This window comes from Limanda limanda, chromosome 3 (genome assembly GCF_963576545.1).
Source record: "Limanda limanda chromosome 3, fLimLim1.1, whole genome shotgun sequence".
Taxonomy (NCBI): Eukaryota; Metazoa; Chordata; class Actinopteri; order Pleuronectiformes; family Pleuronectidae; genus Limanda; species Limanda limanda.
In genome coordinates this window covers 6,839,466-6,900,413 of record NC_083638.1, presented here as the reverse complement: position 1 = coordinate 6,900,413, position 60,948 = coordinate 6,839,466, and the positions used below count along the sequence as shown (strand labels likewise).

The 60,948-nt window shown below is 41.9% G+C and overlaps 1 protein-coding gene across 1 annotated transcript; it reads right to left on the bottom strand.

Moving 5' to 3' along the window:
* Positions 1–1,246: 1,246 nt before the first annotated feature.
* On the bottom strand, positions 1,247–41,161 carry kcnq1.1 (potassium voltage-gated channel, KQT-like subfamily, member 1.1). The gene is made up of 17 exons (XM_061068380.1): positions 40,601–41,161; positions 31,026–31,116; positions 25,779–25,905; positions 25,296–25,374; positions 23,759–23,855; positions 19,326–19,466; positions 16,733–16,843; positions 15,974–16,069; positions 15,661–15,777; positions 14,110–14,248; positions 10,496–10,552; positions 8,653–8,782; positions 5,060–5,135; positions 3,708–3,802; positions 3,526–3,572; positions 3,250–3,311; positions 1,247–2,412 (listed from the first exon to the last, which is right to left on the bottom strand). The coding sequence occupies exons 1-17, from the start codon at positions 40,945–40,947 to the stop codon at positions 2,152–2,154; spliced, it is 2,073 nt and encodes a 690-aa protein (XP_060924363.1). The 5' UTR covers positions 40,948–41,161; the 3' UTR covers positions 1,247–2,151.
* Between the last annotated feature and the right edge of the window lie 19,787 nt (positions 41,162–60,948).

Here is a 60,948-nt window from a genome sequence, read left to right as displayed (position 1 = left end):
CGGCTGAAGTTAGTCCATCTGATGCAGAAGCCATCTACTACATGTGTTTTCAGCATTAAGTCTGAAAATCGCAGAGAAAATTAGGTCTGGCCTTTTTGCTGTAAGGGCCCTTGTCCTCAAAAGCTTTTTAAAGTCTTCTTCTGTGTTTTCTATGTTCATGGCTCCTCTCGGTCCTCCTGAGGTGTTTGTGAGATACTTCAGTTTTGAATTTTAAGGACATTTTTAAGGACATGTTTACTCTCTCGGACATTTTCGGATACCTTACTAAAGAGGGCTGCAGGAAAGGTTTGTGAATATGTCCAGAGAAAGTGACTCAGACATTTGTTTTCCCACTTACAGTCGCTCAGAATCATTTCAGGAAAGTGTGCAGACTCCAGCAGCTACACCCACATGCAGGTTTGAGAAGTGAAAGTTAAATCCATTAAAACTCCGAGTCACTTTGACATATTTATAGATTTGTGCATTTAAGCAAATAAAATGTTTTTTGCTGAAAATACTCTTTTTTTTTATTCCCACTGTAAATATTTTCCCAGAGAAGTCATTCAGGTTTTAAAAAAAAAAAAAAAAAAAAAAAAAAAGGCTCCTTATTTATTTAGTGTTTATGGCTCTACGACTAATTACCGACTTCCTCTGCCAACATCCAAAGTAACGCTCATCACCGGGGGGGGGGGGGGGGGGGCAAAAACATTTTACAGCCTCCTCGTAAACAAACTCCCCCCTCACCCAGCTCGGGTCGGGACAAAGGCCGGACACCCTCAGCACACTTAAGGAGGGTGGGGCCCATTGTTGTGGACACCAGAGGCAGATGGTCGCTTGGGCCTTTTCTTCCACTCGGCCACTCCAGTGAAGGAATGTAAAGGCACCCCACGGACGGCCGGCGGGGGGGGGGAAAGGTCGCCAGCTGCTGCCCAAAGGTCACATGTGTAAAGCCCGTGGTATTAGCCGTCAGCTCGGACTCGGCGGACACCCCCACCTCAAGACAACAAAGGAAAGTCTGCTGCCGACACAGTCGTGGTGATACGTGTGACTGCAAAGGAACCTCGGTGTGGAGCCGCAAAGGTTAAACATCATTCTGACTGATGACACGAGGAGGGAAGAGAAAGAGTAAAGACACTCTGTTATTAATATGATAATATAAACTTTTACCAAGAACGAACCCATCGACTGAAACTGAATTAATTAGCTCATTTGTTTGAGTCAGAGATTCCCCCCGAAGGCACCGGACACAACAAGTAAACACTCGGTAATAATAATAATAACCACAATCATTTATTGCTACAGAAGAATACGTCTAAACATTCGCGAGAAAAGGTGAAATTAAAATTAAAAAGGGGAAAACAGCAATTGATTAAAATGATATGAGAAGTAATGAAATATAAGGCCTCTCCCCAAAGATGAAGGTGATTAAAATGATTTCAAATATATATATATTTATATGATATTGAATCACAGAACATGATGCTGCTGCTTTAGCCTGAATACATCTAACAGACTTCTGCTATGAAACAAACCAACATGGAAATCATTTCATTTCTTTCTTCTCTTTCACTTATTAACAGTCTCATGAGATGTTTCTGATAAGAGAGATGGACGGATGGAATAAATATACGGATGGATGGATGGATGGACGGATGGACAGACAGACGGATTGGATGGGATAGAAATAACAGTGGGTGGACTGACGAAAAGCTGAATGGATGGATAGAGATGGACAGAGATGGATGAATGGGATAGGAACAACAGTGGATGGATGTACAGACGGTGAGGGACATACAGGTGGACAGACCGACAGTGAGGGACATACAGGTGGACAGACAGACGGTGAGGGACATACAGGTGGACAGACAGACAGTGAGGGACATACAGGTGGACAGACAGACAGTGAGGGACATACAGGTGGACAGACAGACAGTGAGGGACATACAGGTGGACAGACAGACAGTGAGGGACAGACAGGTGGACAGACAGACGGTGAGGGACATACAGGTGGACAGACAGACGGTGAGGGACATACAGGTGGACAGACAGACAGTGAGGGACATACAGGTGGACAGACAGACGGTGAGGGACATACAGGTGGACAGACAGACAGTGAGGGACATACAGGGGGACAGACAGACAGTCGGAGTGATGGACGGATGGAGAGACGGATCAGCAGCCCTCGTCCTGATTGGCCGTGGCAGTGAAGCGAGCGTTGGAACCAGGTGCGTTGCTGAAGGAGACGGACGAGGGCGATGAGGACAGCTGCTCGTAGCTCGGCAGGCTGTCCTGGCCGGGGGGGGCGACATTACTGCTCCGCCTTGGCTGAGGTCTCGGCCTGTCCCCACCTTCGCCCCCCCCGGCGTCCCTCTGGTCCCGCAGGAAGGACAGCGACTCGGCAATACGCTTCAGAGTCTGGTCCACGTGCGTTATCTGTTAAAAGGTCAATAAAGTTTGAGGATTCAAAGCATCCACTGGTGTACACAACAAATGATTCTTTGTCATTCAAACTAAATTAAATATGTTAATTTGTGAGTTTCAACACAGGAGAACAGTTCAGTTATATCCATCATATGATTTAATTACCCAGAAACTAACTCGTCTAATTATTTTACAGTTGTGTCGTGCACAGTCTATCGGGATTGGATCAAACTAAATTACATTTCAAAGCAGTCGGTAGCAGCGACACTAAATGCCAGTTTAAGTTGGATTTTATTTTCATAAGCAAAAGGGAAAAATCACTTTGTTATTCGCCAAACGAATTTTTCCAGGAATTAAATGCGTTTGATAGTTTTGCTCATGGCGGCGAGGCGGGAACTGAAGACACTAGGGGGACGCTTTATTTAATTTAATTTTTCTTTTCTTTTCTTTGCTTTGTTTTGATACATCTTAAGTAAAAATGGAACAAAGCACAAATCTCAAGGTTTCTATTTCTGCGCTGCCGAATTGGCACGAGCTGTTAAAGTTTGATATTTGAGTCAACAACAACAACAACAACGACAGGGATCTGGAAATAATTGTATTCGTAATGCAACAAAAAGATTCTGTCTTTTGTTGCATTATCCAAAACGCTCCTCGTTGTGTTTGTCTTGATGAGTGAAGCTGCCGCTGTAATGTCAACGTCCTCCTGAGAGAAAGCCTGTTCTCACAGAAGAACAAACCATCAAAAACAAGACAAACACGCTCGTGTAGATTCCCTCACAAAACAAAACACAACGATCTGAAAACTGTACAAGAGAACACTTCCCAGTGAAATGGCCCAAATCCCACCTTGTCCTCCATCCTGTTGAGTCTGGAGCCGATGGAGTTGGTGCCTTTGTCCCTGGCTCTGTCTTCAGAGAGAGAGAGAGAGAGAGAGAGAGAGAGAGAGAGAGAGAGAGAGAGAGAGAGAGAGAGAGAGAGAGAGAGAGAGAGAGAGAGAGAGAGAGAGAGAGAGAGAGAGAGAGACAACAGTCCAGTAAATAATAAGACAGGAGGATTCGGGCTGTGGTGTGTTGCTCGGCCACTGTTGTGTATTTTCAAGGAAGCGATGGAGTGATTCATTACCTGGGCCCGTCTGGAACAAAGTTATCTTCCCTAAAGACTGGTCCATTCTGAGAGGGACAATGGGAGGCTCCGGTCAGAGAGAGTAAACGTTTACACATCTACACACTCGCTCTGAATCTCGTCCCACACACACACACACACCTCTGGTCCCTGCATCACTCAGGGACCCACTCATCCTTTACCTCCTCTGCAGCTCCTTGATCCGCACCATGAGGTTGAGGTGACCCTGGGAGTACTGCTCGATCACGTCCCGCACGTCGTACGGCTTACGCGCTTGCTAAAGGGACAAAAGACAACAAGCAGAAGACTTAAAATTTACTGTCTGTCATAAAAAAGCTCCTGATATAACTCTAGGTTACATTTTTCTGTCTTTGAAAAGGATGTCATTGCAGGATTTCTAAGTTTTTAAAGGGGTTGGTCACTCCTCACTCTGCTGCTGAGCTCATAATGATAAGAAGATGAAGAGGGATGATAATAAATTAGAATAATATGAATAATTATAATGATAACAAACTTAATTCAAATAGGAACCTTTCACAACACCTACACGGCACTTTACGGGTTGGAAATTAGGAGTTGAGGGCAAACTTTTACAAAACATTTACATGTAACTGAATGAGTCAAATTTAAATGTAGTATAGAAATCAGACACTGAATATTAATGCTGCCGGTCTGTATTCACTGTCAGACAGTTACATAAATTTCATCCATTATATAATTATATATATATATAATGGATATATAAACAACCATTCACACCAACAGGCAGTTTCAGGGTCTGCGATTAGCCCACATGCGTCTGGACAGTGGTACACAGGCAATGAGAGAACATATAAAACTCCTGTAAACCAACTGCACCACCCATAAGAGTACCTACCCTATATTTTAGTTCATTGATTAAAATGGAGGATTGAACAAAGCCCATAAGCCCCGGACAACCTTCCTACTCTGTGAGGCTGCTGCTGCTAAAAGGCTCATTTACAAAACGCTGCTGTTACACAACTTCAAACACTCGCTGTTAACACAACGACGCCATCACCCCAACATCTGTGCCTGCACGTCTGAAGGCACATTCAGTGCTCATGGATACACAATGCAGATGTCCAAGTGTACAACACAAACAGTTGGGACTGTGCTGATTGGATGTGCACTACAATGGAACAGGATGAGATGAAAACCGTTTTAATATGAATGGAAACCTGTACCTGGGAAAGTACGATTAACTATTGATTCTTCTTCAGAGATTAAAAGTATTAATTTGTTATTGTTGATTCCCAGTCTCTGGGGTTTTGTGTTGTTCTGTCTGTGCTGTTACGACAGAGTCTACACACATACAACTGGGTAAGCAGCGTACTTTTATTATGAATACATTAATAAAATGTGAATGTTGAAAAACTGCGAATGAACGGAACCAGATGCTTTTCAGTTACCTCAGAGAACACATTTCAAGGTCTGTTTTGATGTGCAGCATGAAAGAAACTTTCTGAGCAAATGTTTTTACAAATCGTTGAAAGAAAAGTTATTTTCAATTTACCTGGAAATTCCTCTTGGCCACGAAGTAGCGCATCCTCTGGATCACTCGAATGGCTTTTCTGTGCGACTCTGTCATTCTGGGGAAGAGAAGTTTCACAGGGATGAGTTCATGTTACTCTGAAATTTCTCCTGAGGAAATGTAATGACACCGAGAGCGCCGGTGGAAAATGTTGTTTGAATTGATTTTGTTCTTTTTATAAAACAGGTGTCAGAGAAAAACCTCAGCGTCAGACCCCGGCTTTATTTTCCCTTCGCTGAACATTGCCCCTCTTACCCGAAGAATATCAATTTAGGGCGAATATTCAGCGCAGCAGAGTTTTCCTGATTACTATTCCGACGCCGTCAAAACGCCGCTCCCTTATGACTCGTCTTCCTCTGAATGCGATGAAGGCGGCTTGATCGATTTCTGGGGTCTGAGTGTTTCTCTGAAAATCATTAATGAAGGCTGGGAGGGACTGTCGCACATTTATCCTCTGTTATATTGTGTGTGTGTGTGTATGGGGGGGCGGTTATTAAGGATCTATTACTTATTGGGGTCATTACCCTGGTGGAGCAGAGGATGAGTGTGTGTGAGGCGCAGCAGCAGTGAGCTCTCTATCAGATCTGGTTAAGGGGAAAGAGGGGAGAGGTTTCTCATGATGGACTTTTCACAGGCAATGCGACCGGCTGTTTCTCAAACGCACCTTTCTCTGCATCCATCATGAAATGTCAATGATGTGCTCAGTGACCCATTCTGTGAAATCCAGTTTGCGGCCAAAATGTGATGCATGTGCTCATGTGCTGCCGATAGGGTTGCAAAGGGGCGGAAAGTTTCCGGTAAATTTCCGGAAAGTTTCCGGAAACTTTCCATGGGAAGTTAATTTTGGGAATTTTGAAAAAAAAACAACTACGCAAATGAAACGCTGAGCAATAAAAACATAATTCAAAACTCTATTTAAAAGATGTATGGAATGCACCACACGCTGCACGTTGAGAGTTTCAACCCTCCACTGTGCATTCTTCCATCACATGCACAGATAACTCCCAGCATCCTTCACTCTACAGCAGAGCTATTGAGGCTTGCTGTAGTGTGCAGGACTAGTCAGGTAAGTTTCGATGATATTACTCGGGAAAATATATTAGCATGCTGATTGAGGATTGTTCATCTGTTCATCTAGCCTATTTCCATTCATTTATCCATCAATTGTAAAATATTTTCACAGACGATTCCAATAGTTTGGCTAACTATTTATATCTCTGGCATTGCATTAGCGTTTTTTTACAAACTATTTTCTCATCTTATTCTACAGAACAATGCCACGTGCACTATCTCATGTGTGGAGACATTTCACTCCATCCAATGTAGAAGGAAAGGCTGTGTACATTTGCAAATACTGTGCAAAGACCTATGTTAAGAATGACACAACGATGCAGAAGCATATAGTCAAGTGCCCAAAGTTTCCTCAGGGCTCAAATCAGCCTATGACAAAACAAAATGTTTATATTTATGTCTGTATATAACAAGGTAAATACAGTTAGTATAAATTACCAACAAAATGTCCAGTTTATTCCCGTTAATTCCTGTTAATTCCCGTATCTTCCCGTTAATTCCCGTTAATTTCCATGCAAAGTTTCCAACTTTGAATATTCCCGGAATTTTGCAACCCTAGCTGCCGATACGACCGGAGACAGAAGGAGGGACGGGGGGGGAACAGTGGGACGCCGAGGATCAGTTTAACTGGGAGTGAAGTGTGAACAGGGAGAGTTTCTTAATTTTGTTTTTAAATGTTGTTTATGATGTTTTCACTAGTGTGTTTCATCTAAATTGTACAAGTTATTGTTTTATTCACTCTGGAATGACCCTTTATATTTAATTATTTATATTTACATGAGGAGTGGGTCCTCTCTACGGAGGCAGCCATGTTTTTTTGACAGAAGCCCAGACTGGACAAATTAAACCTTTTGAGTTGTTATGACAACTGGAGGCTTCCACAGGTTCTCTTTCATGTTTGGAAGGGCAGGGTGAGGTGAGGCGAGTTCAGCTGCAACATACACATTCACCACTAGATGTCACTAAATTCTACAAACTGAACCTTTAAATTTAGGGAAGCCTTGTTCATCCACACAAATACATGGGGCATTAAAACAAAATAAATACATTTCTGAGAAGGTACATTTTTAATAGGTCGTAGCCTCTTAAGCATCGGGTGAGATTCGCCTAAAATGCCTGTCTGAGGAGTACCGAAAGTAAATTGAAAGCTGTTCTTGAACCATTTGGAGCACATGCATGATCTCTTTTGAAAGGTAACATTCTGAACTTTCCCCCCCAACAGTCAGAATCAGTCTAAGTGCTACTGACATTGAGTAATAGCAGTTGGAACACAGTGAAGTAGAAGGTTTTTATTTCCCCCTTAATATTTTTTGGTAAACAGATGCCTGCAGATGACTCTAGCTGGGACTTATGAGCTGGAAAACACACTGGGACCCGAGCATGAAGCCTTGACTAGCCGTGGTTCAAATTTGATAACAATACCACAGAAAATGAATATTTCACAGATTTTTTCCTAAGGGCATGTCTAGGCGTTTTCCACAAAGGCCATCTGGAACTATGGTAACCAACTAGGCTAAAAAGGCTACTTTTACACTCAAAATCATACTTTTATATAAAGGAGGCAAAACCGGTCATATGGTTTAAAATTTATACAAATAAACATCTTTCATGTTGTTTACATCTTGATGTTGGCTGCGCTGAGATTACGCAACAGCTGACTGTGGCTATTCTTTGATGTAATAGTGTGTTTTGGACTGATTATGTTACTGGATTGGATCGTCTGGACCTTTGTACCAAGACTGTTTTCGTTGGAATGTTGTCGATCTGTGGATTAATATGATGCTTCTTAGGTGAGTGACGTCGACTTTGTGATTGTTTTTTTTGTGTTAGTGTCTTGACGCCCGCGGGCCGGTGCTGCCGATAAGGTTTTTTGCCGATAAGGTTTTTTTTCCCAATATAAAGAGCAGGATTTATTTCTCCGCTGCTGTATTGATAATATTGATAATTTGGAATTCACAGAGATTTGACAAACGCAGTTTAAAGTAGCACATTTTTTAATCTTTTTCAATTCTGTGTTGTCTCGTTATGAACAGAACCAGCGGCAGCATCTCGTAATGGCTCAATTTAGCATGACACTGGTTGTGGTGTTGCGGGCGGAGAACAGCTGGTTCCATATTTCGGTCGTCAACCGAGCACAGAGTGATCTTTGCCAACGAGGCGGCCGCGTGCATTTGGAACGACGCATCATTACCCCAGCGTTTAGAAAGATGATCCCATGGGTCGAGGCTGTCGCTCCATTCGTTTCACTACTGTGCCCTTACATTACACCGCCGTTACTTAACGCTCGTTTCCTCATCACGCTCTCGGCCTCTCGCAGTGAAAGAGCCTCGGCGAGCACCGGTGCATTTCCCCTAATAGATAATCACCACACAGGAGAACTCGGGGGTTTCGGTACATAACAGAGGTTAATTACAAAATAGCAGTGGAAAAAAATATGCATGCAAACATTCTCTAACGTGCTCGTTAAAGTGTGTTTTCGCAGACACCCATCAGTGTGAACTCACTGTGACACTGAGCTGACGGGAGCCAGCTCGCTGTAGCGCTCCGGCTCCAGCTCCAGGTCGTCTGCGAAGCTGCAGTTCCTCTGGAGGTGGGGGGGGGACTGAACATCCAAGAGGCCCGGGCGTCTCTCCACTGCACGTGCACACACACACACACACACCACACGAGACTGTTATCTGTGCATCCAGAACAGCCACTGATGCTGCTGACTACAGTTTGCTGCTCGCGTTCCAGCCTGCTTTGCTGTGAACATGTATGTGTGTATATGTGAGAAACCCGAGGATTTGCAGTGCGATTCATTTAATTGCTCGCTTTTTTCTCCCCTGCTGCACCAACACTTTGTCATCTACCCAATAAGAACAGAGAATAAAGCGAGTCTATAGATTCTATTAGTTTACTAAGATGAAAGTCATTGCCTCAGTAGATGGCTCAAATAAATGTTATAAAACTAAGCAGCTTCTCAAACTCTCTAATGATTTTAAGGAAGGCAGCCTCTGTGTGGGAGTATTATGACCCTGACTATTCATAGATCGGATTCGAATTATGACTGAACTATCATTTAAAACATCTGAGTTTACTTCTGCAGTTATAAGAGCACTAATGACAAAGATTTAAAACAGCTTCATGGGTGAAATAAGGGATTTATCATTTCCTGTTGTCAACTTTCTTTTTCTACTTGAAAGCTGTTGGTAATTAAGAACTGTGTGAAAATAACAAACATATTGTCAATATCTCCACTTGTTGTGGAAACCTGCTAATAATTTGAACCTGAAAACCCAGTTTTTTTGCAACTGTGGCAGCTGGAGAAGAGAAAACCAGGATATATAACTGGTTTTCTTTAACGGGAGTTGGAGTGGAACAGATTTAATTGGTCCTGTCAAGGGGGACAGATGTCTGATGTCGGATGTCATGACATGTCCTGACAAGCCGACTGATGTTTCCCAAGAAGAACACACAGAACCGATTACACTCCCTCGAAGGGGATTGTGTGATACTCCAGCACAAATTAGGATCTATGACAGATATCTGGTTTGGAAACAGCTTCAAACGCTTGAGGATTCTGATATTCTGCCCCCGTTCAGGTTTATTATTTTCATCTGGGTTATTATTACAAAAAGATTTACAGGCTTTAATATTTAGAAAACATGTTGCCTTCTTCAAACTGTCCTTTGCTGCAGCTCCTCTTTTCAGCCTCTGTCTGAAACACTTGGTTTCAGCCCCTGTCTCTACAGCTCAGCTTTTAATCATTACTGGTTTACTTTACCAGTTGGTCAAGAGGGCATGCAATAGGTCAAACTGATAGTGAGCGCCCTCTGCTGGATCAGAAGGTAAACTACTTCAGAAAGTCTGAAGGGCTTATATATATTTATATATACAGTATATATATCTTGAATAAAAACAGATCATTAACCTTCTTATACGAACTGTTCCACAAACTTTCGAATGAATGTTAGAAAATCTAATAAAAAGCGACAGCCCGAGCTGCTGGCGGTGCATTATGCAAACATGGGGCATCGCGGTGTCACATGACATCACGATGATGCGCAAGTATCTGTCAGACTGCTGACGAGCTTCAGGAGCAGTGATGTCTGTGGGGGGGGTGCAGGGGGTCTTCACCACAGACGTTAGGCTGTTTAAATGTTGCAGAACTTTAACATTCACAAAAGAAAACCCTACATAGCCCACCAGAGGAAAGACAAACTGAAGAGGCATCATATGTCTCCTTTATCTATTTATACTGCTCATCCAATCACTGACGATATCAACACTTGAACCTGACGGTGCAGGCGAGAGCTTCACCTCCAGGGACAGAGCAACAGAAAACCACTCAGAACAACACATTACCTGGAGGGGGGGAGCTGAACTGAAGGGAGGATAAAGACGTCCAGGACTGCTGATGATCTGAGGAGAAACAAACAACATCGATGTGGACAACAGAGCGTAAACTACAAAAATAAATAGTGATGTTAGTCCAAAAAATGTGCTGAGATGCTATTTTATTTACATTAGTTATTCAAAAGAACACAACACCTCATACGGTTATGTGCAGATTTGAGTGTTAAAGTAAAGAGTATGAAAGGACAGTGAGTTTACTATGAGGACATGTGCAGGACATGGACACTAACAGCGGCTCACCACATCCTGCCAGATTGTGGGATCCTGCTCGGCCACCGAGACAGAGACGAAAAGACAAGACAGGAAACAGAGACAGGGACAGAAAGTTTGTCAAATCACAGGATTTTACAGTTTATCAATCACGATAATGAAAACCAGCGATGGAAGAAGTCCTCTAATGAAACCTAATTATCTGCTTAAAAGAGGTAAATGTATTTATAATGGTGCTTCTCTCGTCTTGACGACCACTCAACAGTCAAAGCGTCTTGCCCGTGGACACTTCAGCACGCAGAACGGAAGAGCTGGGGGTTGAACAAGCACCCTTCTGGTAAGTGGGCGACCCGCTCTACCTCCTGAGCCACAGGCGCCCACGATAGGCAGGATGCAACTGACTGATTCCCGTACCTGAATCATGTATCCGTGTTTCCTGAGTCTTCTAATAATGTATTGATTAACAACCAGTCGACAGAAACTCGACAATATGAAACCGGCAACTTTAAATTAGAACTTAGAAAAATTAGAAATTAGAAAATCCGATCAGCGTTGGCTCAGCAGCTGACGTCTGCAGCCGCCGTGCGTCCCGTCAGTTGGATCACACGCCAGATGGCAACGTGGCAATTAACTTTAAATGAGTCATAATATAAAGCAGCACCCGGTGGATGCTCGGATGCAGCAGGACCACGTGTAGAATGTGTTTAGCTTCACGGAGGAAGACGCCGATCCTCATCGAACACGTTGGAACAGAACACTAAGCAACAGGCCGTCACGCAGCGGCTCGGGTTCCCGGCCCGAGTTAAAGATAAACGTTATAAAACTGAGCAGAACAGAGAGCGGGATCAAATCAGATGTTACGTTTGTATATGTTGTTCGTGATAAAAGTGTCATTTTCCTAGTAAACAGACCCCGGTCTCCTCGTCTGCTTTGAACAGAATATCCATTAATGCCCTCCGTGTTGCCATGATAATAATAATAACAATGATGATGGCTCGAGTTATTTATTTAAATCTTTATAAAAAAAGGCAGGTTGATAAATTAATGGAAAATACTGAAAGAGAAGTAAACATCCGAGACGCAATCCCAAAGAAATTAGAGAAAAGGAAATGAGTGAAGTGGATGAATAGATAGAAAACACTCAGTTATTCAATAATACATCCGTTCCTCCATCCAACCTTCTATCAGGTTATATATCTTTATTTCATATCTCTCAACATCCTTGCTTCTGCTCTCGGAACAAATGATTCATGGCCGGTGGGTACGGAGCAGGGTGCGTTCATAGGATTAAATTAACGCACGGTGACTTTACACTGCAGCTAGAATAAGATACCGAGGCTAATTAACCCCATTTGGAGTATTCTCCCAAGGTTAAGAGAGGGTTTGAAACCATTGACCTGCAAATGGTAGCATATGAAAAGCCATTGAGTCTTGGGTTCTTTCTCTGAGGAACATGAATGTCTCTTCAAAATGTCCTCGGCAATCCAACCAATAGTTGTTTGTATAATTAAGACAGAAGTGACAGACAGGCCGACGTTTCGGTCCTTAAAGGAGACAAATTATTCTTAATCAGTTTTTCAGCCCTCTAATGTGTTGAATAGGTTTGTTGTGTATAAGTTCTACAAAGGAAGCCTCTTAAGCAGCGGGTGAGATTCACCTAAAATGCCTGTCAGAGGAGTACTGAAAGTAAATTGAAAGCTGTTCTTGAACCATTTGGAGTACATGCACTTTCCCCCCCAACAGTCAGAATCAGTCTAAGTGCTACTGGCATTGAGTAATAGCAGTTGGAACACAGTGAAGTAGAAGGTTTTTATTTCCGCCTGAATATGTGTTGTTAAACAGATGCCTGCAGATGACTCTAGCTGGGACTTATGAGCTGGAAAACACACTGGGACCCTAGCATGAAGCCTTGACTAGCCGTGGTTCAAAATTGATAACAATAACACAGAAAATGAATATTTCACAGATTTTTTCCTAAGGGCATGTCTAGGCGTTTTCCACAAAGGCCATCTGGAACTATGGTAACCAACTAGGCTAAAAAGGCTACTTTTACACTCAAAATCATACTTTTATATAAAGGAGGCAAAACCTGTCATATGGTTTAAAATGTATACAAATAAACATCTTTCATGTTGTTTACATCTCGATGCTGGCTGCGCTGAGATTACGCAACAGCTGACTGTGGCTATTCTTTGATGTAATAGTGTGTTTTGGACTGATTATGTTACTGGATTGGATCGTCTGGACCTTTGTACCAAGACTGTTTTCGTTGGAATGTTAGCGATCTGTGGATTAATATGATGCTTCTTAGGTGAGTGACGTGAAATGGTTTACATCAGTCGAATCGGAAGAATCTTAGCTTTCTAATGATATGTTGCATCAGTATCTAGCGGTACGAGGCAGTTCTGAAAATAACAATGTTTGAGGCTTATCGGCAGCACCGGCCCGACCGTGAGCCGGTGCTGCTTAACAGGTAAGTCCAAAGTCGCCTCCACCCCCCCCACTGCCCCTGAAAAGTCCTGAAGCTGCTGAAACGCCTCGTCACTCGTCTGCATTATTATGACGTCCTCCTTTACATTTGCATAATGCAGGCCTGGCTGCTGGAGCTGTCACTTTTCATTCCAACTTTCCAACTTTCATTCAAACGTTCAAAGGGGATATTTCATAACCGAACTGTAATGACCTGTTTGGACAGAAGAATGAGACCAACTGGGGTCTTAAAGAGACAGGCTCTGAAACCCAGGGGGGAGCTGAATGAGGAAAGTGATGTTTTCTGCACATTAAACCTTTTCAAGCAGTAGAATTAAAATGACGAAGCTGAATATGAGCAGAATATGAGCCACGGTGCCACCAGATGAAGTTCAGCTTACTCAGCGCTGAATATGTTCCTTTTTGCTGCCGATTGTCACTCGCGTTTCACGGTCACAGAAGCGTCCTGACATAATGAAAGATGGGAGGATACGGTTTATGATTTAAATTGCCTCTTTGCGTCACTCTCTCCATCATCGAGCCGGCGCTACCGTGCTGAGCTCTGTGAATTCAGCAGCGCTCGGCTGGAGTTCACACTCACGAATGCAACCTCACGTTTTATTGCTGCACTGGGCTCATCCATCTTTAATGTTTGGACTTTTTTCTGCCCCCCCCCGTCCTGTGGCTACAACCCTACAACTCAAGTTCATACTAAACATCTTCCTTTGCCCGTCTTGGCTGAATGTGGGGTCTGCAGCAGGTGCACTGTGCATTATTGCTTTTCTCTGCTCGTTTGATCTGCTTTTCCTAAAAACCCGATACCACACAGGGGAGGTGATGGAGCCTATTGCACCCGAGCACTTCCTGTCGACTCGGTCCAGTACCTGTGCCCACGGTGCTGTAAACGTCCGAGCTCAGCTCCCTCCCGCTGTCAAACACCGAGTCGAAGGTGATGCTGGGGATGGTGGGAGACATCAGACCGTTGTCCTTGTCTGTGCTCTTCAACTTCTTCCTTATCTTCACCTGCCAGAGAAATGCAAACAACCTCCGCTCATCAAACAGCTGCTGCTGAGCTGCACAGGAACAAACCTTCTGTACTCAGGTTGACATTTGACACAACAGGAAACGCATATTTGTCCCGTCTCGATTACTTTACTATTTGTTGTTTTTGCTTGTTAGATTGAGGTATTTTTAAAACCTTTTTATAAATCGATTGAGAGTCTAAATGCAGCATATTTATGTATTCATCCGAATAAAGATGTTTGACCTATGTAGGGCTTCACCCTAAATTGAGGCCTTTCATATAGAGAACACTTTGAAATGAAGTTAAAACATATGCAGTCTTGTCGGCCTGGAAACTGTATTATTGAAAAAATAAATCAATAATAAACTCCTGCTGGCTGTTTTCTTCCATTTCCTATTTTTCTGGTCCTCTTTCATTTCTTATGTTTAATAAAATGATCCCAAACAGATTTTCACACTTTGACAACTTCGGTAATGCTGATGATGTTTGATTTGTTCTTAATCCTCCACAACATCACAACAATAAACTGTGACAAAGTTTTAATGGTGTTAAGTAGTTTAATGTAGAACCTTGTCCCTCGGCTCTGTCTCACACTGTCTTCTTCTATTAAGTCAAGCTGAGCAAAGAGTTACAGGAAGCAAACTGTAGCTCTCAAAGCAAATATTATCAAAGTGAACAACTGCAGCCATTAAGGAGTTTATTAGGGTCACCAAACTAAAATAAATGTTTTGTCCACCATATTTAAATAAGTATGAATATTATAACCATAGCAGCCATCTAACTTTTTTACATTATTTCGAGCCAGAGTCTGGGCTTTAGTGTGTAGCCACGGTATCAAGGTCCCGCGATACACACTCTCGACCAATCAACAGTCAGTACCAGCTGTCAATCAAGATGTTTCACTTTTACCTTTTCAAATTTGATAAACACAAGTGTGATAAGAACAGCTTTAAAAGACCTCAAACTGTATTTAACATGTGCTTTATCTTTATAGGTTGGTCGATGTCCCATCCACTACAATGGAGGAAAACAAATTCATCATCAACATTAATACATTAACATACATTTGTGTAACAAGCGGAAGAGGAAAAACTTCTTTGAAAGGCACTTTGCCTTTTTAGTTTGGTCAATATGTCTCATCTACACTGTGGCCAGCCACCAGGGGGCGCTCCAGAGGATTTATCTTCATATCTCTATACGCAGTCGATTAATATCAAATAATAAAGACATGCACTGAAGTCCGGATGTCAGAGTGAGAGCCTCTGGATTATCTGCTGGTTTAAAACTCCACAACACCACAAACTACAACCTTTAAAGTGTTGAATAATCACTAAACTGTCCTGTAGTCGTTGTTCCTTGGTGTACCTAATAAAAGGGAAACTGATAGAAAAGCAGCAGGCAGATTACTGACCGATTTCTTGGTCTTGGGCGTAGACAACGAGGCGGCAATGAGGTGGGACCGCTTCTTCAAAAACATCTTGAACGTGGCTGATTCCAAGTTCTCCACCGCAAAACATCTCCATGACGTCTGGAGGGGGGGGGGGGGGGGGGGGCGTGAAAATGGCAATGACTTGGTTGGATAGAACAAATTTCACAGCCACAATTTTGCCGTGCTGGAGAGAAGGTCTCAGGCTTAGGGGCTTAGGAGACAGTCGAGTACCCCCCCGCTCTGTATTGAGGTTCTGTTTCAGTAATTTTTTTTTAATCTTTCTCGGGTCAAATACCTGAATGAGGCGGGCGGCTGCAGGGATCTGTCTGTTGAAGTGTTTCTGTCTCTGCTTCTGCTGAACCTTCAGGGCGAAGCCGGAGCCCAGGATCCCCTGTGAACACACAGCAGCTCATTCATTTAGTCTGAGCCTCATGTTCACAGGCAGCGGCACGACACCCACAGAAAGACACAAAGTCCACTAAGCATCAGCACATTACGCCTTCATTTTTAAACACTTTCACATATTTTTTTCCCTTAGTCACAGAACCCGAAAGATTAAAATGGTAGTCGTATAAATCACTATGAAAAATGACCCGGAGAACAATGTTTTATGTTTACTTGTTTTTAAAAAGACCCCGACCAAGGATTGTTTTCAGGGTTATCCAAAAACTACTGAACAGATTTCTATGAACCTTGGAAAGGATGAGACATGGGCCAAAAAATAATTAATACATTTTTGGAGCAGATACCGACAAAGAGGCAAATCTAGTTAATTTAATTCCAATTTTCCTCACAACATTGCCAGATGATGTTTTATTTGACATCTTCACCAATTTCCCAGGAGATAATTCACGTTTCTTGATGAAAATGTTATTTCTAATCTTGCATATCTTAAAAAAGTGTGTTCAGGACCTGAGCTGTCCCATGTGGACGTCCCTCACCAAGCAGGATGTATTAGAGCAGGATTGAGGAATCCAACACAACATTTGAAAGCTGCTGAATGAGACCTCAGCCTGAAATATGACAAGGTTATACAATTCCTCTTTCCACTCACTGCAGGCAGGGCGAAGAAGGAAATGGCAAAGACTGAGAAACAGGAGGCGATGGTCTTTCCGATCCAGGTCTGTGGCACTTTGTCTCCGTAGCCGATGGTCGTCACCGTCACCTTGGAAACACAACAAAAAAACATAAAACTACAACAAGACGCTTCAATCTGGCTTCAATTCATTAACAGTCTGGAAGAGAAGAGGAATACAAACCAGCACCAGCAAGAAATATCCATAACATTGTTAATTATTTATCGATCAGCTGCAGAAGTATAGCCCTGAAACTTACTTGAGTCATGCATAAGTTAGTTCCTGCAGCTGTGCCACACCAGCAGCTCCAGGAGGACACAGTGTGTACAATGACTAAATGCTAAATAACCTCAGCATGCTGTCGTGCTCTCAGTTCAACTCTGACCTCACTGCTCTGACTCTTCTTTACATCGTCAGTGTGTCGGAGTGAAAACTGACACACACTCGCGATACAGCCGCTCTACAATGTGTGAATATTCAGATATAAACCTCTATTGATAAGAGAGAAGCTGTTATTACTCCGCTCTGTGTTTGTGTGTGAACATTTTTTAATATCAGAGTTTCCAAGAAGCAGAGCAGGTGGTGAGTTATTGTCTGGAAATACATTTTCATCCCGTTTTCTCTGCACCACACTTGCGTGGCTGATTGTATTAGCGGCCCACTTGATGTGCCCGAGGGTCTCCAGCACAACTCCTACAGCAACAACAGCAGTGCGGAGAGAACACAGTCTATATCTGACCTCTCACTTGCCAAAATACTGTTTACAACAATGTTTTCTGATAAACCCTCGTTTTGGCAAGAGGGGAATGTTACTAACACAATATTTGGCAACCTCGGTTTCTGGCTCCATGACAAGCTAGACTTCAAAAGACATACAAACAAAGAAGTGACTACGTCCCGAACAGCAAAAGGCTGTTTTTTTGTGGGCTCGTACAACTCGGAACAACAAAGACATCGACCTCTCAATCCGTTATTATGGACTGAGATGTTATTTTTATGTTTTTTTTTCCGGCCTGAACTCCGAAACCTCCTGATTCAGTCTTTTTCGTTCTGGGTCAGAAATGTGGATGGTTTTAGAACAAGATTTACTACATGATAAATTTGGGCTGGCATCGTCCTGTGTGTCCTGCATGTGTGTTTTTAACTATATCTCTTCACACAGCACTAGATCCCAATAATTTGTTGTTCCTTTTCAAATCAGCGCATTTATGCTGGGATTCAGAAACTGGCCTTTAAATGACTGTTTTCCAAACCAGTGCAAACGTCTTCAGAAGCTTAAGAAATATATGGACAAGAAAATAAATCCCTTTTAATCATTTTAAATCCCTTTTCATCAACTTCGAACAGTGGGACTTTCTTTGAATTGATATCGTCCCCTGTGATAATGTCTTTGTCCTGTTTGTTCTACACACATTGTTGATGTTCACAGTAACTTGTGCTTTTTATTGCTCCATGTGGACTGCAATGCTATACTCTATAAAACATAAGTTACTTTTAATGTTAAAATAAAGCAAATGTTATGAGTCAGACCCTTATTTTATATCAGAATCAATTATTCTTATTCTAAATGATTTTGAGTGATAGCATATTATATAATAACAACAATACAGAAATGATAAAGAAATAAATTTAACATATTCACAAGAACTTGGTCAGAGTATTATTTGTAACTATTGCTTGTAATTAAAACAATAATAATTGCATTACCACTTAAATTTTTTAACTTTTTTGTTAACATGTTGCTCCAGTAGAAGAGTTAAATGAGATGATGGTAAATCTGTCATGTCCCAGCAGGTTGTTAGCTTAGCTTAGCATAAAGAATGAATAGACAGTTTAAGTACAAATTAAACAAAGACACAGCGAGTGCCCGGCGTGTTGTTCCTCCTCCGGCCTCCAGTCCTTCAAGCTTCATATCTACTGAACAAACACATGAGGACAATTAATCTTCTCATCTTCAAATGTACTTCCTGAGGTGTCGTTAAATATCGAGTCCCTGGTTCAAACACTGGTGAACAACTAAGCTGCTCACAAGAGTCACACAGGGGCAAAGTTCCAATAGTTTATTTTGCTTAGGAGCCTTCCTAACGAGAGGAGCTTCAATGCTTCCTAACTTATCTCCTTTAGCATAGGAAACATCAAACTATCCTTTAAAATGCCGACCCACAATTCATCGAAGTTACACCTGGACACACCCACGTAAATATAAAAAAACAGATCAGCTGTTTAATCCTCACATGATCAATAACTGATACATGGACAAAATTATAGAGCACATGCAAAAACATGGTTTCTGTCATGTTGGGTAGTCTTCATCCCCCTGATGTATGTTGGGTTCATTTTTTGATTAAGTTTGATTTAATTACGTATTTAATGCTATAAAAATGTGTTGAAATATTATGATTGACAGCTGAGACCGGCTTGCTATTGGTCAAGCGTGTGTGTGGGTGGGACCTGACGACCACCGTTCCACTCCTCAATCAATGAGATGAACTGGAGATTCATCGTCCATCGTTAAATACATGAAATACCATCTTTAACATCACACACACACGCACAAACACACACTCTTACCACTCCCCACCACAGAGCGTCGGCGTAGTTCCCAAACTCGACGGAGCCGCTGCTGTCGACGGCGTCTTTCTCTGCCAGGTAGACAAAGTAGGAGGAGAAGATCAGGCTCAGGAAGCCGATGTACAAGGTCGTGATCAGCTCCTGAAACACACACAAGGTACAATTGCATATTACTCAAACTCGGTAAACAAGGAGATGTGAATAAATTAAATGTAGGAATTAAAATGATGAAGTATCCATGTGGCTGGGTCTGGTCCAGCGCGGCTGTATTTGCCGATAGCACGACATGTGGATGTGAATATTCATGTACATGTGCTGTGAGTAAGATGATTCAAATCTTTTTCGTGGTATTCGTCTGTCTCTGCCTTCTCCTGCAGTTCAGCTAGAGGTGGACTCACACTCTCCTTTAGCTCAGGGGCTTCTCTTCTAGGAGAAAGCTGTTGTGCTTAAACGATCGATCTGGCATTATTCCATATTTCTGCTCTTATGAGACCCACATGAACAATGCATTAGTCAGTTTTTCAATACTTTCCAACTTCCTCCCCCCCCCTCGTCTGTGGCTCTCTGACCTCCAGCCTATTTGATCCTAGCTGCGGCATGAATCTTTAAGAATGGGTCACAAATAAATAGTTGAGAGTTGTGCAGACAAACAGTTTGGAGCAGAGCAAATTTGCATTCATGCAGCAACTTTGCGAGAGAGAGAAAGAGACAGAGAGAGAGAGAGAGAGAGAGGGGAGGCAGAGTTTTGAGGCAGTTTCAAAAATCTGGACGTGGAATGAAGAAATAATGCTCTCAAAATGAAAGACTCTTGAATAATGATGCGAGGGGGAAACTCCGGGGGGAAATCGCTGAGAGCCTGTAACACTTTCATCAAACACCCGCCCGCTTGCAACTTACAAGCGCCTCATTCTTGGAAATAACAGCTCCGAACGCATTCAGGTGCATCGTCCTTAAGTCGCCACTAAAGGTTTTAATAGAAGCGCCGCGGCCGCTACGACCCGGCAAACACATTCAGGAGACGTGTGCTTCCCATCTGCCGGCGAGGAACCACTGGGCAAATTGTGTTTTGCGAGTCACGAGCTAGCAGAATGCTTCTCAGAGTGTATTGACGCTGATATAACATGAAGACTGGATTATTACTGGATTATCCATTATCACCACAAACTCTCTAGACATATTCGTCAGGTTTTTTCAACGTGTAGGACACCGAGTTTTCACCGCGCTATATATGTTTTCTTTGTCTATTTAATTTTTGCGTGAGAACACATTCCCTGCACATTTCAGTATCAGTGATGGAGCCAAACACCTGGTTGCTCAGCTGTTGAAGCACAACCCCTTGCACAGACTGCCCATCCAGGGCATCCTGACCCACCCTTGGGTCGTCGAGAAAAAAAATAATCCGACAAAAAAATAACCCGACAAAATAATAATAATAATAATAACATTGTTAAACATAAAAACCCGTTCCCTCTTTAGCAGCTGACTTAGAACTGGTGCGGAACCATGGGAATCCGACTGTTTAATTTAAACCCAGCTCACGTTCCCTATTAGTGGGTGAACAATCCAACGCTTGGTGAATTCACAATGATAGGTAGAGCCAACATCGAAGGATCAAAAAGCAACGAGTGTTCGATATGAAGCAGAGAATGTACGATATAAAGTTTTCCTCTCAATGGTTTCCAGCAGTCTGGCCAGCATGGAGAAAAAGAGAAACGAAAAACAAGTTTTACTACAACGTAACGTTACGGTCCTCCCTCAGATGAGCCATACAGAAGCAAGATGAGCATGAAGGGTCTAAAGTTACTGGACGACGACGATTCGACTGAATGAAACGCTGTCGACTATAGAAACTCCAGCTGTTAACACAAAAGGGCAGGAGTACTCAGAAGACGTTCAGGTTGATGGGAGCAGGTTGGTGGGAGCAGGTTGATGGGAGCAGGTTGATGGGAGCTTGACCTCAACTGTCCTGAGAGTGCAAGCAGTGTTTCCCTCGGGTCTGCCAGGGACTGTCTGGGGCCTTAGTCAAGCACATCCTCCACGGGGCGGTGCAAGACAGGAAACGAGAGAACAACACGAACAAGAATTTGAGGATCTATGTGACAGGTGTGCCACATTAGGGCCCGTCCCACACCAGCCAGTGAGGAGTATAATTAGACCCTTAAAAGCCTCAGATAGTCTGCAGCAGTGCTCCACCACTCGGGGTGCGCGGTAAACACAGGTGCTGGATAATGGAGGAAACATTATGTGAATTTAAATTCCATCTTCCCAGAAATCTACACTGCAGGTTGTCAGGCTGCAGGTTGTCAGGCTGTGGGTTGAGGAATCTGGAGGATTGTTATCGTGATTGCGGAAATAACAAAAATGGAAATAGCCACTTTTGGATTTTTGGATAATTCAAATGAAGAATTGACCCACAGTGAGACTTTAACCTGTATAGAGGGTTTCAAGCAGGCAGGAGCTTTGCAAGAACTTAGGGAAACCTCAGGCCAAAGGGAGCAGCTGGCCTTACATTGTACAGACACTTCTTTTAATATCAAAATTAAGATAATTCCTTTATACCGATGTCTACAATTCTTTTCTCCTGAAGTATCATGGAACCTTGTGAAAACTAGAACACAGATAAACAAAACAGTTTTAGTCTCAGAGCCCAAAACCACAAGGAAATAAAAATGCTCATTTTAAATTGAATAACCAAACTTAATGAGTTTTTCCTGGTCGACCAGCAGTAAAAGAACAGGAACATGAAAGTTTGCCGTTTCCTTCGTCTTTTAACAGAGGAAACTAATATACACATTACCTGGAGCTACACTATATAAGATGTATTGTACTTGTGCTCAGGAAAAACTAGTGCATGTTGATTCCCTGTGTTGTCGTGTACACACTGATCTAGGGATGTCACGAGAACCGATGCTTACGATACCTTTCGATACTAAGATAACAAAACACAGACGATGCCCATTTTTTCAAGCACCGTAAGCGCCGATGCCAGCAGCTGTTAGCAACTTAGCATTAGCATCGGTGCGATCGCTGCGGCTGTTGCTCGACTTGTTGATAAAAAAGGCAAAAAGAGTCGTGTATGGAAGTACTTTGCGTTTGAGGCAGATGACCGTGGCGTTATCATTAATCCACAGATGCCATTATGCAAAGGATGCTACCGTGGTCTTCAGACCGAGGGAGGTTATACTTCCAATTTAGCAAAGCACCTGAAAGACCGTCATTCGGATTTGTTTAAAGAATTCAAGGTTAGTTCTGATTCATATTAACTGTAAATCAATGCTAAGCTCGCTTTAATGCATAACGTGTCTCACAACATTGCGTCACTCACATGCGTCACTCACATGCGTCCGCAACTACCGTATAACCCACAGTATATGCGCAAGCACATTAAACTACTGTATATGAAATTAACAACATCCAAAGAATGCACTTTTGGAATCATAGAAAATCCTTCTTTCTTTTTACCGTGGTATCGAAATTGGCATCGTGAATCGTGTTATTTTACTGGTATTGGCACCGACTACTGAATTTTTTGTATCGTGACATCCCTACACTGATCCTAACGGCCCCGGATGTTTCGGGGATGAAGGACATTCTGTGCAATTCATAGATTCTTTCTGGTCTTCAAACAAACCTCTGAGATTGACCAGTTTGTGCAGAAAGCTCTTGTGAGGAGGTTTTCCCACCATGGTATCGCTGCAGTCCCCTGTCCTGAGCCGATTATAGAAATTAAGGTTCTCAAACAATTGCAGTTGCTCTGAACAAACAATCAGTCCTGGTCTGGGCCCCCCCCCCCCCCTCTCCGCTGTGGTTCCCCCAAGCAATTACCTGCTTCGCCCACCCTGTTGCAACACCACTGCAAGCAGACATCTACCCACACCGGTTTCTCTGCATAGCTTCCTCATCACCAGTGTTTGCCGGCTGCTCGTCAAGATGTGAAAGCTGCATTATTTCCCACCGAGTGAAAAGTCCTGTGGTGAAGGGCAACCTGCACCGACGCCCACTCTCTCTACAGCTGAGGTCAATGACCGGGGACAAGGTGGTCCTCAGCCAAGGCCGACACGAGGAAGAGCAACGTCCCTGATGCTCTGCTCGTCTTCATCACCCTCTCTCTTTCTCACACAGACACTGGAGACAGCTACTGGGGCCGGGGGGGGGATCATCACCACTGCTCTGTCAGAGTCCACACCCCTAAAACCCAGACCTATTACACTTCAGCTCACCTCCTGTGGCTCGCTGCTGAATATTCCTTTAGCCGTACGACACATTTCCATATGAATACTTTGTTCCGAGCGGCAGAGTAATAAAAAATAATGGCCTACATGATGAGGAGAGGCTTTTAAATCCCAGATGCCAGAGAGCCCCCCCCCTTTACCTGTAGCAATCAGAAGCCCGGGCGTTTGAAGATCCGTGTGTGTGTGTTTGTGTTTGTGTACCTGCCGATGCATGAAGACCACCGAGCCCAGGAGACGCCAGGTTCCTCCCTGCCGGTCAACGTGAAGCATGCGCAGGATCTGCAGGAAGCGAATCCCTCTGGAAGACAACAAAAGGCGTTGGAATCAAACTAAATTAATGTAGATATATGTGCTGTACAGACACACACACACACACACACACACACACACACACACACACACACACACACACACACACACACACACACACACACATACACACAAAGTAGAGGCAAAACTATGTGGACGGAAAAGACATCACATCATTATGTTTGTTTAAACATTGTTTAACATCTCAGTCCAAAACTATTTCATATCTGTTTTATTATTATGTTTTTGGAGACACAAATACCGTCTTTTTAAAAAACACTTCTACGCGACAACAAACTCATTTTGCGCAAATATAATTGTGACCAAACATCTATAAGAATTATTATATCTTGATTTATGGTACAAAAACAAAATGATAACCCCCCGAGCCCAGGGCCACGTTCTGCTTCTCTTTAACTCACAGCAGCGTTAGTGAGGATAAAACCTGATTCACAGTCGTTCCATAGATGTTGGATAAGGTTGAGATCCAGACTCGATCTTTGGTGTATTTAATATCAAAGTGGGAAAAATGGGAAATGGGAGAGGGTCTTCCCAAAAGTGATGCCCCACATTTAGAGGCACACCATCTTCAAATTTACCCCAAAATTCGATGATAAGCAGTTTATTTTATTTGGGTAAACCCTCTGAACAAAGGCGATTGATTCCCTTTCCCTTTGCCAGCAGCCGTGCGTCATGTTCGATGTCACTAACGCCCTAGAAGCCGAGGAGCTCTCTCACCTTTCTGTCTCGCACAATTAGCGCGTTCGTCACGATTCCAAGGCTGCTGATCTGAGTTTATACTGAGTCTTTGGACCCTGGAGTGAATATCGAATGAATTCATTCCCATTGCAGACAGAAACTAGATGTTATGAAGTGTTGGTGGGTTTATGACCAGTGAGGAAAGGACTAAGGTTAGAGATAAGGTCAGTTTTAGAACGTATATAAAGATGGACGATGTGACTGCTCTACAAAAGTGAAGCCAAATCATCTTGATGGCTATAGGTGCTGCAGTATTGGTCATGTACAGGCCTCCTCCATGTTAATGTATGGGACATGGACCAAAACTGAAAAGTCAAAGTGAAGGCTAAAACATTTCTTTCTCCAAAGATGGATTCTGTAATTTAATGCAGTTGTTATCACACTAACCAAATCCTCACAGCCACTCGAAGACATATCGTCCAAACACCTGACAAAACAACAATCAAAAGCTATCGATCCACGCGCTCAATTTAAAAATCCAAATACAATCTAGCAATTTACCCAAACACACATTATTAAAAACTGCTTGATTTGGCAGTGAAACATCACGATCGACCGACAGGCAGCTGCTGCACTCGGGATAGTTTTTGCCTCATTTCTGTGCAACAGGAGGGAAAGAGGAGACGTGTCGTCCATCTTTATTCACAGAAGAAGAAGCAGCGTCTCTCACCTCACAGCAGAGGTGGCGAACACTTGCCCTTTGGATCCCACCGACAGAACGATCACCGAGGCAACAACCACGATCAGGTCTGTATGGATAGAGAAGCAAGAAGTAGTTCAATGAACAGGTGGAAGTGTTGTCCTACATCCGTGAAAGACCAAAGTGCAGTAGAAGCAGAAGTTTATCATTTAGTCTTCTATAAATCAGTGGAAATAACACCTTTTACAAAAATATTCATTCCTGCATATTTAAATAACCTGAAGCCTCCTAATTTTAAAAATGAAAGACTGCAGGTAGAAAAAGATCAGTGACAGTTTTAATTTCACGCTGAATTTGTGTGAGATCTCTCATTTGGGGATGCAGCTCAGGATATATTACACTTATTGTTTAAATGCCGTGCGTGGGTGGTGTAGGTGATGAGAGGTCTGTTTGTGTGCGTGTTTTATGGAAATGTGTTGGCAAGGATGGGGGGGGGGGGTTGTGTGTACTCACCTATAATAGATATGGGCTTCCTGGCAAAGCGCAGTCGGCCCCAGATGCCGACGTACTTGCTGCGGCAGCCGGCCGACCAGAGGCGGACAAAGTACTCCACGCCGAAGAACACGACAAGGACGATCTCCTGGCAGCGACAAGGACACACACACACACACACACACACACACACACACACAGGACAAGAGACACATGAAGGAGACGGACAGGTGGGGGGAGATAAAGACACAGCAGCACCTGAACAGCTGCTTCGACTTCAGCAAAGTGAGAATTAAAAGAGATATCGGGTGAATTGAACGGAGGCAGCTGTTGAGTGCAGCTCCTCACGCAGACCTGGTGACATCACTGTTATTCATTAGAGGTTATTGATCCTGCTTCCACAGATCCAGCATTTCTCAAAGTGTAATTTGGTCCAAGCCACTGACTCATTGTGTAGTTCTGCTGCTAAGTGCACTAAATGGACCTGATAGACGAAAACAGTGATTATGTTTTGAGACCAATACTTAAAGAAAAACTATTTTTCGATGATTCGGGCGCCTCTGTGGACCAAAGCTAAGTTTCCACTGCAAAATGACGTTATAATTCTGTTTTTGTGCCATGAATCAAGATATAATAATTACTATATATGTTTGGTCACAATTATATTTGTGCAAAATGAGTTTGTCGTGTAGAAGTTGTTTTTAAAAAGACAGTATTGGTGTCTCCAAAAACAATATTTAATCTGCACAAATATGTGAATATAAAAGTTTTATTTAATCCATTAGTTTTAGTTTATATACGTATATATTTAGTTTTAATATGTACTAACTGTCTCTATCTTTAGTGCTGAGATAAACAGCTGCTGGTAAAAAAAAAGCTTCGTGTTTACACACACATCTGGATTGTCTGTCCCCTAGTTTTCCTCTGGTTGTTATTCTCCTAATTATTTGTAATTCACATGACAATTACTGGAACTGAGCCACACAGCACGAGTCCCACGCCAAACACGCAGCTAAGAGCTTCTCAATTAACGCATCATTATTTCCGTTCCATTCAGGTTTCCTCCACTTCTCCTCGAGGGCCAATGGATTTTTATAAAAATGAAGTGCGGCACAAAATCGCATTTAATGAACTGGTGTGAATGAGACTGCAATTACCCCCCCACGTGTCCCTCAATAATTGACAAGCGTTTTTGCAAATGAAGCCGTCTGAGAGCAAATCAATGGCCTTTCGAAGATTTCCTCATGGTGACATAATCCCTCTGCAGAGGATGGTGGGAGGAGGAAAGTGGCAGAGGGAGGGAGGATGGGATCCGCTGGGAATAGTCGGAGGTGTCTTCCTCCATCAGAGCCAAAGACGGAGACATCAGTGAACTTCATCAAACGTCAGAATGTGTGAAATTGGGCTCTTGGAAGCTAATGTTTAAAATGTTTTTGTTTCTGATTTATTCTCCGAGGGGTTTCTACTTGAAGGTTGAAAAGGAGAAATAGAGGAGAATCTAAATGGTTGTTTTCATGCCCGTGTAGAAGGTGACACCACAGTCAGAGGCAGCTCATGTAAAACGCTTCATCTCAGGAAAGGCTCCGGTTCAGTTTGTCAATTTAATTTGATTTAATCTCCAGAGTTCAAAGGTCACTGTGACTTAATGTTCTTGTGTTGTATTAGAAAAGACGGAAGCGACCTTGTTTATATCTGCCCGGATGCAAAGGAAAAACTTATAAAATGGCATCCACAAGATATTTGATATACAGGTTTTTTAATTATCTCTTGCATTGACTTGTTTACATTTTTAACTAACCTTGTATGTATGAGAAGTATTCTCCATTTCTGTTAAGCTCTTTGTAAACCTGCTTTCCAAAAGGTGCTGTATAAATTAAGTTTATCCTTATTATTAAAATGTGTTGGTCAGAGGTCATGTCACAAATCTGCTGATAAAATGTGGAATAAGATTTGTGATCATAATGTTCTGACAAAAACTGGAACTCTCTCTCTCTCTCTCTCTCTCTCTCTCTCTCTCTCTCTCTGTCATTCTGTTCATTCTCAACCCTGAAACCTTATTTTTCGAGAATGTATAATGATTTTTTTTCGATTTTACTACAACAACACTTGGTCAAACTCTGCCCAGTATTGCTCACAACAATGGAAAGTTTGAGCAGCTACAAGGTCATGTGATCGAGGTCCTCACGGGTGAGAAAGTGGGACGAGGTCCAAACTACACTCGGTCTATTGGGTCCTGCAGGAGCCTCATTCAACTCGTCTGTACCTGAAGACAATTAGAAAACCAGTGGCTCATTTTAAATATGTTTCCTATTAAATGATAACAATCCATTTCTAGAGTCTGATTCACAGATGGTAGATTGAGAAGTTGGTTGTCCATTCTTCTGTCCATCTGGTGCCCTGTTGCCAAGAGACGGTTTTTATCGTTTGTGCAGGAAGTTAAAATGGACTTTAGGTTATTTCATTATTAATTAGAAACAAATATACTTGTTCCCGTAAACAAATTAAAATAAATATAAAAGTAAGTTATGCCTCCATTGTTGAATCAAATCTGATTACGCTAAAGAGAAGGGGGCTACATTTTGCTTTAAGCCATGAATGCAGGTCATCCCCCCACCCCTCCTGTCGTCCTCCTTTGCCTTCTCTCTCATCTTAGGAACCACACGGGGGAAAATAAAAGTATTCATCTTCTGACCACTTCCCCCCACATAGAGAATCATTCTCCTGGGTTCCTCTCCACAGCATCTTTCCACCAAAACCCATCATCGATCCCAGTTCGACATCTCAGTTCCTCCCCTCATTTCCTCGAACCCCATCATCCGTCATCCTCCCTTTCCAATAATGTAATTTGCACCAGTGGGCGACTCTGTGCTCTTTGTCAGTCAAGCAACAAAGTTAAACACGTCCCGTTCCCCGGAAATGTTGCAACACTCTTCTTTTTTTTAAACGTATAAATGATTAAACCTAATAGTTCAAAGTCCATTTGACTCGTGGGCTTACACAGGATTGTGAGGAGGTGAATCCTCTGGGCAGACTCTCAGACATCCGGCCAAACACTGTCGGCCGCTGCAGCACCTCCACGTAACGGAGTGAAAACAGCGTTAACCTTGAGTGTGCAGGAAGAAAGGAAGAAAGAAAGACGGAGAGGAAGATGCTTCTGTGGTTGGAGATGTGAGGGAAAGCCAGGGTCAGAGCAAATCTCTTAACTAGAAAGCACAAAGCACAAATGGGCCCCTGTGGGATGGAGGATTGGAAAGATGAATGTTTGAGATTCTGGTTGGTTTAGCAGCCTGGTAAATATTAATTATTCATTATCCATGCAGAAGAATAAGAAGATTAAATATCTCCAGAGGGTGAAGCCAGTGCAAGGAAAAGAAAACACATTTCACCATAAATATACATCTCGTTAAATTGTGACAAAATACAAACTCTTCTATTTAATTACAGGTCTGAGTTAAACACAGGAGCCTCAGCAGCAGAGTCTCCAGGAGCACAATAGGATTCGAGATTGTGGCGTGCCAGCTCGTGAACAGCCATGACCATTTCATCCCATTATCCACAGGCCAAGGTGAACTGGTGACACGTGACACGCTCCCGTCCTCCACCATCACAAACCCTCACCCTCCTCTCCATCCTTTCTTTGGTTTTCTCTTGTCTGAGCCCCAGAGACCCACCCGTCACCCAAACTGGCGTCTCGGGGGGTTAAGTTTTTTACAATTGATTTTCAGAGGAGGTGCCTTTGCCCCCTTGGGCCTGCGGGACGCCCTGAAATTGCTCATAGAAAAGAAAAAGCTGATGTTGTTCCAAACAATGTGTCCTTAAATTGTTTTCGGGAGCCAGTAGTTAGGTCAATCAATCCATGAAATTGCTTTTGAAACGAGAAAAACTGAGATTTGATATTCGTTTCTATAGCAACACTTTTGGTCTGGGTGTCGATTGTTGCAGCGACACCTTTAAAAATATATTGTCAACAAAAAAGGATGTGATAAACATTAATTGCATATTAACCATGTGCCTAATTAAACAGGTTTATCAACATAGAGTGAAAATGACCAGAACGTTATCTGCCTGGTTGTTTGAGCATCGTTCTCATTTCTAAATCATCAAAACGATTTATTGGACGCGAAATAGGAACAAAGCTTTACACATTATTCTCTTTCCCAGCTCTATAATTTTATTCTACGACTCCTCTCCGGCTGCTTTGTGTGATTCACAGTTCAAAGAAAAATGCTTATTTATCTCAAACTGCCTGTTACGCAACGCCTCCGACTGAAATAAGCATCATTAGCTCCGGGCTCTTTAAGACCCCCCCCACACACACACACTTTGTTCTTCCGGATGCCTCCCGAGCTGCAGCCCCGAGTGCCTGCGAGCGTCGGTTCTTACCGGTGTGGCGTAACTTTTTAGTAATACAACATAGTTCATTGGAAAAGGCAACTTCTCAAACTCAGATCTAATCTACAAGATGAGCAGGAGGAACATCTGCAGCAACAACCTTACAGCAGGAAAAACATTACAGACTGTAACACGTGTGATACAACAGTGGATTTTCTCTTAAAATCAATTTGTATATCAATATTCTCTCTATCTGCTCATGTAACTATGTAATGGAAATATCTGTCAGAAAATAGAAGGACAACGCGTCTCCACTTTCTCCTACTATTCAGGAAATGAAACCAAAATATTACTGGTACAATGACGATGGAATTGAAAGTGGTTTCAAAACCTGCGTTTGGAAATTAGGAGCAGGTCTAATCCCATCATGAGTTGGTTTGACTTGTTTAACCTTTATATACTTTAGGTGCTGGAGCAGTTGTTTTTTTTTACTGTGTTTAAACTCCTTGTATTTGTGGCCATGTTCTTTAACCTCCCTCTCTCCCACATTTGAAGCAGATGATTGAGGTTTAGTCTCAGAGGCAGAATGGATCCAGGTGTAGTTTTTGCAGAACCTTGACTTGAGGATTATTTTTAAAAGATCGACTGAAAACTGGAAATGAGACACAGAGTCAGAAAGGAGAAAGCTATCTAGATGTCACATTATCCAAACTCTGCTGGATTTTAAGATGAAGATGCATCCAGCTGTGAGAGAACAGTAGATACCTGTAGATAACTTATAGAGCTGATAAACTACTACATCACCAGCACCTCTTAGCTAAGCCTCCCTCTGATCTGATTAGTGCTTTTAAAACACTTTGAGGGTCACCAAAATGTTTATTTTGTATAGTTTAAGTCCAGGTGTCACTTTTCAAATGAATCAGATTCAACACTCACCACCCAGAAGAGTGTGGTGTGGGCCAGAGCCTGGTACTGGTCGATGGTGGAGAGGACACTCAGGATCAGACAAGCCAGAACTATGAGAAACCTGGAGAGGAAAAAACAAACAATCGAACGTCATTAAAATAGTGTTAAAGGTTCTTGTTCTGACAAAGGTTATGTTTTGTTGCCGTTGGTCGAATGGTCATACTGTTTCCACGTTTATGCAAAAACTACTTGACCAATTTTATTGAAATAGGCATGTGACCTTAGGAAGAATCCATTTAGTTTTGGAGCAGATTTAATTAAGGGGGCAGATGCAGGAGGGTTGTGAATTTCTCTTGAAATCGTGCAGAGATTGTAAATCTATACTTGGAGCACGGATTTGTATCAGTGTCTGCAATTTGGTGAGGCTTGATTGAATTTAAGAGGAATGTTGGACTTTAACATAAATGTCCAAAATCATTTACAACATATATTTAAGGGTGAGATTCAGGATTGTTTTGTTTTCTAATTTCTTTAACGCTGCAACGTAGAACTTGTTTCAAGGAAAGATAGTCTGATGAATGGATCAAGAACAGAGACTCACGATAAGGAATCAGGCAAAAATCAAAGTTCAAATCCACAAATTCAGCTTTATTGCAGGCACAGAGCTAAAAATCCCAAAATCCCAAAACAGGGAAAAAGTCAGAAAACCAGAACAAGGCAGCAAAACTTCCAGGACACGGGCAGAAACCCAAACAGGCCATGGTCAGACACGGGGGGGCTACATGAGGAATGAATGTCGGACAGGAAGTAGTGCAACAACCTGCAGAGCAGCGGTGAACCAGCAGGAGTAATTTATACTGAGTGAGGGATTGGTGCAGAGGTGCTGGTGTGGTGAGAGCGGTGCTGGGAGCAATGGGAGGGAGTGAAGCTGGAGTTCATGAACCCAGACAGTTACAAAATGAAACAGGAAGAGAGGACAGGTCGTCACAGATACTAGCGTCTGATAAAAATCACGTGTATTTAGTTTGCTGATATTTATGATCTGAGAGTGTAAATGATTATATAGTCTCATGGTGGTGCCATACACATAAAAGGTGAAGATGTCAAGATGTCAAGAGAGCTGACATCTGAAAGTCGTCACCTATTCATCAGGCAAGTCATTAAAACACAAATCACCCCCCCTCCACTTTTTCAGCCGATGTTTATGTCAACACATCAGACGTTGATTAAAACCGAAATAACCTTCTTCTGAACCACTTTCAAAAATAAATAAAGAACGACATGAGACTACTTGATATTTGATCATGAAAAAGTATCTGAGTGAATTCAAGCAAACGTTCAAGGACGTTTCCCCAGAGGAAAAGCTGCAAACCTGTTAAACTCCAGCATATGAATGCAAAGCACATAAACTCGACAAATAATAATCCAACAGGTTCGCACACACACACACACACACGCACACACACGCACACACACACACACGATCAACAAACACAAAATCTCTCTTCAACATTCTCTTAAGTCCCCCTCAAGGTCACATGGGTTCCAACTGCATCTGTAACTCCCCCCGGGTTAAGAGAAACATATTTTATTTATTCCAGATGAGGCTTCGTGCTGCATTGACGTTAAACTCTTTCATATGGACTTTTTTAAATTCAAAATTCCATCAGAATTTACATATTTGAGAAGCAACAGAAATCTCTGCACGTCTGTGTTTTGATATTTTGCAGCTTATGCGTATGGTGAATAGATTGTAGTGATCATGTTTCACAGCTTTTCATTAAAGTTTCCTGTTTAATTTGACGGTGGTGGATGAACATGGGAGAGCAGTGCTGACGGCAATCACTCATTCTCAGACTCATAACCTTGTGCTCGGGTGCTTCAGCCGGCCGAGCCATGAATGCCCTCGGTTTTGTATTCCTGTTTACGCACTACAGCCGCTGCTATTACACTTACTGACTTATCTCAGAGAATGAAGAACCGCATGATGTGATGATGAAACTCCGCAGACTGGTTGGGTCAAAGACACAATTTAAATTCACGCAGGTCAAGAGATGTGTGAGCGACGAAGGACGGCAGCTCTGAATGAATTCACGTGGCACAAACAGAACAAACTCAGGTGAAAGGGTTTGTTTCCTTTTTCGATGAAGTGTGACCCTGATGCCTTCTCTTATTTCTAAAGCTGAGTACATTGAGCACTTCTAATACTGCATCATAGTTGCATGAATCGACCTTATATGTTCACAGACACACTCATAGACCTGGAGCGTTGTTATGGACTTTTAAGAAAACTTTGTAAGTAGATCCTCAAAGAACTAAAAATATATATAAACCTATTCAACTTTGTTTGCTCCCTCTTTATGAGAGAAAAAAGCTCAATAAAATATGGAGCCTCCCTTTGTTTTTACGGAGGCAAAAACCTGGATTTTGACATGTATTTCTGACTTGTTTTTGTAAATAGGGCACAGTATTGTTTTGGAATTCAAAGAGATGCAGTTGGAAACGCAGCCAGACTCAAACCGGCATCCAGGTTCAAATTAGGGACACGGAAATTACACATTCACATCTTAACACCTGTGACCGAGGACGCAGCCACGCGAGCAGCTCACTGAGGCTCGGTGGAGCTTTGAGGTAAATGCTAACAACGGTACTAACGTGCTGATGCGTTAATGTTTCCCATGTTTACAGTCTCAGTTCAGAGGTTGTTGGTATGTTGACATTTTTCTAATTAGCACCGAACACAAAGAACAACAGAGGCTGATGGTAAAATCACTACTTGCAAGAATATCTAAAACCACAGAAGGTGTATGAGGAAATGGATGACGTGACGATTTCCCAATAAGTGAAAACATCTGAATCGCCCCCTGATGGCGAGGTAATTTTTAGATTAGATTAGATTAGATTAGATTCAACTTTATTGTCATTGCACAGTACAAGTACTAATACAATGAAATGCAGTTTAGCATCTAACCAGAAGTGCAAAAAAGGCAGTAAAAGTGCAGAGTATTGTGCATATTTAAGGTGGAATATGTGAATAAACAAGATATTTACAGTAAGAAATATATATGGAATAGTATTAATAGTATTAGGAGGTATTGTATGATATAATAACGATGAATTCACTATGAGCAAGATAAATATATATGAATATGAATACACTATAGGCGGGATAATACAGTAGTAAAAAAAATAACAGTCTAGTGCAAATGTTCAAATGTTCAAAGGAGGTATACACCCATACACCCTGCCTCCTCCATGTTGAGGGATGGGACAAGAACCACTTTAAAAAGTAAAAGTACATGTCAACAATCAGTAGTTGTTATCACACTGATGTAAGTTCAGGTGCTCAGGCTGCTGATAAGTTTGGATTTTGATATTCGATGCTATAAGCTGAGATTGACTAGTGATTAGCCCATGACGCAAACGCCAAATGATGTCACCAAGATGGCCCCGCCCACATCCTGGATAATTTGGCTTCAGGAAGTAGAAACGTGACCTTGATCTACTTCTACAGTCACTGATCTGTAACCAAATCTCATGTTGATCCGGTGGAACTGTGACATTGAGGAAACCCAGAATGGAAGTGACATATCTGGACCTGTGCTGGCGGAAGCGTTTGCTCCACAATCGTCTTGCTGATATCGTTTCAAACTGTTGTGCAGACACGACTGAACGAGCGGCGTCTCGTGCCCATATGAGCAGACCTGATGGAAACTATGTGCACAGGGAGTTCTGGTTTCTGTGTTTGCACCACGGACGCCCTTATCACCAACACGCTGCAGCTCCAGTTTATTGAAGACTCGCCAGGAATCCAAATACCCCCTTTTAAACTAACACACACACACACACACACACACACACACACACACACGTGGACTTGAACGTGCACAACACACGTCAACACAGATAAAGGAGCGAGCAGAGAACCTCTCAGAGAAGCTAACAAAGCAGCTGGGCCCGTCTGAGAGAACAGAACAAGTCGACAACACTAGCGCTGCACTAACGACTCTGTAGTTTTGCTCTCCTGCAAAACGACATCAAACCCAAGGCAGCCCCCCCCCCCTGTGTAAGTAAGCACACAGTTGTCTGTTGAGCGGAGCAGAGCAGGTCACCGTGCTTCCTAAAAATGTGACACAGGCGGCTTGAGAGAGGATGAAAAGAAACCCGAAACAAACATCAAACTTTCCACACGCTAACGGTTGTAATTCGTCAGTGATGCTCTGCTTAGATTATTTCCGAGCATTCGAGACGCCAATAAAACATGGACTCAGTATGCTGAGCGCACGCTTCTGCTTCACGTTTAATCCATCGGAGACTCTCTGGCTCGTCAGTGGCTCCCTCGCAAACCGCAGCGTCGTAATTCACCCCCCCCCCCCACCCCCCACCCGCTTTACTTTCCAGGGCCTATAGATAATACTGTGTCACTGTCTGGCACCGGTGGGCTCGGCGATGGAGCAACAGACAAAATAACAACGTTGGCTCGGCTACATAGGCACCCGCTGAACTCTAAACAAAAGCTCAAAGCGTCGCTCTCCCATCTATTATTGACGGACACACTCACTTGCAGTCGGTTGTGCAGCGAGTGTAAAGACAAAGCCGAGCTCACGGGATGAGAGTGAGCGGTGACACTAGTGACCGCGTCACTGGCGGTTAGCATCAAATCTCCCGCGTGGAACAACCAGCGTCCTTTATTTTGATCCGGGGCTTAATGTGCTGTCAAGTGATGAGAGACAAGGGAAGACACAGGGAGATGAATTCAACAATGGAAGATAAGGCTATAAGACTTTGAAACTCCTCTGAACTGCAAGAACTCCACCAAACCAGCACCGTGGCATATTTGAATATTTGCACTACTGCACAAATCGCACTATTGTTGTTGTATTTTTCTCTTCATCTGTAAAGATATATATTTAGATATACATTTTTTATTTTCTATTTTACATTTTTGATATTCTATTTTATTCTATTTTATTCTATTTTAAACTATTTCTATTTTATTTTATGTTGTTGATAATTACTTGAGCATTGCTTAAAGAGAGCCTGTGACTCAAGTATTTAATTGCCAGCGACTGCTTCATGTTATCTCTCTGCATTTGACAATAAAAATCTTGAATCTTGAATCTTGAATCTTGAATCTTGAATCTTGAATCTTGAATCTTGAATCTTGAATTAAAACAAAATGTATCACAGTGAGCTTTTAAGGCCGGAGCCCCCCCTTCTGTTTGAGATTCGGACAGTCAACACAAGCCTCGGCCTAAACCGGGCTTAACAGTTACCATGTACATCCTGCTCCACCACCCATACAAATACACTTACTACACATATATTCATAATATTTAATTTAATATTCCCCACTCCTTCACCCGGTAAACTGCTGCTTCATTTTGCTATGTTATATGTTATATGTTATATGTAATATGTTAGACGTTATATGTTATATGGTATGTTCTTTTTTTATTTTGTAAAGCCCATCTACTAAGTAGATGTTGTCTGTCAGGTCACAAGATCACAGGTCACACTTAATAGGTACTTACTTCACATATATTCATATTATTTAATTTAATATTCCCCATTCCTTCACCCTGTAAACTGCTGCTTCATTTTACTATGTTATATGTTATATGTTATATGTTATATGTTATATGTTATATGTTAGACGTTATATGTTATATGGTATGTTCTTTTTTTATTTTGTAAAGCCCGTCTACTAAGTAGATGTTGCCTGCCAGGTCACAAGATCACAGGTCACACTTATAGGTACTTACTACACATATATTCATATTATTTAATTAATATACCCCACTCCTTCACCCTGTAAACTGCTGCTTCAGTTTACTATGTTATATGTTATATGGTATGTCATTTTTTTAAATTTGGTAAAGCCCGTCTACTGCATAGATGCTGCCTGCCAGGTCACAAGAATTTCACTGCTCCGATGACGCTCTCATTGGTGCATGTGACAATAAACTTTCATTTGATTTGATTTGATTTGATTTAAATGTGCTGTCAAGTGATGAAAGACAGGAAAGACACAGGGAGATGACTTTGGCAATGGAAGATAAAACAAAATGCATCAGAGTGATCTTTTAAAGGCCAGAGACCCCCCTCCTGTTTGAGATTCGGACAGTCAACACAAGCCTCGGCCAATGTGGCGCGTGTGTGGGGGGGGGTTAATAGCACAGAGATAAAAGGTGGTAAACAGCGAGTGACCTTGTCTCTCTGCTCCGTGAAGAACCTCCGCTCCTGTGCTTTTTGCAAAACAGACTCAAATGAAATATGTTTGAAGCGATGCAGGAGTGTGGAAGACGGAAAAAAAAGATAAAAGCGCAGATTTATTTCCCCCCCCACACTTTGTAAAAGTATAGGATCGAGCACAAGCAACCTCGAGTCAGAGATGTTGCTCAAATTGAAAAGAATCACCAGGCGTGAACTCTTAGACCTGCTTCTTAAATCATTAGAATTATGTCGGCGTTTACTTCCTGCAGCTTGATTCTGTTTGACATAACATGAGCTCTGAAAACACATCATCCGATTTGGGGGTTTTCTCTCTTAACCTTCCCGGTCGACTCGTCTGCAGCCAGCAGGTGGGAGGCCTCCATGCTGTTCCACACTAAAACACTGCGTTTACTGCTAAGCTGCAGCAGCAGCACTGAGCAGAGCGACAACAAGCGAGTGGTGCTAAGCCAGCAAACAATACAACATGGAGAAATGCTCTTTCATTCCAAAGTGCTAATCAAGAGAGCGTGGGGGAATGGTTTATTAATTGTACAAAGCCTTGTTCTGTTATTCAGGGAAATGAACCATTGCTGCCTTTTTACAATAATAAAACCAACTTGGGAAGTCTCTGTATCACCACACACACACACACACACACACACAAGCTGACACACATATGCATGTGCAAATACACTCACACACAAGGGTACCTCTGATAAGACTCTGACGTTGGAGTTCTGGGTCAGTGATAAGGCCGAGCTTGTCCCTAACTGATTTTCTCCTACTCAAACAAAACAAGGCACTGAACTGAACCCGAGGAACCAGGAGGACGTTTAAAGACATCATCGTAACTTAGTCTCCCGATTAGGGTTGCAAAATTCCGGGAATATTCAAAGCTGGAAACTTTCCATGGGAATTAACAGGAATGAACGGGAATAAACTGGAAATTTTGTGGGTAATTTATACTAACTGTATTTACCTTGTCATATACAGACATAAATATAAACATTTTGTTTTGTCATAGGCTGATTTGAGCCCTGAGGAAACTTTGGGCACTTGACTATACGCTTCTGCATCGTTGTGTCATTCTTAACATAGGTCTTTGCACAGTATTTCAAATGTACACAGCCTTTCCTTCTACATTGGATGGGGTGAAATGTCTCCATACAGGAAATAGTGCACGTGGCATTGTTCTGTAGAATAAGATGAGAAAAAAGTTTGTAAAAAAACACTAATGCAATGCCAGAGATATAAATAGTTAGCCAAACAATTGGAATCGTCTGTGAAAATATTTTACAATTGATGGAAAAATGAATGTAAATAGGCTAGATGAACAGATGAACAATCCTCAATCAGCATGCATATATATTTCCCCAGTAATATCATTGAAACTTACCTGACTAGTCCTGCACACTACAGCAGGCCTCAGTAGCCCTGCTGTAGAGTGAAGGATGCTGGGAGTTATCTATGCATGTGATGGAAGAATGCACAGTGGAGGGTTGAAACTCAACATGCAGTGTGTGCTGCATTCCATACATCTTTAAAATAGAGTTTTGAATTATGTTTTTATTGCTCAGCGTTTAATTTGCATAGTTGTTGTTTTTTTTTCAAAATTCCCAAAATTCCCGAGCTTAACTTCCCATGGAAAGTTTCCGGAAAGTTTCCGCCCCGATAAACACTCCCTCGTATGGAGGGTTTTGTTAGAAAAGATAATTGCGAGTCACAGTAGAAATTTAAGCAACCTAATGAAATTTAACTAAACTATAACTGGGAGAAATGAACAGCAGCCGGGCGTTTGTTCCGTAAAGTTTTTGATTGGATTTCAGTGTCGAGCTTCCTGTCGTCTTTGTCGGTGAAAGATACGATCGCATAAAACTTCAGTCCTGCGAATATTAGCTCTGTCTCCCGTTCACGTGGACGGACGCCCTCTCACAACAGGCACGTTCAGGACGCCTCTGTCTTAGTGGAAGCAATTTCCTGGCTGGTTTTTGAGCAGACTTGATGTCTGAGGATCCGCTTTGTTCCACTTTCACCATCTGCATGTGCTCGCTCAGCCGTGGGAAACAGGATTTGGAGCCTGGATCTCTGTGTTTTTTCAACCATCACAGATAAAAGTGACAAACTGGAAGATTTGTTTAAAAAAAAACAGTTTTTAAAGATGATCGCCAACATACATATCAACGAAAGGGACGTTTGACACCGACGCTGGACGACGTATTCGTTGGTCTTTCAAGCTATCGTGTGGAGTTCAACTTTGGTGAACTTTGACCCACAATATTTGGTTTGACATTTGTGTGTGTTTTGTAATCGGGCCCTGACGTCACCCATTCAAAGTGAAGGCAGAGTCCCACACACACAAATGTGAAACTCACCTTCCGCTCACGTCCAACCTGAGTTCAACTTTGGTGAACTTCGACCTGTGTGGCTTATTTTGAATATGTTTGTTTGTCTTGTTGTTTCTCTAACTTTCTTAAAATCAGTATTTAGAGAAGTAAAAGCGTCTCATCTTGCTTATTAATAAATATAATATTCAAAATGTTGATGCCTAAACAGAAACTGGGATCGAATTAGCCTCTCGCTGCCCTGTTACTGATACTGGAACAGTTTTATTAATGTATGTGCAGTTGCCCTGTGTTGCTTCACGCTCCCTCTGAGTCCCAGAGACTCTAACCTGCTCCGACAGCCGGCTCTTCCCTGTATTCCCCCCCCCCCGACACGGCAGGGTCACCGGGTGGCTGCTATACCTCCTCCACAGCACACGCTCACTGCCAAGTTTAGCTGCCTGCTATCAGTGGCAGCAAGTGGGGAGCTGGGAGAGCACATCCCACATTCCTGAGCAGTCTGGATCCACTGGTCTCTCAGCTTCATCAGATAAACACCCCACCACATCAGCTGTATGTTCATTACCTGCTGTATTATTTATATTGTATTTCCCTTCAGCAGCAGGTAGCCTCACACACCTGTCACGCTGTCAGGAAGGAAAAGTATTCTTAAACCCTCCCTGTCAGGTTGGATTAGTTTAGAAGTTCTGTTGCTCGCTGAGCTCAAAACACAGAACCTGCTCTGGGACATTAATTGCCTGGTGATAAAAGATCCTTTCTTCGTCTCAGATTCTGCCTGTGATGGATTATATGTCATTTTTTTTGTATAATCTGCTGTGACTGGACTCAAATGTCCCTATAATACTTGAGGAGGGACACCCAGATGTGCTCTGGGATCTGTGCAGCATCTGTCTCCAACTCACAGGATTAGCAGATCTTTGGAGGTAGCGCTTCCAGCCTCTACATGCGCAATTAACTCCCTGTTTAATTAGGATCTTAGAGTTGCAATTATATCCTTTAATGCCCCATGGATCAGGATGATTATGAAAATGAAAAAAAACGACTCACACACTGAAGTGGTACACGAAGCACTTCCAGCCAGACGGCCTTTCCAGAAAGTTGTACACGCGTCCCTGGACGATCGCCCGGGTGAGGGCCGGTCGGATCCCGGTGCTGTACACCGACATGCGCATGGACATCCGAGGGTGGGAGTGGTAGGGGTGCGGGTGGATGGGGGGTGCCTCACTGGGGGTGGTCCCGTCCCCTGGCATTTTGAATCGAAACGTGCCCTCGTCCAGCGGGGTCTCGTTGAAGGTGGTCTCCATCAGCTCCAGGTCCGGGGGTCTGCTCCCACGGGCCAGCGCTGCAGAGGACCTCCGTGCGCTGGCCGGACAGGGGGCGGGATCCGACACCATGGCCCCCCGCTGCGCTCCTGTGGGGGGCTCTACTTCTTCTCAGAGACTTTTCCTCAGTCACTGACTCAAACGGAGGAACGTGCTCCCTCCCATGTGCGCTCACCTGCTGCTGCGCGTCAGATCGAGCCACGGCGCGTAAAGCTGCGACATAAAGCGAGTTATTACTGCTCCTGATCTCCAGGATGGTGTTTCTTTAATTTCACTTTACAGCTCTCTGGGCTGCTGAGGATGTGGCGAGTCTGCTCAGCCCTGACTGGATGTCCCCTGCCCCCCCCAGCCAGAGCACTTATCAGCCTGGAGAGCTGTGGGCTGCCAGCTGCTCACTGGTTCCACTGGTTTCAGACCTGAGATCTGCTCCTGATCCACATCCACAAACCAGATCTGCGTGTATATGAAAACACACACCTTTGACTTTTCCACTTAATTATTAGGAATCACACATACATAATTGTAAACGTGTAAACACAACTGAAGCTTTGAATATACACTTAACTACTCTAAACTATGCTAGTATATCACAGTACAAAGTATTTAAGTGTTTCATTTACTCTGATTGAATTAATAGTATTGTATCTTATAGTATAGTAGTATCGTATTCTATAATGCAGTAAATTACAGTATCCAGTATAGTATTGTATCAAATTGTATCTTATAGTATACTTACCTTATCGTATAGTATAGTATCGTATATAGTACATTATCATATTCCTATAGTTTGGTATTGCATTGCATAGTACAGTACAGTATAGTATCTTATCGTATTGTACAGTATAGTATAATCGACACCATGTCATATCGCATATTGTAGAATGGTATAATATAGTACGATATTGCAGTATGCAGTTTTTGAAGGTTATTAACTTCAGTTATATCATTATTCTCATTAAGCTCTGTAATAATATGTGTGAACAGGTTTGTATTTGGTTGAGAAGAAAGTTTGGGCTTTAAAGTGAAATTTGTATATATAAGAAATAAAATATTATTACTCTTCTAGCGTGAGAGAGAAACATTTTCATTAGTAGATTACCTGTTTCCAACATCTTGGCCTCTATGCAGTACAGCTGAACATACATGCACATTAACCTCCTTTTCATACGCAAACACGTGCATAATTAGCCATGTATTTATAACATATCTTTAATTTTTAATTGTTGCATTGTTGTGCATGCTTCCATTTATTATTCAAAAAAGATTATTATCTCCAGAACATGTGCTCATTGGCTGAATTCACTGGCACAGATGTAAATGGCCTCCTTTTGTATGAGATGAGATTCAGACGTTAGTCTCTGGTTAGCAGCGCCTCTGCACAGCAAGTAGGTTGAATCCTGGTTTGCCTGAGGTCTCTAGATGTGAAGTTTGCATGTTCTTCACGTGTCTGTGTGTGTCTGCTTCCTCCCACAGTCTAAACACATTCAGTTTCAGCTCAATTCCACTATTTCCCTCTTCTTAACTGTTCAGAACATTAAAAACCTCTGAATAAGTGATGAAATATAGATCATATGACATTATTACATACCAGAGCAAAAGTCATAAAAGATATTACAGCTTGAAATTTCCATAAAACCGCTCCCTGACTTATGGGTGATTAATTAAAGTTTGAAAGTAACGTCACCAACCCTGGAGTTAGTCTAATCTATAGAACTCTGGGGACACAAGCAGCTTAGTTTGACAAGGTTACCCTGAGGAGTTTTTCTTTTTTTTTTCACGCTGACCTTGGCCGAGCTTGTGCAAGGAGCAGGAAACAAGTTCACTGCAATAGATTTTATAAGGAGTCAAGTAGCGACCATGTGATGACAGGATCTGTTGCCAGGTAGATATTAAACAGGAATCTAACCGGCTCGTGCTGTTACCACCGGGACGACCAGAGGTCACGGAGGTCAGACATGCTGCTATTTGACAGTGTGAAGGAAATGAAGAAATGTGGATGTTTGGAGTTGAACTGAATCTCCGATTGGTTTGCTGACAAACATACGTACAAGCAGCCGTGGTTGACCGTGGACTGAAGCGTTTCAAATCTGTTATTTTGGTTGAGATGAAACTGAACGTTGTAAACATGCCTTAGGTTTCTTATGATAACAAACTGAACATGTTGGGGGTTATAGACTGTTGGTTAAACAAAACAAAATAAAGAAATCCCGTTCCTACAGCACAAAAACATGTAGTGTTCCAAGAAAAGCTAAGAAAAATCAAATTTTCTGCTAATCCAACGTATTAAAGTGTTTATTTATGTCAAGAAACATTAAATAAACACATTTATGTGACAGTCAAAATCAGAAAACTTGCAGCCGCATGGTTTTCTGAGCACAGTCATGTCATTTCACCTGCACTACTTTCTGATATGTTATTTCCCAAAAGATCCATTAATTAAATAGTTAATATGTCGGGCAGTTCAGCACAAAACTCCACCAAGGCCCAACAGTCCCCTTAGATTCAATCAAGCCACAGCAAATTACACACCCATAGATATTAGTCCCCTTAATTATCTCCTGGGAAAGTTGTGATAATGTTAAAAGACACAAGAGACTGGATCCAGATCTGCACCAGTTGTCCTGGTCCCATTCTGCATCCTTCTCCCAAGTTTTGTGGGAAACCATTCTGTGATTCCTGAGTAATCCTGCTGAGACAAACCAACACAGAGACAGGAGTGAAAAAAACACATCCTGATTGTCGGAGATAATTACAGATAATGAAAATAACAGTTGATTGCAGCCCCTTTAACATCACACACATTGATCTCAAAGCTCTGACAGCACATCACTATGAAGGAGTGGACCGGAGTCTGAATCCATACCCTTGGTTATTGATGTTACCCAGAAGATGATTTGTTATTCATCTTCAATGTGTGTCTTTATTACTCCAGACAGCTATTAGAAGTCTATTGACAATTCTACACTCTGCAACATTCATGCTGCATCATCCTTTCTACTTTTCTCCTCCCACCAGCGATTATTCCCGTGCATTCTAAACCACACGCAGCGATCACCTCCGCCCGACCGACTGCGCCCGGGCAGGATGAAGCAGCCACCTACTGGAGCTGACACCAGGGGGCAGTCAGAAAGCTATGGGCCTCTGGTGTCATCTGTTGCAATAAGGAAGAGGAAAAGCAGAGACTCATCTCCCCCCCAACCAGGGCACATGAAGCAGGTGCTTATATTAACCATTATTTACCCCGGCTGATCCAGATGAGATTGAGAGAATCTCTTTTTTTTCTGTCTGAGCCTCAGCTGACACAGCAGCAACTCATGATTGAGTTTGAATGATGCAGAGAAAAAAAAAACTGAACAAATCAACAACATCCTATTGTAATTAATTGATTAAAATGGAAGAAAGAGGGTGCACGGAAAGAAAGCATCGGAACAAATTACAGGAGTAATTTGAACGATTATGTTCATTCATCTCCATAAATCACAGCTTTGAGGCTGTTACATAAGGTGGAAGTGTCTCTGCAGGCGACGCCACAGACAGCCGTCCCAAACCGGCTCTGTCCGCACCATCAGGCCAGTCAGTAGAAATCAGTTACGGGATCTCACCCTGTATTGTCGCTTGTATTCATGAGTAGCATAAACATATTTAAGGGAATGAGAGCTGTCCCGCGATGGGCTTCCTACATGAGTGTCTAAGCCTGTTCATGTAAAGACTCGGCTAATCAAAGCTCGGCGTATAATGTGCGAGGATGGAAGAGGGGTTCTGCATCCTGTGGTGTAACTCAATTAATAATGATGGAGAGTCTCCGGGGTGTGCGTCACCGAGTCGATGCTGGTGTGCGTTTATTCACTGTGGCCCAGTTCAGCGGCTGCATCCTTTGAAACATGTGTTTCTTGACCAAATATGACAAGGCTGTCCTCTTCCAATAGGTTTGTATGAATGCAGGCGAGTGAAAAGACTCCCGGCCCTCACCTGCATGTGAAGGACGGAGGCTTCTTATGCAAACCCTCATTCTATGTGCGGCACTTGAAGGTCATGAAACTCCCGTCTCGACGTGACAAGAACATTGTGGTCGAACAACCTTGGCTTGATTCAAATGATCTACACGGGAAAAATACACCTGTTTCCTATTCTTTGTGTTTCTTTTGTGATGTTGCAGTCGCATCACGAGCCGATCGCTTGAAACAAAATTTAGTGACGGCCGTGCTCACCGAAGTGATTTTTTGTGAATTTCAGTGTGTGTGAATGATGTTTGATGGGAAAAGTGCTGCATATAGAAGCCCTGTAGGAATGGATCGGTGTGACTTGTGCTGTGAAGCAGCTGGAGCGTCCATTAAGACTAAGAAAAGCACGATATAAACACAGTCCATTCATGCATTTCAGCCCCAAACGGCTGCACAGATGCAATTATCATAAAATCTTCTTACCAGACGCACTCAAGTCGCTGGAGGCACCAGGTAGTTAAAGGAAAAATGTGAGCAAAAGAAGATGAGAAAAGGTGGTGATACAAACGAGGGTGAAGATGTGTGTAGTGTAGGAAACTGGTCGTCTGGCTCCAGACACTGTTGGAATTCACCAGGGCTGCGTTCGAATAGTCCATTTTGTTTTTTAGTAGTATTTATATTTATTTCATTATATAGTATTTCTGCGTGGGCCTCATTCCCCTCATTATGTAATTTATTTCTCCACCCATGTACGGTTTTCATATAATCCTCAAATTATTGTCTCATTTCAACCTTTCAGTCCTGTTTGTTTCATTATCATTTTCACTGAAATATATTTTGTTTTTCATTTCTGTGAGTAGCAGATGTTCCCTCTGTGTGAACTAAAAACATCTACTCTCAGGATGCGTCATTCTTTTTTGGAAACGTCACTCGGCTCACAGCCTTCAGCACAGTGCACCATTCAGACTGTGTATCTTCTATTATGAATAAAGTTGGATAAAAAACACACACAATGAGTGTAAGTTAAGGTTTCCTCTGCATCGTGGTTCTCCTTTCCTAACTCCTAACTCCTCATGGCCTCTCCCTCACATCTCTTATTGACCTTGTGACGTTTTCCATTGGGATCGAGGGAAAGTGACTGGGAGAGGAGATTATTAGGATTTTTCAAGCGTTCCCCTAGGGCTCTGGATTTAAAGACTGGAGGTTATGGGGGAGGAGGAGGAGGAGGAGCTCATTAAATCACTGAAATGACAGCTGACAGTGAGATTTAAAGATTGATAGCATGATTGGCTGAGAAATCCTGGCAAAATCTGATTGGATTCATGAAAACAGTCACAGTCATCTGATTCAATAAGGGAGAGAATTGTAAATGAATAAGTCATTAAGAAACTCTTGTTTTATGAGATATAATTGACCAATCAGAGGTTTGTCGGCCACAAAGATGCAGATGAGGTCGTTTTAAAACAAAGATTTTAAATTGATAAAGTTCTTCTGACTATGTGAATTGTTGTATCACGGAGCATCACCCTCAAAGCGCCACTCCCTTCCCACAGGAAATGAGCGAACACGAACACGATGCTGTACTGAATGAATAAGCTGAAACACACACTGAATATTTACCAATTAACATCTCAACTTGACACATTACACCTCATCACCGCGAGTTACAGCAGATACTTGGAGGAGCAGATTCAACAAAGGGCTGTTAATTACACCTCAGTCACTTTAAAGTCTTTATCCGTCCCGACTTTACGGTGTAGCAGATTCACTAAAGATTATTTTGCTCCGGTTGTAATTCACCTTTAAGATTCTCTGCTGGGGTGAAATGGGACGAGTGGGGAGGAGATTGGAATAAAGTTAAATCTCTGTTCTGATGCATTTTGTCTTCAGTGAAGTATTTATTTGGAAAATGGGCAAAGATACGTGAGTGGAATACAATGACTTGACAATATTTTATAATTAATCAACCTTTTTACTGATATATCGTTTGTATTTGTTCTAATTATGTGTTAGTATTGTATGTGTTAGATTACTACTAGATATCAGAGAAGCTAGTTCAGTAAACGTCTTCAAAAGAAAGATGTTTATCTTTACTTTAACCTTTAACTAGAGTTTGATCTTTTCTCTTTTTGTGTATTTTCAGATTCAATTTTCTTTCCTTTCCTTTAAATGTCATTTTAACAAGGTTCCTATGCTACTTAAAATCTGGTCTCTTATATGAATTACATGTTTTTATTTATATTAGCATGTTTGTTTATCTTTATCTTTATTCTGTTTACAGCACTTTGAGCCGCATTGCTTGTATGACAGGTGCTGTACAAATAAAGTTTATTAATATAGTGTAGGTGAGGAGCACCAGCTGTGCAGGAAGTAACTCACAAGGGAAAACACACTGAGGGGGTAAAGTGGACAGGTGGGAAAAGTCAGCATCTGAAAAAGAGACATCAACACATACACACACACACTCACACACACACTCACACACACACACACACACACACACACACACACACACACACACACACACACAGACTGAGGGTCCGTGTGGAAACTAAAGATATTGTTGGATCATCAGGAATCATGTGTACAGATAGAAATTGGGTTGGTCTGAGGACGGCTCAGTGAAAAGTCTCTGGATTCGGTCCAGGCTGAAGCCGCCTCTCAGGTGATGGATTGTTAACTGAAGCCTTTTTTATTGTGGGCAGTTTTTAAGACTAGCAACAGGAACAATTACCCTTTATGATATCGTAACGCTTTCAATGTACACATTACATTTCCTTAAATGCTCTTAAATTTTTGGTAATAGACATTTTAAATCCCATTTTAGGCAAATCCACTTCTTTCCTGTGTAGCTCCAGGCAATGTTTTCATCGCATCGCTCTCTCCCATGCAGCACTTCTGCATGTTTTATGTTTATGTAAATGTGCAACCATTTCAGCCAGAACCAGACTTTAGTCTCCAGGGACAGTATTGACTATCACAGTAAAATAAAAGAAAGCTCTTTAAAAGTTGCAGGAAATATTTATAGTCCTCACCAAGTTTGTGTGTAAGTTGTTTGGTGATTAATTCAAACCGCAAACTTCTGTAAGATGAAGAGCACATATGCATTTTTTCGGACTTTCTAAACATCGGAATACTTTTAAGGGCAAGAACTCGCTGTGCAGGATCAATAAATATTGATTCGCTGACTTCCAAGTCCATTATGTGAATATTTCCACACAACCATCCACTCCGGAGCCCTGTGCATGGACCGGATCAAACTGGGGCTGGTTTCAACATTCTGCCCTTGAAATCAGACCTGAGGAGCCGCCCGTGTATCTATTCCACAGCTGGAGACTTAGTAGTGGTAAACCCGTCATCCATGCCGATGTTGTCTCATCCTGTTAGCATGCTATGTCTCAGAAAGCAGATTACCATATTTGTTTTGAACGCCACAAAGGAGGAAACAGTTTACGTTCAAAATAGCAACTTGCTTGTTGTGCTGGTGCCGGCTCCCTCACAGTCGCCCGAGGCAGAGATTTCAGCACTTAGCATTACAGCACGCTACAGGTTATTTCTGAATGAGTTTCCTTGTCACTCAAAAGCTAAGATTTAAGTGTAATTGCTGCTGAGGTGTCCTCGGGGTCCCAGGGCCCCCCCACGCCGTCCGTGCTGTGTGGCCTGGGAGAGGCAGCGAGGGCCGCCCGTGTTTGTGATCCTGTCACGAGAGCGACGGACGCCGGGAAAGCATATTGTTACAGCTGATTTGATTTTATGTGACGCTACAGGTCCTGCAAGGGTGAGGAACAGCCGCAGAAAAACAGGAAATCATTGAATTTGACAGGTTATAAGAATATACAGTGGTCGCCAGGCGGTGACAATTTTGTGGAGCTTACAGGATAGGCCTCCGGGTATTCTATATTTTTCTTACTCTCAGCAAATGTAGTGAAAAGACAAAAACAAAAATAAATTGATGCCACCTACAAGTATTTCCTGTGAAAACAAAAACCTGTTACAGCTTAATTTCCTGTGCCACGGAGCTCCATAATAACTATGAAAACACTTCAGTGAGCCACTCCATTGCTCTGGGGTGATGTTCCTTCATGATGATGAACATGGGCATTGTAGTTTATTTTGACTCAGAAGCACAAACACCATTCTGCTGCTGAAAATACTCAATGGAGCACAACATGTGTATCAATCCTACTAATGCACTATTCCCTCCTGTTTGAGTAATATATTCTGGGGGGGAAACTAAGGTCTCCTTCTGTTTTAAGAATGTATTTAAGCCATTATACAATATAATTACAGAATAAAATATTATAATTATGTACAAAATGTAAGTCTACTACACATTGGTTAAACATTTTCTACAAATGTCGAGTCACTTAATCACACAAGGGTCGAATTGGGTCTGGACATTTTCCAGAGTTTGCTTTTTAAATATAGAGATCACGTTAGCAGATTGTCAGAGTTAGACGCAGGAAAATGTCAACCAGGGTTGTACTCACAACTTGTCACATGTTAGAAGCGAGTGTAAATTATGCGGAACAACTTAATCATTACATTACATTTCATTTAGCTGACGCTTTTATCCAAAGCGACTTACAATAAGTGCATTCAACCATGAGGGTACAAACCCAGAACAACAAGAATCAAGAAGGTACAATTTCTTCAAAAAAAAGCAAAACTACAAAGTGCTATAAGTAAGTGCCGTTTAAGTGCTACTAAATTGTTAGTTTCAAAATGTTAATCAAGCTGCACATGTGAAGCAGGTACCCTCTTAAGCAGCGGGTGAGATTCGCCTAAAATGCCTGTCTGAGGAGTACCGAAAGTAAATTGAAAGCTGTTCTTGAACCATTTGGAGTACATGCATGATCTTGGTCTCTTTGAAAGGTAACATTCTAAACTATCCCCCCCAACAGTCAGAATCAGTCTAAGTGCTACTGACATTGAGTAATAGCAGTTGGAACACAGTGAAGTAGAAGGTTTTTATTTCGGCCTGAATATTTTTTGTTAAACAGATGCCTGCAGATGACTCTAGCTGGGACTTATGAGCTGGAAAACACACTGGGACCCGAGCATGAAGCCTTGACTAGCCGTGGTTATTTCACAGATTTTTTCCTAAGGGCATGTCTAGGCGTTTTCCACAAAGGCCATTTGGAACTATGGTAACCAACTAGGCTAAAAAGGCTACTTTTACACTCAAAATCATACTTTTATATAAAGGAGGCAAAACCGGTCATATGTTTTAAAATTTATACAAATAAACATCTTTCATGTTGTTTACATCTTGATGTTGGCTGCGCTGAGATTACGCAACAGCTGACTGTGGCTATTCTTTGATGTAATAGTGTGTTTTGGACTGATTATGTTACTGGATTGGATCGTTTGGACCTTTGTACCAAGACTGTTTTCGTTGGAATGTTATCGATCTGTGGATTAATATGAAGCTTCTTAGGTGAGTGACGTCGACTTTGTGATTGTTTTTTTTGTGTAAGTGTCTTGACTGAGACGTTAATTGTACCGGCTGTGGTGATCGGATCTTGAAATGGTTTACATCAGTCGAATCGGAAGAATCTTAGCTTTCTAATGATATGTTGCATCAGTATCTAGCGGTACGAGGCAGTTCTGAAAATAAGAATGTTTGAGGCTTATCGGCAGTACCGGCCTGCCCGTGAGCCGGTGCTGCTTAACAGGTTTGTAGTTAGCAATTACCTTGTCTAGTTGACCCATATTGACATTTTCAGAGATTTTCTTCCGCTGCTAAACACTTGCATTCCATTAGAACCTCCTCTTAGTGATGGCTCAGGAGTGAGAGTGGGTTGTCCACTGACCAGGTCTGTAGTTTGAACCCAGCTTCCCCCCTTTCCGTTTGCCAACGGTTCCTTGGGCAGCATACTGAACCCCATGAAAGTGTAGATGCACCGTGTGAATACGGATAATGGTAAAACCAGAAGGAGCTCTGAGTGGTCATCAACACTAAAAGCATGCTTTACAATCACAGACCGTTTATCAAGCATCCGATTTCAAAACTTGGATTTTCCCCTGAAAATACATAGTTGTTACAAAAATAGATGAATCGATAGATGTCATTGGAGATTTTGGTTGTAGCTCAGGTAAGATAACTATTCACGGAGCTTGAGCATTTCTCATCTGTCATCATTAATTGACTGTATTGTCAAACCGACACCCATGGGTAATGACGAGAGCACAGAGCTGCAGCAGAGAATACTGTCACTGCCTTTCTTTTTTCCAGACACGGTCTATATTTAGCTTCGGCCCTGTGTTATGCAATGTGAATCGCATAGAAATCTTGTATAAGAAAGGACGGGATTACAAAGGGCTGTATGGCATTTACTAAATACTATGAAAACTAAATATACAATACGATAGACTAATTGTATTTGTAAGTATTCAGTCTCTGAGGATAAAATAGTTCAGGCTGCTGCTGATTTTCCTTCTTGTCGTCTCGATCGAGAAGCCTGTGCAGCTGATTAAACCAGTGTCTGGTGACAAGTGTATTTACTTTATATTGTATTTATCAAGCAAACACAATGTCTGATCAGCGTTGTGCTGTGCGATGACTCACAGACACTTAAAGAGCCCTGTCACTCCAGGCAGTGCACAACAAGCTCATGCTCAGAGAAGGACAAAAGGAAAACGGAGTGTGGAAGATACAGGAACAACATCCGTTCAGGCGTTTGAAGACATCCGTCAAATTTCACAATGAAATCTAACCCTAACAGAAGGTTGTTACCAGTAATATTACCAGTGTCACATTTCGCAGATACTGAAGAACAGTCAGGATAATCGAATCAGGATGATTTAAGAGCATTAGTCTGTGTCTTTGACAGACACTATTAATCTGATTATTGTTAAGTTTCTTGAATAATAGAATGATGTGTACAAGAGACATGTGAAGGTTTGCATGTCTCTTGTGAATCGCTGCAAATGATACAATATTTGCATTTGAGGCCCTTTGGGCTTAGAAGACTTGATGGAACTGTCACTGGAATAAAACAGTTTATGGGCTGTGAAATGGCAATTTTAGAACACATCAGTGATTCAGCCTGTCAGTCTCATGCACATAAAAAGGGATAGTTCACCTAAAAATGAAAATCCACTCGTTATCTACTCACCACTATGCCGAAGGTGAAATGCACGATCACATCTGGAGTTTCAGGGGTAAACAGCGTAGCAGCTGAATGGATAGATGGATGGATGGATGGATGGATGGATGGATGGATGGATGGATGGATGGATGGATGGATGGATGGATGGATGGATGGATGGATGGATGGATGGGTGGATGGGTGGATAGATGGATGGATCTGCAAACACAATTGCCTCAGTTTCCAGCATTTGTCTGGGGTTAGGAGGATTAAGATTGTGTTGCGGGTGGAAATCAAAGGCAGGAGGCGTCGTTCTCAAGTTAAAATTAAGCAGGTTTATTCAGAGGTCACAGGTCAGGAAACTGCGGTGTCTTGCAAATGATCATGCATGGTCCACTGATCCTGTACAGGAAAAATGGCGCTGAGGCAGAGTACGCAGAAAGCTTATATTTTGATACTGGGCATGACAGAGGTTCTTCTTGGATTGGGATTGGTCAGATCTCGTCGGGTCGTCCTCCTGGCGTCGTTTGGTCGTCCTCCTGGCGTTGCGTGATGACGTGCAAGCCGTGTCACGGTTACTAAAGTTCATGAGCATATTGCCTCGGTGTGTGCGCTTATTAAATGTGTGTGTACTGATGTGTGGGACGTACCATGCACAGGAGAGTGTCTCAGAACTAATATAATGAAGTGATTCATGAAGCCAGAGGTTTGAAAACCTGTTATCTGTCCGCTAAGGCAGACTCCCTTTTTAAGGAGTATGAACCATTCTGAGGTTGAGAAGCAGGAGAAAAACTATGTGTTATGTTTGTGTGTTTACGCTATGTGTATCTGACTACACGTTAAAGTGTGTGTATGTGTGTGAACAGTGGTGTATTGTCCACAATTGCAATTCCATGTGGTGTCCTCACAATGCTGCACTGGATTCCACTTATTTGAGATTGGATCCGACAATGATATCCAAAATTCCCTACACAGAAAAGATGCAAGATGTTCCATAACAATTGGGGTACCTCTCTTAACATGTGCTCCCTGGCACAGTGTTAACTCTGTGTGACACAGATTTTGTTTTATTGTGCTGTTTTGCAAGAGTGGAAATGAGGGAAACAATGCCTCAACTGCTTGGCAGAACAATTTGTAAGACTCTGGGCCTCAGCCCGGTGAAAGCCCGGTCCACATGCTCAGCACTCTGAGACGGGCTTTGTGTGTGTTTCTCGTCCTGTCTTCTGCCGTGGAGCAGAAGTAGTCCCTTCCTGTCCTGACATCACACAGCACTGTCCTATCCAGGGTGAGAGATGAGCATCTGCGAGAGGGAGAACGAGAGCCAGCAACGAGAGGAGGAGCAGGGTGACAACAAAGAGATGGGAGAGCGTTGTAGAATGAATTGTGTAAAATAAATCACAAAATGAGCAGAAAAACATCTAAAAGAGAGAAGACGGGGGAGAAGGCGAGAGCAGCGATTGTTTGCATGAGATATGTACTGAAGAAAAGTGCAGCCACAGAACACGAGAGCGACTGAAGAGACTGTGACTCACAGTGTTATCACAGAGATCCCTTTATTCCAAACTAAACTAATTGGATCAAGTCTGTTAGTGTCGCACCAGCCGAACCTTTCACAAAACACTCAGACAATCTGAGGTGCTGCTGTAAATGTCTTCAATATTTTCAAGGCATTGGGATTCCTGATGCTCAGAGCCGGTAGCATTCATTCCTCTTAACAGTGTTGGGTTTTTTGAAGCTGCCTGTAAATGTCCCAAATGATCAAAAGCAAAAACAGGAGAAGCGTCTTGCACTGGGATCACACCAGTAACAGCGATTGGCGTTCCAGCCCATTAGTCATAACTACATTATTACATGAGAGCTCAGTCATAAATACAACATTATTACGTGGGTTCTCAGCTCTCATGGGTTTGCCGCCTTTGCCCTCATTCCGATCTCGGCTTCTCTCCTGTAAAGTTTCACGATCTTGCACAGATGTGACGTTATCGCGGTGACAGAATCTATCCACGGACGGGGAAACATGTAAAAAGCTGGCACAGAACTGAGCAGGTGGAGAGAAATGACACTGACTCATTTCTTTCCATTTTAATGAGTGTTGGAAGAGAGCTGGTATTTATATTTTTGCAAGTAGTGCAGCTGAACTGACACTGAAGCCGTTTGCAGGCATAAAATCCAGGAAATTGGATTTGGACATTTGGGTTCACAACAACAGGAAAGTGTCAGTCGAGGGGCTGGTGGCTGAGTTGTGTGATGGGAATTTTGTATTTAGACATGTTCAAATGTAACAGATTACATTTATATAGAAAGAAGTTTACTGAAAGATGTATTTCTGTGTTTAAGACTCATAGTCAGAGTTTAGGTCAAGTTAACACTATGCATAATGCTCTTGAAGGGCCTATAGACGTGGCCTTCTCAGTCTAGTGTGAACAAAAGGTTTCTCAACAGGGGCCAATTAAGTCTTCTGCAGCAGGGAGCTTCAAAGGCTAATAGGTGTGACCTGCAGAGACAGGAGATCTCTGAGAAACTCACAGGGTCTGGAACAAGATGCGTTTAGCATCTTGTTCAAACTTCAAAGAGACCGCCAGAGACCAATGTCTGGTTTTCCTGTCACGACATGGAGAGAAGCTGATTGGACAAATGTATTTTACTGTGGAGAGGAGGGATCTGATTGTATAAATGGAGTGTACTTTTGAGAGCTCATTGCCATTGCCCTCATATCTGTCACCGTGATGTTTGAGCTCTGTGCCATTGAGGTCAAGTCTGTTGTCGTGACTTGACCTTTGTAAACCGTCCGCAGACGGTTTGAATTAAACATCCAGAATTGATAATTGCTTGTTGTGTCATGATATGTAATAATTTTCCCATTACATTTGGCTGTTGTTGGCAGTGACATCCACGTGAGCGACTCTGGCTCTCGGTGCTGAGGGTAGGTAATTGCGCCGGGGCAGTACGTTTGGAACTAAACCTTTATTATTTCAGTGGGCCTGATGTTCTGAGAATCCGGAGTGCTCACTGAGGTGGGCTAAAGAACCGACTGGGACAGGCAAGCAGTTTCATTCTGGTAAAGTATAATTCTTGTTTTTAGATCTTTTAAGGAAAAAGGTCCAAAGAAATTCACTCATTCAGGGAAGTGAGTTACAGACGTGTATATACTGAGGAGGTCTTAGAGACCGGTATAGGATTCACAATAAGCTTAATAGGTTAAGATTCTTTTCAAAAAAAGATCAAAATGTTAAACAGGGTTTAGCGAAAGAGTTTAATGCTAAATTACTTTAATATTGGGCGCTGCGGCATGCTCATAGTTATTGTAAACAAGCAGAAGAGTAGAATATAAATATATAATAGTATTATTATTTTGAAATGGAGGAAAAGCTGTGACAGAGAGACCTAGGCCAGGTCTGTATCGTCTCAGCATAATAATCTGTTTGAAAATCTGATAAATTCCCATACATTTTATACCTACATGTGTCTTGTTTAAGAGAAATGTGAAATGAAGTTTTCTCTAAGGCGATTTGATTCATGCAGAGTTTTAGAATTGTATTAGAGGAATTAAAATTAAAACTTAGTAATTACAAGAGGTGATTACAGTGGCAATATTATAACTGAAGGGGTTTTTCTCATTGTCTCTTAAAAAGTGTTTTGAAGGTGAAAGGTTACTATCAACGTTACACAAATGTTGATGATTTGATACAAGTAACATGCATGATTTGATGAGACTAATCTGAGAATTACAGCTGAAAAAGAAAAAGTGAGGAGTGAGTGAGAGAGGATTTCCTGGAATTCTCAACACTGGAATAAGGTGAGTATAATTTCAATCATATTTGGGATATATGTGTAAGTTTTAAAGGCTTATATCAAAAGAAAAAGAAAAAGATTCAGATCAATCTTAAAACGAATTTGAAAATAGACGGTTTTTAAGAAATAGGAAAATAATTGGCTTTAGAAATTAATTCTGAAACATTAGGGTCTTTTCCATATCAGTAGAACTTAAATTCCCAAAAGATTCGTATTCTACTGAATAAATCAGAGTTTAAATTGATAAACAACCATTACAGAGATGAATTTACCACAGATTTCTTCTCCTACAGTTCAAGATATGGTTCTGAAGTATGGTCATTATAGTGTTACACAGTTTGGCTTGTGGGTAAAAAACTATGATTTTCCAAACACAGGGAACATAACTTTAAATCAGTTGAAGCAGCTTAAGATCAAATTGCTCGTGGAACAAGAACGAAGCAAAGAGGAACAAGACACAGGGAGAGATGTGGAGCTATTTGTGCCAGACTGGAGAGCATTTGAGTGTTGGTTGACTGAAGTCAACATAAGAGACAGTATACAGAAGGAAGTAACCGAAATAATCTCCAGGTATCAGTCTCTCCAAATAGGTTCTGATCTGGATACATTTCCACTGAGAGGGAGATCGTTGCAGACAGAGCAGGCGTCGGCCTCAAACGTCCCAATCGACACTTCCAGAATTCAGCTTTGTTGTGGAGGTGGAGGTGAGCAGGCTTTCAGTTTCCACCATTTTGCATGTGGAAGATGTGCTAATTTTACAGGGACGCTGAAAGCTGCACAGCGAAATGCTTGGAAAAGCCAAGCCCGCGGACGTGGGAGAGAGAGAGGACGTGGGAGAGATGGAACTTGTTTCATATGCGCTGAAGCAGGACACTGGGCAAGAAATTGCCCTGAGAATCCACACAACAGTGTTACTGACCAGCAGTTGAGCTGGGAACAGTAGAAAATGCCATCAAGAGCAGACCATGATGGAGAGAGAGAAGTTCAACAAAACTTCATATAAGTAAGAACACAGCTGCAGACACCATGTGAATTAATGTTACACATAAAGCATATGGTTAACATTATTATAGTTAAAGTAGAAATCAATAAAACTAATTGCTAAAAACACACAAATTAAATCTATTTTTAGGTTCAGGAACTAAAAGCACCAGTAAATATGTGTAAATAGTGTGATATTACTCTTAGAATGAATGATATATAGCTCATAATGATAGAAAAACATATGCAAAAGTTGTAGATAGATCCATTTTTATCATTGGGGTTTAATAATGTGGTTAGAGGCTAAATGCAAGACAAACATTTATCTCTGTTGTCACTTTACTGCTGGGTAAAATTTAGGGGGAAGATAGAATAGTATGCTAAATTTTAAAACAGCAGGGCAGTAGTGGAAGACAGAGTTGAATAACATCTGCATTTATTTAAACGAGAAAGGGGGATCTGACACAAGCGTATCAATGGATGATCCGAGACAAATTTCTCACCTCTAAATTAACATCCTCTTGCAAAGAGCAAGGGGAGAGATCAAATTAGAGCACAAATGGTATTTACTTAGATTTATCTAAACACTTGGTAAGACAAATTTAGTTTAAAAGGTTATATAGTAAGTAAATTAAGGATAAAATAAGTTTGGTTGCATTTAGAATAGTAAATACTGTGTTGTCTCAGTAGTTTTTGATAGATACATTGGCTATAAGAAAAGAAAATACATTTAATCAAATTAAAAGATTTTAAAAGGAAGGTTTAAAGTTAATCGCAAACGATTTTCTTTCATGCTAAATCACATTGGGGTTTCTGAACACATTTCTGCATGAAAATGTATTTCTTTGATGTAATTGATTGACATTTTTAGTTTGTTGTAAACATTATTGATTTTTCTGAGTTGATAACAGGTACTATCATGTTTGTGAAACGGACACATATATGATTTTGGTCTGATCAGAAGAGCAGACGCAATAGAAAAGAATATCTGAAATCTTCTTGTGGAATATGAGTAATCTTTTGTTTAAACAGAAAAACTTTTTCCTTTAGGGGAAAAGCAACAGATGCAAAGTTTCAAGCAAGTCTCAGAGCAATGGCAGCTTCTGAGAGAACAGAGTAATGTGATATGTGTGATACTTTGAAATAAGACTTTACTAGTGTCATATGCTGTAACAATGATATTTGCTGGAGAAAATAACGTTCACTTTTCAACAGCTAGGAGGTTCAGCTATGATACAGTATTGTTTTGGATGATAGACATTACTATTTACAAATAGAAAGTTTTTAACTAGGAAATTCTTAACTTTATCAGTAGAACAAATTAAGATTTAAATGGTTAACAGCTGAATATTGTGAAACTGAAGTGTTTGATGACAGGTTTTCAGCATCACAGTGTGATAACGAATGACAGAGGGGTTTTACGACTCTGTTTGAAACAAAGGAAAACCGTCCCCATCATTACATGCATGGACCAAAGAGATGCAAATATGCTAGTGGCGAGAGTGTCAAGATTTACACTGATAGCTTGTTTGCATGGGGGTTCTGCATGTGATTTGGGCTGAAGAAGAAATTCATGAGATTGACTTCACACCATTGTCTTGCCTTGACTGTGTTACTGGTTGCAAACAGTATGCAGTCTGTAGAGGACATGGAAGGCATTTGAATGATTCTTAACACTGACATTTAATGTGGGTTACAGGAGCGGTTAGCGAGACTACATCGAACTAAATTTTTTTTAGAATGCAGATTTGGGTTTATTAGTTTAGGAATTACGTAGTCTTGATAGACTGTGTTTTGTTTGGTGGTCGATGGACTTTTGATGTGGGATATGGATGATTTTGTTCAACCTGTGTATGTTTCTCATTAGGTTGGATTGACACATGACTGGAGTCAGTGTGTCAAGAGAGAGGAGTAACATATGCTGGATATAGATGAATTGGGTTATTGGGTGTACACAAGAAACACTCTAAATAATATTCAATAAAACTTTTTTAACAGAGTTATGTAATTTGAGTTACAAATAAAATAGAGACATCCAGATTCTACAAGATTGACATCCACCTCAAAACAAACGGTTTAATCATTTATAGAGAGGTTTAATAAAGATTAAGTTAAATAAAGTAGGTTAGGGAAATAAATAAATACTGTTTTGTTTTATGACATGATTTCTATGCAAGCAGAAGTGTTTCCCAAACATCTAAACAGGATTCTCCAGCGGTGAAACAGATACTGTTCGGAGAACTCATTCCATGATGGAAGATTTCAAAAGGATGTCCGCTGACAAGGGTAACATATTCATAAGTATAGCATTATGGATACTGGTGAGTATGAGTATCAACACAAGGCAACATCATGCCACATCCCGCCAGGGATGGGACAGTGGAGAGAGAAGGAAGTAAAAAACAAACATAACAAACACATTGAAAAACACATTGAAAAACAAACTGGTAGATATTGTTTTAAACTGTTTCCTGTACTCTTTAAAATCCACAGGCAGACGAGGAGATTCTATCTAAATCCATGGAGAGAGGACTGCGTGACCTGAAACCAGGAGACTGGATTGTGCTTAAGGACGTGCGGATGGAACGAGTGCAAGCCAAATGCCTCTCAACACAGATGACAGGAAGGTCGCAGAGGTCAACCTGGAGATGAGGGCCAACGCAGGAGGATTTCCAGAGCCAGGGGTGGATCTACAGGACGGGAAGTGCTTTGTGCCAGTGTGTGAGCTTCAGTCTGAAATTTTTAGGTGTTGCAAGGAGAGTCAACACATTTGAAGAGCTACACGCTGAACACAACCGCACCAACAGGAGATCAGCAACACATGATTATACGACTGAGAAGCATTCAAGGGAAAAGAGATGGTTTCCCTGCTCACGAATGCTTGGCAGGAACAACATCAAATTTCTGATCATCAAAGTCAGAGCATACAAGATGTCTCTGAAACAAGATGTTCTTCAACAAGGAGGTGTTCGACACACGATCAGGACGAAGTGTGGCACCAATACAGTGAACAGTTTGATAATATGATGATCATCATGTTAATAATTGTAAAATACGTTATTGAAGTTTGTAGAAACTGATCATTTTCAATTGTGTAACTCTGTTGTATTGTTTTTGCACTAAGACTAGTGTTACTTCTTTAATTCACATATCCTGGAAAATTCCCAATCTAAATGATGAGATGTTATAAAGATGTTGATCCCAGATTGATAAAAAGGGAGGAATTGTGATGGGAATTTTGTATTTAGACATGTTCAAATGTAACAGATTACATTTATATAGAAAGAAGTTTACTGAAAGATGTATTTCTGTGTTTAAGACTCATAGTCAGAGTTTAGGTCAAGTTAACACTATGCATAATGCTCTTGAAGGGCCTATAGACGTGGCCTTCTCAGTCTAGTGTGAACAAAAGGTTTCTCAACAGGGGCCAATTAAGTCTTCTGCAGCAGGGAGCTTCAAAGGCTAATAGGTGTGACCTGCAGAGACAGGAGATCTCTGAGAAACTCACAGGGTCTGGAACAAGATGCGTTTAGCATCTTGTTCAAACTTCAAAGAGACCGCCAGAGACCAATGTCTGGTTTTCCTGTCACGACATGGAGAGAAGCTGATTGGACAAATGTATTTTACTGTGGAGAGGAGGGATCTGATTGTATAAATGGAGTGTACTTTTGAGAGCTCATTGCCATTGCCCTCATATCTGTCACCGTGATGTTTGAGCTCTGTGCCATTGAGGTCAAGTCTGTTGTCGTGACTTGACCTTTGTAAACCGTCCGCAGACGGTTTGAATTAAACATCCAGAATTGATAATTGCTTGTTGTGTCATGATATGTTAATAATGTCCCATTACAGTTGAGAACGCAGGGGACAAGTTGAAATCTTCATCCATCTATGTCCTCCATGTCTGTAGCATGTTGGAAAACGTCAACATGTTCCTGCTGTATTCTAATGTGGGCAGAATTGGACATTTAACTGACATTTGACTAAGGGTCTGGCAGGAAGAAGTTTCAGAAACTGTCAGAAGTAAAACTGATTCGGACATTTGAGTTTCTCACACACAAACCTTTTGGACCAGAGTGTGCACTAAGCATGTCTGAAAGCAGCTTCATATCACATTCTCTTTATCTGGTTGTCCCTGGAAGTGTTTGCAGCTAAATTTAGCTTTACTACACAACATTATCTGTATTCACAAGCGTCCACCTCGCCCAACAATGGACCACAGTGTTCTTCTTTGCAGACTAAAGACACATCTCTTCTGACTAGACTTT

Coding starts and splice junctions, on each gene's coding strand:
- kcnq1.1 (XM_061068380.1), bottom strand. CDS start 40,947: ATGGTGTCGGATCCCGCCCCCTGTCCGGCCAGCGCACGGAGGTCCTCT. Junction 23,856..25,295: donor TTCGCCACCTCTGCTGTGAG/GTGAGAGACGCT, acceptor GTTGTCTTCCAG/AGGGATTCGCTTCCTGCAGA. Junction 10,553..14,109: donor TTACAGCACCGTGGGCACAG/GTACTGGACCGA, acceptor GTTTCTCCTCAG/ATCATCAGCAGTCCTGGACG.